This window comes from Triticum urartu, chromosome 3 (assembly GCF_003073215.2).
Source record: "Triticum urartu cultivar G1812 chromosome 3, Tu2.1, whole genome shotgun sequence".
Lineage (NCBI taxonomy): Eukaryota > Viridiplantae > Streptophyta > Magnoliopsida > Poales > Poaceae > Triticum > Triticum urartu.
Window position 1 is genome coordinate 692,776,090 of NC_053024.1, and position 72,089 is coordinate 692,848,178.

General features: G+C 44.2%; 1 protein-coding gene and 2 long non-coding RNA genes across 19 annotated transcripts; all 3 read right to left on the minus strand.

Moving 5' to 3' along the window:
• Positions 1-8,470: 8,470 nt before the first annotated feature.
• Positions 8,471-13,095, minus strand: LOC125545957. Of its 12 annotated transcripts, none has more exons than XR_007300373.1 (6): positions 11,292-11,899; positions 11,077-11,209; positions 10,915-10,975; positions 10,150-10,764; positions 9,234-9,259; positions 8,627-8,785 (listed from the first exon to the last, which is right to left on the minus strand). It is a non-coding gene; the product is annotated as an uncharacterized LOC125545957 (long non-coding RNA). The 12 variants fall into 12 exon arrangements; XR_007300371.1 differs by lacking the exons at positions 8,627-8,785; positions 9,234-9,259 and adding an exon at positions 12,415-13,093 and having other exon boundaries at positions 9,377-10,764; positions 11,292-11,497; positions 11,576-11,658; XR_007300363.1 differs by lacking the exon at positions 9,234-9,259 and having other exon boundaries at positions 8,471-8,785; positions 11,292-11,897.
• An 8,271-nt stretch (positions 13,096-21,366) lies between these two features.
• Positions 21,367-22,689, minus strand: LOC125549226. Its single transcript, XR_007301282.1, has 2 exons — positions 21,994-22,689; positions 21,367-21,896 (listed from the first exon to the last, which is right to left on the minus strand). It is a non-coding gene; the product is annotated as an uncharacterized LOC125549226 (long non-coding RNA).
• A 2,358-nt stretch (positions 22,690-25,047) lies between these two features.
• Positions 25,048-38,067, minus strand: LOC125545958 (disease resistance protein RGA2-like). Of its 6 annotated transcripts, none has more exons than XM_048710024.1 (9): positions 37,910-38,067; positions 36,603-36,987; positions 34,912-36,078; positions 27,023-30,196; positions 26,476-26,740; positions 26,175-26,357; positions 25,651-25,817; positions 25,438-25,498; positions 25,048-25,334 (listed from the first exon to the last, which is right to left on the minus strand). In XM_048710024.1, exons 2-4 carry the CDS (start codon positions 36,894-36,896, stop codon positions 27,026-27,028), a joined length of 4,632 nt encoding a protein of 1,543 aa, XP_048565981.1. In that variant the 5' UTR covers positions 36,897-36,987; positions 37,910-38,067; the 3' UTR covers positions 25,048-25,334; positions 25,438-25,498; positions 25,651-25,817; positions 26,175-26,357; positions 26,476-26,740; positions 27,023-27,025. The 6 variants fall into 6 exon arrangements, with proteins under 6 accessions (XP_048565981.1, XP_048565979.1, XP_048565975.1 ...); XM_048710022.1 differs by having other exon boundaries at positions 25,048-25,365; XM_048710018.1 differs by having other exon boundaries at positions 25,438-25,508.
• Between the last annotated feature and the right edge of the window lie 34,022 nt (positions 38,068-72,089).

Genomic DNA, 72,089 nt, shown 5'->3' on the forward strand with positions numbered 1-72,089 from the left:
GAAGCCGCCAGTTCTGGTCAGAACTATCATCAGCATGACAAACGACTTTGGGCCTTCCATAGCTTTTCGCACATTCAACAAATGTCCAGGGAAATCAAACCGATCCCCCACAATTTACATCGTCGTTTCCTCGTGTTTGGTTCACGGTGATTCGTTGTACTTGTACGTACATTTACATGAACTGGCGGCTTCGCAGAGCTATGTCCAGGGAAATCAAACCAATTTGTTCATCCATATTTTGCTAAACAAAACTATCAGCAACTACATTTGCGGCACAATTACAGAAGATAAGACAGCATTTTACTTAAGCTGCTAGCTTGCTGGAGGCACTCTGCAGATAATCGATAACGGTAGGTTGAATACTCATGCATTATGTTTCCTCGGAAAAATTATCCGAAATTACAAACCCGCGCGGAACTTCACGGTGATTCGTTGTACTTGTACGTACATTTACATCGTCGTCTCGCATTGCAGCTAGGCCCAGGACACACGTACGCATACACAACATCTCAACCGTTTCACCCTGCCTATCACATCTATATCAACCTGTGGCCTGGCCGCCACTCTGAATATGGGAGAGGAAACATCAGAACTCCAACTGGATGGGCCTGCCGTCAATATGTTGCATCCGGCCGGCAGATGGAGCCCGATCTTCGGCTTTACTTTCTATCACGACTCGATGTGCTACCTCTTTCTTAAGCGACAAGATCGGCGCTTCTACTCGGCCGCCTTCCACCTGAGATAGATAAGAAGAAAGCCTGGTGTCTTGGGAAGAGAAAGGTGGCGACCATCTGGGCCAAAGTGTCGGCGCTTCTACTCTCATACCGCGGTCTCCCACCAATAACCTCGCTGAAGATACAGTCCCTGTACCATCAGCACTTTATGGGAGTGTGTCACGGTTTCAGTTGCTCAATCTGCATATGAAACAGTATCAGAGAAGGTGGTTTTTATACCGGCAAGTACAATTTTTAGCAGTTCAACCCTACAACCAGCCTGCTGTTCCAAGGCATGCTCAAACTCCTGCATCCAGCTCGGCCAGTTGTTCCCCATCAGCACGCTGTGCTGACAAGGATTGCGTCCTGTGAGAGAAACTGTCCATGTTAGTTTTAAAAAAGTTGCAGGAATGAAGATAATATTCAGGACACGGTTTGATATTAGACGGGACAATGCAAACGAAACTTATTTTAGTTAACGCAGCTCAGCAAATCAGATGCTTCACCTCTTGTTTTTTTCTGTAGGTTGACCGGCGTCACAATAATCCATTTATCTCATGGTAGCTTGTAAATAATCTCTGATGAGTTCACTGCGAAGAATGAGTCTCCCCCTGAACCAGAGTCACTGCACCTAAGCTGACATTATACACCCGAAATACAAGAGAGGAAACATCAAAATTCTGGTCTAGGAAACGCCGAATTTCAAATCCCAGTCCAGCTGCCTCGCCTCACACTTTGGTCATGGTCTGGCACTAACAGTCCAATCCAAGTAAACATTCTAGTTGGTTAACAAAGCTATAAAAGGCTATTTCGAGGACTTGAACCCGTGACTTCATGGTCACAAGGCAGCAACTTTACCACTGCGCCAAGGCTCCCCTTCATTGCTTACGATTTAGATTAATATACAGTATTACAAATACATACCCGCATGCTAGGCAAATAGTCAACCTACTAGTGTATTTAAGAAAACAACATCTTTTGCCAACAGTGATGTTAACAAGTAGTCTGAATTCTTGCAAAAGTGGAAAGTGCTCTGAACACGTGTGTCTGGCTTTCGGCACATTTTCGGTGACACTGGGGGTCAAGGCCATCAATTAATATACTGTTGCATCCTTCATTTTCTATTTGATGTACAACATGCTCTATTATTCATGGAAAATTAAGATGCTTTTGAATTTTCTGAATGCTGGCAATCACATTTGGTGTTCCTGCGATGGCCTCAAAGTTACTGAGAGATACTGCAGAAGAGATGTCCAATGGTTGAAGCTTAAGGTCACCGAACGAGGATGGGAGCTTGTTGTAGATCCTGGGTGAGGCTCGGGTGAGAGGAAGGTCACGAGAGAGAGGAGGAGAAGATTTCTCTGGAGAACTCTACCTGATTCATCCCAGATGCAAGATGTATATACAGGTGCTTTTACAGTTTTCATCCTCTACAATCCCACAATTACAAGTAAGTCCTACCAACACTCCCCCTCAAGATGGGGCAAAGATATCAATAAGCCCCATCTTGCTAGAATTCTTAACAAAAGATACAACATTCAACCCCTTTGTCAATACATCCGCTAACTGATTTACAGACTTAACATAAGTAACTTGCAGAATCCCCACATCTAGTTTTTCTTTGATGAAATGTCTATCTATTTCTACATGCTTAGTTCTATCATGGTGAACTGGATTGTGGACAATGTTAACTGCAGCTTGATTGTCACAATATAGTTGGAGGGGTACACCACCAAGCAGATGAAGTTCTGTTAGTAGCATTTTTAACCACATTAACTCGCATAACCCAGATGCCATTGCTCTAAACTCAGCCTCAGCCGTAGACCTTGCAACTACACTCTGCTTCTTGCTCCTCCAACTAACTAGATTGCCACCAACAAACATACAATAACCTGATGTAGACCTTTTGTCATCTAAACACCCAGCCCAATCAGCATCGGTATATCCCTCAATATTCAGATGTCCATGAGCAGAAAACAGTACTCCTTTCCCAGGACAACCCTTAAGATATCTAAGGATTCTGTTTACTGCATCCATATGAATAGACCGTGGGTCATGCATATATCTACTCACCACACTTACGGCATATGCAATATCTGGTTTAGTGTGTGATAAGTATATAAGTCGCCCAACCAATCGCTGGTACTGTTGTTTATCCACAGAATCCCCAGAGTCAGCAATTATGCGATGATTAAGTTCAATTGGTGTGACTCCTGGTTTACAATTTAACATTCCAGTTTCATTGAGTAAATCTATCACATATTTCCTTTGTGAGAGATAAATACCTTGTACACCATATGCTACTTCGATCCCAAGGAAATAGTGAAGATAGCCCAGGTCTTTAACTTCAAATGACCTTGCCAGTGCCTTCTTCAACCAAGAGATCTCACTATCATCATTCTCACCATCATCATTCCCTGTAATGACTATGTCATCAACATATACAATAAGCACAGTAACTCTATCATGATTATGCTTGTAAAATAAGGTATGATCAGCATTGCTTTGTTTAAATCCCATAGAACAAATCTCATTTCTAAATCGTCCAAACCATGCTCTAGGTGACTGTTTCAAACCATATAGAGATTTTTTTCAGCCTACACACTTTTCCCTCTATCTCTTGTGTACCAAACCCTGGGGGAATCTCCATATAAACCTCTTCATGCAGATCCCCATGAAGAAAAGCATTTTTAACATCCATTTGAAATAATTTCCACTTATTATTTGCAGCTATAGATATGAGAGCTCTAATGGTGTTCATTTTCGCCACTGGTGCAAATGTCTCATCATAATCGACTCCATAAGTTTGACTATACCCCTTTGCCACTAATTTGGCTTTATACCTTTCTACCTGTCCCTCTGAATTTTGTTTCAAGGTAAATACCCACTTACAACCAACAACCCTTTTATTAGGAGGAAGAGTCGTGAGTACCCAAGTATTGTTCTTGTCAAGTGCTGTCATCTCCTCTATCATAGCTGCCCTCCATTTTGGGTTCGACTTTGCCTCCTGCCAGTCCCGTGCTAAGGGTCCTGCAGAATCCAGTGCTGCGATAAAGGATTTATAAGAAGGACCAACAGTGTCATAAGAGACATAGCTAGAGACATTATATGGATCCAATTTAGAGGGCAACTTCCCAGCCTTAGACCGTGGCTGCTTTCTATGAGCTATTGGAACATCAAGGTCATCATATTGAGAAGAGATGTTACCACTGTCTGAGGAAGGTATGGAGTCATCAGGTTGACTTTGAGTATCATCTTGTTGGTCAGCTTCCTGCTCTTGCTCATGTTGTTGTCCATAAGCCTCAGCTTCAGGTTCCAACACTTGCATTTGTTCCTGGGTATGTCATTTTCGTGTATACACCTACATCTCCCTTTCCTCGTTTGGTTTTGGCCATCGGGGTGCTGCATTTGATGTATCATACTGCTCCCCCTTTCTTTGTTCTTCTTCAGTTTCTGCACGGATTACCCCAATTATCATCCCTTTTGATGTTGTGTCATCATCTCCCTCTTCCTTGTCTCCCCCTGTCCCACAATCTGCATCTAACATGTTATCAGTAAACAAATCAGGAAACACATCAGTTAAGTCTGTTGGTTCCCCATAAAATGGTTCATGTTCTCTAAATACCACATCCATACTCACGAACATTCTTCTTTCCGAAGGACACCAACACTTGTAACCTTTTTGCTTACTAGAATACCCCACAAATATACACTTTAATGCCCTTGGATCTAGCTTACCAACTGAAGGCCTATAATCCTTCACAAAGCATGTACACCCAAATACTTTTGGTGGAACCACATATGTAGTGTCCCCGGTTAGACATTCGATTGGTGTCTTGTACCCAAGCACCCTTGATGGCATCCTGTTCATCAAGTAGGCCGCAGTCATGACTGCTTCACTCCACAAAAACTTTGGGACATTCATGGCAACATCATACACCGAGCAATCTCTAGGAGATGCCTATTTTTCCTTTCTGCTAGTCCATTCTGTTCAGATATACCCGGACAGGTAGTCTGATGGATAATTCCGTAACTTGATAGATATTCATCAAGTTCTTTGTTCACATACTCGGTACCATTATCCGAACATAGTACCTTCACACATGCACAATATTGGGTCCTAATTATATTATGAAAATCTCTAAAGCATTCAAATACATCACTCTTATGACGCAAAACATAGACCCAAGTAGTTCTAGTGCAACAGTCGATGAATGTAACAAAATAGTGATAACCATTTATCGATGTCACCCCACTGGGACCCCATACATCTGAGTGTATAGTTTGTAGAGGTACATCACTTCTGTTATCAGATGACAAATAAGAGCTCCTAGTTTGCTTTCCGAACTGACAAGCATCACACATTAGTTGTTCCTTGCTAATTTTACAATAAAGATTAGGGTAAAGCTGACCCAGAGTAGCAAAAGATAGATGTCCCAAGTGACGATGTTGAAGTAGAAAATCTTCTAGGGGTGAGGAGGACACCGCAGCAGCCACAGTAGGGAATATCTTATTATCCAGGTAATATAACCCATCACGCATGCTCCCCGTCCCAAGCTTTCTTCCAGTCCCAAGTTCCTGAAATATGCACCAGGTAGGAAAGAATATAGCAGCACAATTCAGCTCTTCAGTAATACAGCTGATCGACAAAAGGTTAATTGGAAATGCGGGGACATGCAAGACAGAAGAAAGTGACATATTTGGACTGCACTTGACCATTCCAGACCCCACAATCGCTTGAGTAGAACCATCAGCTAATTTTACACTTTCCCTTCTTAGATTAGAAATATAATTGTAAAAATCCTTATTAGATCCAGCCATATGTCTAGATGCACCAGAGTCAATTAACCATTGTGCCCCTGTTGTAAAATTATCACTACACCCCATAATAGAAGAGTTGTTACCAGCGAAGTTGGCTGACGAAGATGATGCATGTGTCTCCGAGGGCCGCAGATCACCAAGGCTCAAATTCTTTAGTTGACGCCATTTGTCTAACTCATCGGCGGTCATCTCGATGCTCACAGTCCTAGATGGTTCTTCAACAACAACAGAAGTGTGTGCCCTTCCTATTGACCGCATACCTCTTCCACGACCACCACCACGTCCATCAAGCCCGCGACCACGTCCTCTGCCATGCCAGTCCAGGCCTCTACCACGACCTCCTCCTATTAGTTGTGGGCAGGCTATCTTGAAGTGTCCTGGCTGGCCACATTCAAAGCACTTTTTCTCATGAGTATTTGCTCCTGGTCTTGGATAATTACCACTCTCGACAGCAAGGAGAGCTGAACGCCTTTGTGAGACACCTTGGGCCATGGGTCCTGTTGTCTCCAATTTCAACCGAGTTTCCTCGCTTATAATTGCAGCAATTGCTTGCTCTAGACTAGGCAACTTCTCACTACCATAAAGTGTTGCTCTCCTATTCTCGAACTTAGGATGAAGACCATTTAAGAAGTCCCTAACACGCCTTCTTTCAGTCCATTTACTATGTTTCTCAACACATTTCCCACATTCCATCTCAACTGGATCATAGTAATCAAGATCACTCCACAACCTTTTCAGTTCTGACACATATTCCACAACAGTCTTCTCACCCTGGCCTAGCTCCTGTAGTTCCTTTTGAATCCTACATGCCAACATCTCATTCCCTACACCTGAATATGTCCCCTTCAGGAGCCTCCAAATTTCTGAGGCCTCCTTGATCCTTTCAACTTGCTTTGCAATCTGAGATGATATTGAGCTTAAAAGCCAAGCTCTCACCAATGCATTTGTTGCTTTCCACTTCTGGGCCTCTTTCGAATTTTCCTCGATAGGCTTCTCCACTGTTCCCAGTATATACCCCTCAAGGTTCCTCGAGATCAGGATGGTCTCTGCATGCTCTGCCCAACTGGAATAATTTTCCGCACCCTCTAGCTTCACATGTGGCATTTGCAACGGGTGAATCTCTTCCTTGGCTTCAGTCTCTGGTCTTGAGTTTCCAGCCTGCTTGTTGATTGCATCAAAGAGTGCTCTGTATTTCTCATCCATAGACTGAAGCACAGCTGCAAGTTCCCCGGCTGTAACTGCTGCACGAGCATTTACATTTTCTCCCATCTTGCAAGTTCTTCAGGGTCACACTGCAGTACTGTACAACCCTCAATCACCACCTCAAAGCGAGTAATCTCCCCTGTGAATCCCTGCAGCCTACCTTCTAGCTGCACCTCAACCTTGCATCCAAGAACCAACTCACCACTCCCACCTTCACCTGAATAAATCCTACTCAACCCCTCAAGAACGGCTGTACTACACCTCCTGGGTACCACTCACCTCTGTCTCCAGTCCCTTGGCTATTTGCCTTGCTCGCAGCTGGCTCCCCTGGTCCACTGCAGCCGCCGCCGGCCCCCTGCTCCACTGCAGCAGCAGCCGGTCCCCTTCTCCACCGCAGCCAAGCACACAATCATGCAGCCCCGAATTGACTCTCTGCGGCACCAAATCGGGCCCCAGAACCTCTGCCTTTACCTCCCAACACTCAGTGCCGTCAATCTGAGTGATTCTGGAGCGAATCCCCGACCTGCTCTGATGCCATGTTGTAGATCCTGGGTGAGGCTCGGGTGAGAGGAAGGTCACGAGAGAGAGGAGAAGATTTCTCTAGAGAACTCTATCTGATTCATTCCCAGATGCAAGATGTATATACAAGTGCTTTTACAGTTTTCACCCTCTACAATCCCACAATTACAAGTAAGTCCTACCAACAGAGCTTATCAAGCCTCATAAAATAAGACAAATTGAGATACCTCAGCTTAGACAACTTGCAGAATGACTCGGGCAGTACTTGCAGCTTGCAACAACTTGTTAGGTTCAAAGAGTCAAGCTCAAAAAGGTTACCAAACATTCAGGACGTTCCATGAGCTCATGGCAGTCTGAAACATCTAAGGATTTCAAATGAACAAGTTGGCAAGATGATTCTGGCAGCAATGAAACCTTGTAGCAATCAGACAGGCTCAAGAACCCAAGCCTTTGAAGGTTGCCAAAATCTTGGCAGGTTTTCTAGCTCATGGCAATATGATAGGTTCATATGCTCGCAAGATTGAAGTTTAAGATTGTAAGGTAGTTTGTTTATCTTGGAACAACCTGAAAAGTTCAGGAATATGAGTGTTGGAAGGCTACCGAATTTATCTCGGAGATTTTGAATGGCACAACACTCTGACATATTTAGGTGTTGTAAACATGTCAGCTGGCAGATGAATTCAGGGAACACTTGGAGAGCTAAACACCCTGATAAGTTTAGGAATACGAGCTTTGAAGGTCTACCAAATTTATGTGGGAGTTGTAAATAGAACGATACTGATATGTCAAGACGTTCTAAATATGCCAGCTCACAGATGGATTCAGGCAACACTTGGAGGATGAAACACCTGTTGGCCCAGTCCATAGTCCCAACGCCGAGTACTTTCCGGCGACAACGACGACGAAGCGAAGCGCTGGATTCCTGATTGGTTGAAGCTAAAAGAAATAGCTATGTACGCCACGCACGTGCGTACACTGGCCGGAACACAAGCGCGTCACAGACTCGTATAACTATCTCATCGATCTTTGCTTTGATCGAATCAGTACTACTAGGAAACATGCCCGTGCGTTGCAACGGGAGAAATAATCCACCCACATGACCATATAATTTTTGAACGCATGACACAATATCCTATCAACTCAGATGAAATCAAAAGATAAAATGAGCAAAGCTAGAGGATTAACATACATCTCCAGTAACAATATTAATTGTGCAAAGCAAAAAAGGAATTTAGCTTGATGCCACATCAATTCACATGTTTGAAGTTTGATCCTCAAATTGACCAATCTCGAAAATATTTTGTTGTTGAATAAATATGAACCAAAGGAATCAAACATATAAAATAATTCTAACCAATTAAAAATCTACAATTGATAGATAATCGTGGTGCTAATAGCAGAATGACCATTTTCTTAAACAAATTTTAGAACCAAAGATTAATGGGAAACTTCTGGCTTCTGAGATAATGGAACTCGGTCTTCCCATACTGCTCAAGTACATCCTTACCTTCTCATTTAGGACCTGAAAGCTGAAAAGAAGCAAAAAAGAAAGTCAAATTTGTGGTCACTGGAAACATTTACAATGTAAACCAAAAATATAGTGTTCCCACGACTACCTTATTAGAGAACCTGTATATATTTGAAAGTGTGTCTAGAAGGCAATTAATTAAGTCCAACTGATGGATAGCGTTTTTATCAGAAAAGTGATTTTTTTCAGTCATCAACTGATAAAAAATGCATCCTATGCTCCAAATGGAAGGTAAATGTCGCATTTTGGAGGAAACGACATTCCAAACATGTTAAGAAACATGAATATAAGCAAAATCCGGGAAATTATTAAAGATGATTTTACTCTTCTTGGAAGCAAGATAAGTTCGTTCGAATGTAGTCGAAGTCATTTATTGTCCAACATTATAGTATTACTAACATGTCTACACTGCTAACTAAAATGCTAACTAAGTGGCAACTATTCTCTACCTTGCAGTTGTGTTTTCTGGAGCTCACTGATGACAAAGGAACAACACATGTGACAGAAGAAGTAGGGGGCAGGGAGTTTAGTATTATACATGATAAGCATTCGAAAAACAGTATTTGATGCAAATACACAAGAGATTGGGATCTACAATGTTTAAAGATGGTAATTCCAAAAGGAGTAAGAATTCTCCTTGAAACCAGAAGCATATGTACAAAATAAGAACTACACAGATTTTCCATGGTCAACCATTGAGAAGTTTAACGCATGACAAAACTCCAATACATCTACAGAAGATCTCCATTGATCACGGGGACGCACAGCCAACGTATTGCTAAATGATAATATGCATTAAATAAAAGTTGGTATAATATGATTTTGGTTTCACATCCATCTTCTGTAAAGCAGCCGGCCCCTGCCATCAAATGCTGATGGGGAGACTCTGACCTGTGAATGTCCATTACTTTCTTCCTTGATAGCTACACAAAATGTGTAACAAATGAATAGGGGCAAGTTCTACAGCAAGACAAACCAACACGAACATCTAGCCTACAACCATGTTAGGAAACAGAGAAATATAGCTACTGAAACATATTATTATTTTCAGTCAACTTACATATATAGGGTGTTGTTTTTTTCCCCACCCCATCTTTACTAAAATGAAGCCAACAGAAATAAGTTCAGGTCGTGAATGAACACACAACCACACACATCAGGAAGCTACCTACATACAGACCAAAAATACCAGCCGCACTTCGCTAGCTGCTAAGCATCGGTACACAAGATTTATCTCATCACTGATTTGAAAATTTATGCTTCCAGTCAGTGATATTGCTTGACAGGATCTTTGCTCGGTCCGAACCAATAAATGGAGGTGCCAAGCTAAATGGGATTTAACATAAAAGTAAAACAACGTCGTACCTCAGAATCAGTGACCAAAGACCGTAAGCCAAATGGAGATGGAGTAGCACCAATACCCAGAAAATCTACAAATCCACTGCTTTGATCTGAAGGTACTTTCTAATTTTTAGAAGTCGAAATCACATGAAAAGTCACCTGAAAAGGAGCATCATAGGAACTTATAGCGAAAGCTGAAGGCATGGCAATTCTGGGCAGCATTCATAGTGCTGTTGGAACAACATGTGAGTGCAAGCATGATACTGAAGGTGCTATGCCATTGCATCTATTTTATAAAATGTGCAAAGCTAATTAACCTTGAAAGATCCACTTGTTGAGTTCATCCTCTACATATCTATACACGCAATTTATTCAGGTAAATTCCATTTTCTTTAACACTGAAAGAATCATAAAAATTGATTGACTTAAATGCAATATCACAATAAAATGGATCTGATGAGAAAGAGGAAGGTGGATTGCTTTGCTTATCTGACAAAGACGGGCGATAAACCCTGCGTCGGCGCGTTGAGCATGGCCTTGTGTAAGCTGGCAACGCGGATCTGCATTCCCACACCCACGTACAAGTCGGAGCTGTCCCGTCGTGTCACCGGTGGGGCTTCAATAGACGACGTCGCCAGCCTGCTCATAAGAATGATTTCTATCAAGTCATGAGCAATTGTCAAGTGGATTTCAAAGTTCAGTTTGTATATAAAATCTTCTGTAACGTATACTGAATTGGAGTTCAGCTCAGATATAGCGAAAGGAGGCTGCGACTCGGTGTACAAATACCTTAAACCTTGGGCGATGTCGATGGCTATTTTCATTCATCTGAGCCAAGAGAATTGGGCCGCTTCCCCATATAAAGGACGAAAACAACTGAGATCAAATCTACAACACACAGAAAATGCAAATATTTAGTCTGTCCTAATGAAATTGAAGAGATAGACTTACAGTGTGGGTGCTCGTACAGGGTCCCATTTGATTTTTACTCAAAGATTAACATCCTCGAGAATGGGTCACTCTCTCTGCAATAGCCCAGAAACTTTGCTATGTTCTCATGATTCAACCATGCCAGATCAATAACCTACAATGTTCATCCCATTTTATTTATTTATTATTTGAGTTAAAAGGTGTTTCTGAGTCGCAATTTTAGACAAACGAACTACCTTGTTTTGGTAAAAGAGCTCATGCTGGCTAGTCCAATGACCTTCAAAGGCGCATAATGATATGACAGAAACCTCAGGTCCATCCTTCATTGTTTCTTTGTAGACTATAGTCTCCAGAGTTGAGCCAATTATGTTGCTAAAATCCTAACACACTACTTCAAGTTCCTAGTGACTCAACTTTGGCAAACTTTTCAGCATATCAGAATCTGAGGAAAGCATGAACAAATTAGCAACAATGTATGTTAGACAAAATAATCAATTTATTTTATATAGTTAATACCAACCAATCAGTACTGTTATCTCGTTGCTCCAACTTTTTGATCTACTCCATGATGATATTCTTATAGAAGGCTTTAGATTGAAGCTTCTGGAGGCAGTAACAGCACCAGTGATCACAAAAACAAGAAGGAGAGCACCGGTTGCAATTTCCAAAACAATAAGCCAAGTCGGTTGCTGCACTTTTTCATCCTTATGCTCAGAAGTATTCTGTTTTCATTGAAAAATCATTCACTTTTCTTCTGATTGCATAAACTGAAGGTTCGGTTTTTAGTCACACTGTCCCAAGACACACCTCAACTTGTATCTTCAAATTCAAGCTTAGCATAGCAAGTGAGAATTGTCTAAAATTGTAAGACATACACGTGATCCAAGTCAACCAATCTAGGCATGGTAAAGTCTACAAAGATGACTCACTACCTTACAGCGTTATCAATTGATGGAAAAATTGGCACAGCTTCTAGGATAATCCTGCTAGTACAACTGTAACAGTTACAATAATAATCTTGATTTTTTCATTTGAATAAAAGAACACAAACTATCATGAGGCCCCTATGGAATCAGCACAACCATGATTCTGGTCTCTTCTTTTTGCGTGGACCATGATTTTGATCTGCTATAAGATTTATCCTTAAGTTCATAATATTCAGAGTTCAGACGTCGCCAGTGGAAAAACTCCAAGCAAAAGCATGTATGCGTGAAAGAAATATCAACAGTTAGCATTATCTAGATAATCATGGGAAGAACATATAGAAGTTAATAAAGTCCCAAAGGAATCAATCAAGCGTGGGGAATTTACATGGTTGCTAGCTAGCTAGCATGGTCTATTAGCCAATGGAACACGTACCGGAGGATTCAATTAGGCATGATGTAGTGTAGTTTTGTGCACATCTGGTTGGCTTCCTTCATCGTTGTTGCCGGCTAGTACGTGTTGCTTCTTCGTAGTTCTACACCAGTACCTTGCTCTGAAGTCGATTTGAGTTTCACTCGCTCCTCCCTGATCCTCCCGAGGAGAGGCGCTCCTCACGCGCACCAGTGCCCTCGCACCGCTGCACCCCTGCCGCACCCTTCCATCTTCCTCGTCCTTCTTCTCCTACCTCTCCTCCATCCTGGATCCTCCTCTGTCTCTCTTTACCAGAAAAATCGAATCACCGCCATGACCTTGGAGCTCTCCCTGCCAGCCATGGAGGCCCGCCTCCACTTGCAAGGACTTCGCGCCGCCGCGCCGGATCTCTCCTTCTCCCGCGCCTGCTGGATCCCGCCGCCGCCGTTTTGCTTCGAGCAGACGCATCGTCCCCAGCCTGTCGAGCCGCCGCGTTGACCTGATCCAGAAGCTGCGCTCGAGCGCCGCGGTGGGGGCGGCGAGCGGGAAGAGGTGTGGCCGGGGCGGCGGGCGGGTTGAGGTCGGCCGGGGCGGCGGGTGGGTTGAGGTCGGCCGCGGCGGCGAGTGGTGCGGCGGCAGCTAGGGTTAGCTCGGCCTACGCAGAGGCCAGGGTCGAGGCGATGCGAGGAGGCAGACGCGTACGGGTATTTTTTCTAGCGAACCGTTTTTCGTGGCAGCTTAATAATGGATTGCGGGTTGAATACACGAAACCACAGGGGCTTTTATGCAAAACTAGTAATGACGGACGGGCAGAAGCAATAGCCGCTTTATTAGTATTAGCAGGTAAAGACTACAAATAACGCACGGGAAAACTTTTGTTATTGCTTTATTGCTTCTCACGATCTGGACGGATTTACAGGTGGTATTACAACGTTTATATATAGGACTTTTATAACTACCAAATGTTTGGATTTTAGCAATAGGCAAGAACGATCATTACATCACTCTAATTATATACATGCATGTATTAGAATGACTAATTTTGCTTTCACGTGCACTCCTCCCTCTAATTACATGCATATATGTACTAAAGGATGAAAATCTGATGTCATCCTATATTCTTTCTTTTTTCAAACTTCAAAATGTTTTGTAGCTCAAACCGTTGTTCCGATTGAAAAATCGTCTTCACAAAAAAATTATCTCGACGAGATCTTCAAAATTAGATCCCATGTTGATATGTTCTGATAACTTTTTTTGGACAAAAAGTTACCACATCTGGTCTACGTAAGTTATCACGTATGTCATACATAAATTACCGTGTCATTTACACAAAAGTTTTTGGGGTATTTTTTCAACAAACTTTTTTCTTAGGGTCAAAAAGTGATTATGATGTTTGCAGTGAGTTATCAACTTTGTTGTGTATATTACCATGCTGCACAAAAGTTATGGCGGTATGTTTTTCAACAATTTTCATTTCCCTCGGTCAAAAAGTTACTACGATATTTGTATATGAGTTATCAGCTCTCATGTGCGTGTATTATCATGTTGTTTACACATGAGTTATTGGGAGGTATTTTTTAACAACATTTTTCCCTGGTCAAAAGGTTACCACGTCTGGATTAAGTAAGTTATCAGCTCTGTTGTATGTATATTACCATGTTATTTACTCACAAGTTACCAAGATATGTTTTCAACAAACTTTTATCCCGGGGTCAAAAGTTACCGCGGGTTTGTAGTGAGTTGTCAACTTTATAATGTGTATAATACCATGTTATTTGCACATAAAGTATCGGGAATATGTTTTTCAACAAATCCCCACACTCCTCTCCCCCCAGACAAAAAATTATCGTGGTGTTTGTACCTAAACTATCACGCCTACAATGCATATAATGCACTGTTATTTGCCACAAATTTTTACTGGGGTTATGTTTCCAACAACATTGTTTCCTCGGGTCAAAGTTATCACAATGTTTGTACCTAAGTTATCGGGTATGTTATGTGTATATTACCATGCTATTTATAAAGAAGTTATCACGAGTGCGTCTTCAACAACTTTTTTTCCAAAATGAAAAGTTATCGTGGTGTTTGTACCTAAGTTATCAGGTCGGTGGTGCATATAATGCCCTGATATTTGTCACAAAATTTACCAGGGTTTCAACAACCTTGTTTCCCCGGGTCAAAGTTATATATCATGATGCATGTACCTAAGTTATCAGGTATGTTGTGTGTATATTACCATGATATTTATACAGAAATTATCACGGGTGCGTCTTCAACAACTTTTTCCCAGATAAATAGTTACGCGGTGTTTGTACCTAAGTTATGATATCTGCAGTACGTATATTACCATGCTATTTTACACACAAGATATATGCGGTATGTTTTCCAACAAGTCTCCCTCATCAAAGTTATCGTGATGTTTGTATCTAAGTTATCAGGTCTGTGGTACATATATTACCATCTTGTTTATATATAAGTTACCGAGAGTGTTTTCAATAAGAAGAATTCCCGTGTCAAAGTTATCGTGATGTTTGCGAGTAAATTATCACATCCATGATGTGTGTCATGCTATTTACACAAAAACTTAACGACTAGCCATCACTTCCGTTGTCACAAGCACCGGCATGTCATCAAAAAAACTGATCTCTCTTTATGAAACGCAAGATTGAAGCCAGTATACACCAATTGGAATGGCATGCGGGCAAAAATTGAGACACTAACTCGTGAGTACAATTTCTTACTGGAATTTTTTGTGTTCTTCAGGTTAGGCATCGTACAATTTGGAAGTTAGGCATGATATCATTTGTTTTTCTAAAAAATCATTGAACTTTAGGCATGGTAGATAGATAGGTACAAAACAATGACAAAGAGAGCCCAGCCAAACGCTTAGCTGCTCTTAAAATATAGAATTTAGTCTTGCGGTCAAATAGCATTTTATCCTAAGTTATTGACAACTAAAGCATGCTAGTGGATTGGCTAATGAACCGGTATTCATCTCCATTAATGGCCTAGGGACCTGGGATCGAATCCCAATTCTTGCACATTTTTTCGCTTTGCTATTTACCTCTATAATCGCACGCCGCTCCGAATCGCAGGCACAAGCCCCTCGAAAAAAGGAAATCGCATGCACAACGAACCAGCGATAATCATGGCCACGAAATCAGGATCGAACGACATCGACACTCGATCGGATCTGTTAACAAAAACCGAACGTTTGCTCGCTACATTTCTCGCTATATATATATATAGCACCTACGCCATGCTAGTACTAATCCTATATCCTTGTAATCAGACTGGACATTGGGTTTACTTCCAACACCGACAAGTTGAGGAAGGAGAGTTTAGAGAGCTTACCCAATGAGGTAGGTAGCTTATCAGGGCATCTGTTACCGGGTAGGTCCAGATAACAAAGTTTGTGGAGGCTACAGAATTGTCAGGCTAGGTTTCATGTGAGCAATTGGATATAATCAGAGTTTCCATATTCTTAGAAAGTGACGGAATTGGCAATCCCGTGGCATCAAGATACCTAAAGTAGCTTCAGTATTTTTATGGAACATGGCAGCATGATTTTGCTTGACGCAGATTAAGACAGTTTTGATCAAGATACTGAAGTGCACATGCGTGTACTTGGATCCAGAAAATGCCTCTTTAGGAAGTTGTCATTCCTGCTAATCTCTAATGTGGAGGGATTTAAGTTTTTGGCAGACAATCGAAAACATTGGACTGATTCTGGTACTGTATCAACTCTGCATGTCGGCAATGAATTGCGTTTTTCCAACTCCTTGGCCCAGTAACATGAGCATCAAAGAACAAGAAATTCATCAGCAGCAATTAATGAAGTAAGATCATGTACCAAATCATGCATGATACGCTTCTGAAAAGCCTTGGCATGCACTTGACTTAGAATACCCCGCAGAAGTAACTAATATCAAACGTGTCGTACAATAAAGGCAAAACTCATTGGATAGATTACGTGTGTATAGCAGTCATATGTTCATTAGAATATCCCGTAGAAGTAACTATAGCTACCAAGTGATTAATCTGTATGCAACAATCACTCAGTCATATGTTCATTCCAATAAAGTACCTATGATCATATGCAAACGAGTATGTAAACATTTTCGATATTGACGCAGTTTTATTCTGAGGTGCGCAAGTGCTCTAGATGCTGAAGTAGCAGCTTGTTTGGAAGGTGTGACCCTTGCCCTTGAATGGAGTAAGGACCAACTCATCGTCTGAGACGGATAGCGAGACGGCGGCACGTATGATCAGCGACCAGGGGGCGAATAGATCACCTGTAGCAGCGATGGTGGAGGCGACAAAGCAGCTACTAGCTCAGCGACCACATGAAATACTAGCCGTTGAGCAGAATAAAGCGAGTCATGCACTCGCACGTATGGGTTCTTCTCTTTCTAGAACTGCTGTTTGGTTAAGATGCGTACCTGATGAGCTTAACCTGCTGTGTGAGCAGGATTGTTATGTTCCTACTTAAGTAATGAAAGTGCTTTATTCGCAAAAAAAAGTAAAATGTATAGCAAGATAAAATGGGGCAAAACAGTCACAACTAGAGGCTAGAAAGATGAAGAAACTCTTTTTTTAGATCATAATATAATGCCTCTTTTATTTTCATTTTCAGGATCAAGAGTGGAAAGCAGCTTCAGCAGGAGCCCATACTGAATGCAAACACTCAGTTACAAATTAGGAGTGGAAAGCAGCTTCAGCAGGAGCCCATACTGAGTGCAAACACTCAGTCATGAAGGGATTGCAATGAGAAGGAAAATTTAGAGCAAATTTTCAAGATGAAGGGGCAACCTAATGGAGACGCGTGACTCTAGGGATGTTCATTGCCGGGGGAAGAATGGGGAAATAACCTGGGGGACTGGACAGAGCATATGTAGGCGGAGCAGCCAAGTTGTGTAACTGACCTCCACTTCATTAATGGCCTATAGGATTAGGAACGGCTAGTCTACTCCTTGCATTAAACAACGGCGGGTGAATTTCAATCGCGCACAACATAGAAACTGACACTCCATTAACTGGTCTCAATGGCCAGTTAATTTATCAATCAATCTTTGGTGATAGAACTTTGGTCCCTCCGCGCCTTGCAACCGATCGGTCCGATCGCCCGCGTCGCCCGTATCACCTACATCGCCTGGATCTGATCCCCGCGTCGCCCCCGTCTCTCCGTCTCGCCTTCACTTTTTTCAGGTAGGCATGAATGAGGGTTAGTGACCGGAGAATTACCGATTGGGCGGCGTCTGGCGCAGAGTCAGCTAAATGAGCCGAGTGGAAGGCCCGCGCAACCACAGGCCTCAGATTTTTCTCCTGGAGTAGCAGCCCTTTAGGACAGCCCGGCCAGGAAAAAAACAGGTGGTGGAGATAGTAGATCTAACGGCCAACATTGATCCTAGCACGAGATCTGACGGCTCAAATAGCTGAGGGCGTGAGAGGGCTCGCTTTAGCTCGGTTCTACGGTCCTAAATAAATACACCAATTCTTGGTCATATGTTTTTTCAAGGCATATTTTAAAAAATGCATCATAGTACTGAACATGTGCAACTTCCAAATAACATGTCGCGTACTGCTCTACGATTGATTCAACTGGGTCCTTATAATTTGTTACATTAGAGTCGATAACCTTCTCAAAGCAAAAGCAATGGATATTCTTTATAGCTTTTTTTAGGTTGCCAAGCATTTTAATTTTCAGCAGTTAAGTTGAATTCAGATCCATCCTGTAAAAGCCAAATAAACCTAATCATTAGTACTTTCTACTCCCATGTCTTCCTTACACATTAGTTTGTGCATACATAACCCATGTACAAAATATCAATTGCGTATGTACTTGCTTGATATTTTAAATAACAAAAGTGTCATGTGTAAACATATTATCCAAGATCTTTGAACATACTTGTTTTATATGAACCTAATCTTTGTGTTTTTTCCATTGCAGATTTGCCAGGAAATATCCATCTATAAGTAATTTGTTGCATTTTGAGAAATCTAGAGAAGAGAGGAACTCACCCTTCAAACCACAACGATATAGTCGCATCCGAGGGTGTCGCACGGTCATCGTACTTCGGTGATCCTTGGCCACCGTCCATTGATCCGCCCTGACCGTGCAAGGCTAAGACCGGCGCAAGGCCGTGGCCCTTCGGCATAAATCCTTTGCCCTCTTCCATAGAGCCTGGCAGAACGCCGCCTCACCCGTTGTCCACTGGTCCTTGGCCGCCATCCGCCTCCCCACCATGCGTGCCCGAGGCCAAGACCGGTGCAGCTCCGTGGCCCTCCTCTACCGTGCCTTCCACCCCGCCATCTGTAGCAGTGTCGCCCACACCCTCCTCCATGCCGCTCTCCTAGCCTCGCACGGCCGTTGTTGTGTACCTCACGCCGCGCAAGGTAGGGTTAGGGCTTGCGGTGAATGTGGGAGAGGAATCGGGAAAGAAGTGGAATTGGGAGAGAATGTGGGACTGTTCGGCTAAACAAGAGTTTTCTATGTTTCTGTACTACGTGCTAAAGCAGAGGTAAGTAGGATTTTCCAAGTCGCACTTGACGGTATTAATAGCAAAAAAATGATATAAGTGTCAAGGAAGGAAGAAAATGAAGTTATGGTATTAAAGAAGGAAAATGATAATTTTAGGGCCAAAAAAGGCAATTAGATTTTAAGAAAGGGTCAGATAAGGAATTCTCTCTTAGAAGAACACGCGCAAATCCAACACATCACCCAACAACAGATCCAATGAGTTAAATGACGAAGTCGGCGACACACCGGAGAAAACTATCGCTGTTGGCCACCATGATGGCCTCCTCCTCCTCCCCCACCTCGCCCCCAAATCCCGTAGCAACAACCTCATCACCCTACTTCCTACCCGAGCTCACCCCCCAGATCGCGAGTTGCCTGACCACCCTCCTGGATTTCTTCGCCGTCCGCGCAACCTACCGGGATCTCCTCCCTCCGTCGTTGTCCAACCTCGCCTCCCAAGCCCCCCACCTCCTCCTTGTCCCTGGATCTCGAGCCATGTTCCACCTCCCCCTCCGTCGTCGCATGCGCTTCCGCCTCCCCCTCCATGACTTTGATCCTAACCCTGCCGCCTTCTACTCTTTTGGCTGTCGCATCGCCATGGCCAGCCCCATCCACCATGAGCTCAGCTTTGTCCACCTTCTCACAGGCGAGCGATTTCGCCTCCCCTATCCACCGGCACCCTTCTGTCGCCTCCTCCTATCTGGCGATCTCGTCCTTGCCTTCGTTCGGACGGTCGGCCGTGCCGTCCAGTACTGTCGCCTTGGGATGTTGAGTGGCGTGTGGCGTCATGCACTGAGCCCTATGTGCTGGAGGATTTGATCTTTCTCAAGGGCAACCTACACGCGCTGGTCAGATCTGAAGATGCTGGCGGCCTATGTTACCGTCTCGCCGTGGCCAATCTGTCAGACAAGAATACAGTGGAATTAATGTTTCTTGGAGATAATTTGGATACACAGGCCGCACATGGGAGTTCGTATTTCTGTCTCGCAGAGTGTCTCGATGAGTTGTTGCTTATTAGCGCTGTTGGGGACTGCCCAGAAGAGTTTCATGTTTTCCGGTGGCAGTCAATGGAGGGGAAGTGGACAAGGACTACTAGCCTTGGTGACTGCACATTGTTCTTGACATATTTTTACTTTGTAGGTTGTGTTGTTCCGACGAAAGGAATGACATGCTTTTCAGGTTATTACTTTGCAAGTTCCCTTGGTCCAGATCATCCAGGAGTTCGAAGGGACTGCTTATACTTCACAGATGCCAAAAGAAAGTGGATTGAGTATTCCTTGGCCGATGGATCTTGTGATGCATTTGTTGCTGAGAACTTAGAGGGAGCTGCAAGGCCTGATTCCGATTTTAGGGCACCTGTTTGGGTCTTTCCGAGCATGTGTTGATGCTCTCCTATTGATCACAGAGCTATGTGAAAGTTAGTACAAAGGTACAATTGCTCTCTAGTGACTTGTATTTCTTATTTGGTTTTGATATGTTATTCTTGTGTATAAAGAAGTTTATGTGTCTATCTCTTTAGCAGCATGTGTTACATATTGGGCATATCGTTTGAAGTTGCATATAAATGGACATGCTGCTAAGCTGATCCTTGGAAATGTTGACACTAATAATTTGCATGTCTCGGGAATCAGTACTAGCTAGATCATCTTTTGCTTCTTTCTCTGCAGAGTTGCTCAGCAACTTGTAAGTAAGTGTACATGTATGCCCGCACCAGCTCGCAAGTCAGTGTATTCAAATTACTGAATCAACTCGTAATTCAGTGTGCAATCACTGGCATCCTCAGTTTTGTTGCCGTTCTCTTTTCAATTATGGTATGAGAATTGAATGTTTCATCCTCAATTAATATGGCATCTTATAGAAAGTCGTTTGTCTATGATGCCAGTGACCCAGAAGCACAAGACGATGGTATGTACCACCAGGAGGGGAGCATCTCCAACTCGGATGAGTGGTTATCAGGGTAATCGTTCACGCTGAAACCTACTCTCCAATAAAAGACATATATATTCTACTGTACATATACAAAGCATTTTATCCGCAGCTATTTCAGCATGAGCAGAGTACCGTGGCCTCTGAACATGGGTATGTAATGTATGCAGCTTTGCGAATCTTTTCGACAAGCATAATACTGTTTCCTAGATGATTTGTAGTACCAGTATTTCATATCATTCCATCTTAGAGAAATAATGTTGGTTTACCGAGGCCATATTGGGCATATCATGTGCAAAACCTTAGGTGTCAATCTTTTAGACTCACGGAGTTTCCCTTCTTCAGTATGTGAGAGATGCTTCATTTTTTTAGGGTGGGAGATGCGACCAGTTGTATTACATCATCATGCAGGCGACCCATGTTGCGACCTAATGAATTTAAGCGATAAAGTTGAGAATAGTGGAATATGGTAAATGGCGATCAAACCGCACCCTAGTTGCAAAATCTGACAAATGCAAAGTAAGGTAATATCAAGTGAAGAACATGTAGCATTTATTAGATATGCAAACAAGCCAAGTAATTATTAGCTATCTTATGAGCACACACACAACGATTCTGAGTGCACCATGAAAACAAGCATGTACATCACAAATACTGTACATTGGTCCGATGCCATCTCTAGCTGGCACTCAGAAATACAATAGCGAAAACAATGTGTATCATACTCCCATCACGATTATTCATTCTGTCATTCATTGTTCCATCTGACAGAGAACTCTGACCTTAGCCTTCTACTCCCATCACGACTCAGTCTGATTGCTGTCTTAGCTTACCAGACCAACAGTTGTGCCATCCCACCTGGGATAAGAAGAAAGGTCAGAAATCTAAACTAGAGTTGCACCAATACGTGAGCAAAAGAGAGAAAGGGGTTACCCGCCTGTACAAGCGCAGAGAATGTTGTCGCAACGTTGATGAGTTATGCAGTCTCTGTCTCTATTTCAACGATTTCACTTGCTCTCTCCATAGAAACCAACATACAGCGAAGCGGGTTGTTTCAATCCTGCCAAATGCACATAGTTGTTGTAATATCGATGGGTGCTAAGGAAGTTCGTATACTTATAACAGTTAGCACTTAGCAGTTCAGTCCTGCAACCAACCTGCTTTTCAGAAGCAGTGTTCCATTCCATCTTCCCATGTTGAAACTCCATGGCGCGTCCAGCTCCGCCTGTTGCTCACCCTCAGCTGTGCTGCCAAAGAGAGCTCATACTGTGAGAAGAATTATCCATCTTTGCTTTCAAAGCCGAGTAGATACTTAAAGTTCAGCATACAAATTGAAATTAGCCAGAACAATGCAAACTATTTATTGGTTAACAAAGCTCAGTATATAGGAAGGTTCAACAGTTCACTATGTTGCATCTTTTCATAACAAAGTCAGTCAAGTTCAATTGATACTAACAATTTGTAGAGAAAAGCATGGATGTTCTGGAACTTTCTCCCGCAAGGTTCCTTCCTTCCTCATCACAACTTTGCAGGTGCTAATGCCTGCAGAAATTTAACTTGCCTCTCCATGCTCTGCTATTACCGGTTTCACTCTTCAACCGCATCCTACCCTCTCCAACAATGAGTAAAACTTCCTTGCAATGCAGCTGCAGTTGAAGCTGCAGTTCAAGTAATTATTTCCTATTAAACCTTCAATCCTAAATAGTACTCCCTCTAACTTAATATAAGATATTTTTTGACACTGCCATGGACTTAAAAACGTCCTATAAAAAGTTACAGAGGGAGTAGTACATTTCTGCAGGCTTACATGTGGAAGTTAGCAAATATGACTAGATTTTCAGAAATATGTGAGCTTGTTCAGGGCTCCCCCACTGGTTGTTGCCACTAGATCAGACCTACATTTCGATCATCAACCTACATAAAAACAATAGAAGAAAAACAACAGAATAAGCCACCGATGAACAGAGTGGATTCCAAACCCGTGCAATATACTCAGAATCCACGGCGAAAAACATACTTTACCAAATTACTAAATCGGCAAGGGGGGCAGTAGAGGAGCAAATTACTTACAGATGAACTAGAGCTCGTGGTGGTGGATCATGCATCACTTCCGCCCAACTGCCTCCCCATCTCTTTCTCCTCGGCGCAGCCTATCGTCAGCATCATGCATCACGGCCTCCAAATCTTTCATTTTCTCCTCCAAGCCTTCCACTTCATCCTGGAACCCCCACAGCAGAGCGATCTCCTCATTCACAACCTCGCCAAGCTTGCTAGCTAGCCAGTTGTTTCACCCGCGGCACTCGCAATCATGCCCCCAAGCTCCACCATTGCTGGCAGAAAGCTTTTGTTGCTCCCTCCGATGTAATGATACTATTGTGTTTGTGTGCAGAATGCCTGTGGGTGGACTAGCTAGGGGCTATCTGAGTTTGCAAATATTTATACCACTCTGTTTCAGCCTTTGAGGAAAGGAACAAAGTTGAGCACCCGATAGCTTGTAACATGGTCTTGTAAAGGGAAATTCTGCTGCGTTTTTTTTAGCCTGGACACGAGAGCGCGTACAAGGGTTAAAATGGCAATTTCAAAGTAGAATTAGCCCGTGTAAATTAGAGATCATTCGGTTTGAAGAGTTGAGTATACGGCACAAGACAACCCACCGCGGAAGGATTTTAGCATGGCAGAAGGATTAAACTCGCAGCCAATGTGTGAGATCAAATTGCCTCGAGAAATGCGGGCGTGAATTTGGTTATCAGATCGCGACCGAAGAATACCTCAGGCGGCGTACGTGCGCGGCGATTCTCCGCCTCCGCGCCGTCTGGTCCGGCACCGCAAGCCCCACGCCGCGCTGCCGCAGCTGGATGACTGGTACCCGGGCCATGGCCCCAGGCCCCCCACACCGGAGTCCCCGAGTCCCACTCCCACCGGCGCCGCCCTTCGTCCCCGCATCCATGGTCGCGGTAGATTTGGGGAGGAAGATGGGCTCACCTGTTTTTTTTTTCCGGAATTAGTAACTGGCCAATGTTCGCCGAGAAGAAATTGCCGGCGAACGCCCGCATGATTTTGATCCTACGATGTACTTCATCCGTCCCATAATATAAGAACGTTTAACGTTCTTATATAATATAAGAACGTTATGGGACAGAGGGAGTACTAGTTTGGATGACTTTTTTATACACTCAAAATTAAAGGAATATCATGATGGTTCTAAAAAAGACCACCCAGGTACTCCAAATACACTAAAATTGCCAGATAAACCTTCGCAAATGTCATCTCTTGTGGCGAACGTTCGCTAGATATACCAACCCTTTTTTAAGGCTTTGTTCACCTATTTTTTTCTACCAATGGAAATTAGATCTTAACTCACACATCACTGACCCATTTGATTATTTACCTCCCAAAATATGACTTGGCGGCTTGGGTCCATCCGCCAATGAGCCTGAAGTGAGACAATCCTAAAATAAATCATAGAACTCTCAGTAAAGTGTGGCAAATAACGGTAGCAACAAGCGCTAGCCATAGAGAGTCCCAGCCGTTTACGGGAAGGAGCCGGCGGGAGTGAGTAAAAAACTTAACGGATGGTTGGGGCAGGGGTCGCCTTAGTTGTTCATCAGGCCAGGGCTTAGTGGGATGGCCAGGGCCGCGGCCAGCCACCGACCGTGGGGGGCGGAGGCGTGTGATTACTGATTAGGGAAGGGTCGACTGGCGACTGCATGGGGAAGAAGAGAAGGAAGGTTGAAGATGAACAATGTATGATCTGTTTTCGGTCATACAATAAAGATCTAATGATTAACAAAAGTGACGGATACAAGAAACAATTTTTTTCATGTGCCTAATGTATAGGCGCTCCCGGGTGAACGCTTGAAGGCACCAAAACACTAGTAATCCAAAAAGCACATGATGGACCATTAAAGGAGAGAATCTCCAACTCGGCAACTCGGATGGGTAGTCGACATGCTAATCCTTGGGTAGCGAGTGGGCTAATTATTCACGATGAAACTTACTCCAATAAAAGACATCAGTAGTCTACCGTAGATATATGATGTATGTACTGTATCCACTGCTATTTCACCATGAGCAGAGCACCATGGCCTCTGAACATAGGTACGTGCGTTATACTGTATTTGTTATTTTAGTTGCTGCTACTTTGCTGTATTTTAGTAATGATATTATAATGGAAGGTTGTAAGATCATACATTATTTTTTTTGTCAGAAAAGATATGAATTAGAAGTTCATAAGGAACGTCACGACGATTCATTGTGCATTTACATCATTTCTCACTGCGGCTAGTCCCAAGACATACACATTCAGAACAGCGCAATACTTCAGCGTGCCTATCAACCCGCAGCCAACCTGACACTCAGAATACAAGAGAAACCATCAGCGATCCGGCAGAGTTAGTCCAGGTCCAGATCATTTTGTTGCATCTCCTGGATTCCTTATCGGCCCATCTCCACCTCCGCTTTCTGTCATGACTCAATTTCTGATTGCATGCTGTCCAAACTGTGGCAAGATTAACGCTAGTGCTATGCACCTGACGTAAAGAGAAAACTGAGGTGTACATTGGAGGTGCAGCAAAACGTGGCTGAAAGAGAGGTGTGCTTACCATCTGGAGAAGGGCACTGAATGTTGCTGCAACCTCCCACATTGGTTGCCCGGGTCAAGCTCTGGAAGCATCTTTGAAGTTGAGTAAATAAGAAAAGGTTGAGGAGTCAGGAAACAGATCAAGATTAGCCAGAGCAAACCGAAAACCAGACAGAAAAATGCACCCAAAAAAACTTGATTCACCAAAAAAAAAAAACTCATGACTTGCACACACCTATGCTTTGTTTCCTCAATTAGGATCTCCGATTGGCTTTGCAGTGGAGTAGAGCCCGGCAACACCTCAACTTGATAGTTTGAAGGGCTCCAACCTCTTGAGATCCTCGTTTCCTGATTTCAAGTCATTGTCCTAAATGGCATTTCAACGTCTCCTCCGCACAGTACCTGAATGCACAGGAAAAAGATTGCTTAAAATTTGGATTCATACATACAAAATTACATATACATACCCACACACTAGGGGAATCGGGGAAATAGTCCATCTGCTACTGCTAACATATGGAAACTAAACCACACGGTTGCCAACAGGGCTGTTAACGAGGGCCAAAAACGCGTTTCAACATACATAACTGCACTCTCTACATTAGAGATCACAGCTCGAGTTTCTTCCCTTAATCATAAATTCACAATGCTTTTGAAAACGAATTAAAAACTTGTGGTATTCTTTTCTTGAAATGAATAACAGAACTTGTGTCATTCGATAGAAGAGAATCTAAACAGTCAAGTTTGATTGATACTTACACTTTCCAATATTCAGAGTCCACGTATCTCCGTTTAGCTCTGAAACTTTCTCTGTCTACGAAACAGAAACTTTGTACTTACTCCTTGCACTCCGTTGTACAGACTCACAGGTGGAAATTAAAAATTGTGGGCCTGTTCGTGCCTTCTCCACGGCTGTTGTTGCCATATGGTCAGACCTAAACTCTGATAAAAAAATTAGGAAAAAATACATGGATTAGCAGAGCAAGCTCCAAAAATCCATGGCAGGAAAATATAGCTGATCAAAACATTGAATCAAAGCAGAAGGCAGCAGTAGACTTACATTACAGATGAACTGTATCTCCGCCGTTGCCTCATGGTAGGTTGCTGCAACAGCCTCCAAGAAATCCCCATTGCTTTGGCTACAAGGTCAAGCCCGATAGGAAAGCCCCAGATTCACATTACAGAGAACTCTAAATAGCCTGGAATACACCACCCTCAGGCTTTACTCGCACCGCCACACAAACATAACTCATTTCTCCGGAATCCAGATAACTTCGCACTGTTTATTTGCTTTAGCTATCACATCTTCACAAGTGACCCCAGCTCTGCATCAAACGTTAAGTTACCCTTCTGTATCCATGTAAAAACATGTACAAAGAGAATCCAATGGTCCATATTAGAGAATATCGTGGAAATAAGATATCTACTCGATGGTATAAAGCATAACTCATAAAATGCGACAGAGCACACAAATGAAGTATAAACAGACACCAACGGATACATCCTTCGAAATAATTCCGAGGCCATCATGAATATTGCAAAAGCATGTGCAAATATAGACATAAGTAACTAAGAGGAACGAATATTTACTTTTGGGAGTCTCATACCTCTCATTCTTCTGGTTCATAATGTAACGTCACTTCCGGGATGTGAGAAATAAGGTCAGCATCTTCCCCCTGGCACCTCTCGACCAGAATTGGACAGCCCCAAATGTAGAGTTCTTTCAAGACCAGAAGGTTGCGTATGCTTTGAGGCAAAGATGTCAAGTTGGGGCAATTAATGATGTTAAATTCTTGTAGGGAAGTGAATTGTCCCAGCCATTCAGGTAACACAGCTAGTCCTTGGCACTCCTCTATCCAGAGCTCTGTTAAAGAAGTAAGGCCCTTCATGCTTTCTGGCAAAGATGTCAGGTTGGGACAATTGTTGATCGAAAGTTTTGTTAGAGAAGTAAGGTCCTTCATGCTTTCTGGCAAAGATGTCAGGTTGGAGAAGTCGGTGATTCGAATTTCTTGTAGGGAAGTGAGGTGCCCTATCCATTCCGGCAATATGTCACAGCCTTTGCAACCCTCAAGATCTAACACTTCCAGAGCAGTAAGGTTCTTCATGCTTTCTGGAAAAGATGTTATGCTGGGACAATCCCTAATGAAAACACGTTGCAGGGAAATGAGGCACCCCAACCATTTCGGTAGTGACTCCAATTCATTCAATGACTGCAAAGTTAGCTCTTTGAGTGAGGTGAAGCATCTAATAACCTCTGGCAATGCCTTCAAGCCGTTGCAGGACCCAACGGTCAATAATTCAAGCGTGGAGATGTGATGAAGTCTATCCCAATTGTCCGCAGAAAAATTACAGTTGTGTATTTCCATCTGAAAAGGAACAGAAGAAGATGAAAGTTTCCCAAATCCTCCTTCTGGAATAATCTCATCAATATTTTCCAAGTACCAAATGATACTTCTTGGCGGATATGGTAGAAACTTCAATTTTGGGCAGTTCTCAACACTCAAATTGTGCAAATTCGGAATCAAGAACTCTCCGTTTTCTTCACCTGACCTTGTTGTCCACAATTCAGCCAAATTCTCCATCGAATTCAAGTGTATACATCTTAATTTTGTACACGTTCTGCCTAGCCCGAAGAATTCCTTGCCCATTTTGCTGATTTTGGGCATTTTCTCCATAGATATGGTTCTTAAATTTGGTAGAAGCCCAAATGGAGGAAGAGTATCACATGTTCCTAAATCAGAAAGCTTGAGATAGGTTATAGAAGGGAGGTAGGAAGATATGTGAGACATCCATGTAGGGAAATCCTTGCTCATATACCCCTTTAGACAAAAATAATTAAGAGTCCCGGGAGGTACAAGCTTCTCCAACACAGATTTACCCTCGCCTGCCTGTGGTCCCCAGCAAAGAGTTAGTTTTCTCAGATCTGATTTGTCACGCAACTTTGCTCTCTCTGCGTCTAGATGACTGACATTCTGAAGTTTTTGAACACGCATCTCATAACAAGTCAATTGTGCAAGTTCCACTATACTGCAATATCCATTATTTTCTATCTGATGTACATCATGCTCTATTATTTCTGGAAAAATGAGATGTTTTTTAATTTCCTTAACGCTGTCCACAACTTCAGATGGTCCACCCATGGCCTCAAGTTGAGTGAGACTTGCCATGTTAGCAATGTTATCCGGCAACAAAGTGAGATACATGGTAGAAGAGATGTCCAATGATTGAAGCTTGAGGTCACCGAATGAGGTTGGGAGGTTAACAAGCCTCATACAGTATGACAAATTGAGACACCTCAGCTTAGACAGCTTGCAAAATGACTCGGGCAGTACTTGCAGCTTGCAACAACTTGTTAGGTTCAAAGAGTCAAGCTCAAAAAGGTGACCAAAACATTCAGGGAGCTCCATGAGCTCATGGCAGTCAGAAAGATCTAAGAATTTCAGATCAATAAGTTGGCAAAATGATTCTGGCAGCAATGAAACCTTGTAGCAATCAGAAAGGCTCAAGAACCCAAGCCTTTGAAGGTTGCCAAAATCTTCTGGCAGGTTTTCTAGCTCATGGCAATTTGATAAGTTCATATGCTCTAAAGATTCAAGTGTAAGATTGTCAGGTAGATTGGTTATCTTGGAACAACCTGACAAGTTTAGGAATATGAGTTTCAAAAGGGTGCCAAATTTATGAGGGAGTTTCGGAATGGCACGACACTCTGACATATCTAGGTGTTCTAAACATGTCAGCTGGCAGATGGATTCAGGCAACTCTTGGAGCATGAAACACCCTGATAAGTTTAGGAATATGAGTTGTACAAGGCTACCAAATTTATCAGGGAGATTTTGAATGGCACAACACTGTGACATATCTAGCTGTTGTAAACATGTCAGCTGCCAGATGGATTCAGGCAACTCTTGGAGAATGACACACCCTGACAAGTCTAGAAATATGAGTTGTAGAAGGCTACCAAATTTATCAGGGAGATTTTGAATGACACAACACTCTGAGATATCTAGGTGTTCTAAACATGCCAGCTCACAGATGGATTCAGGCAAAACTTGGAGGACGGAACACCCAGACAAGTTGAGGAAAGAGAGTTTAGAGAGCTTACCCAATGAGGTAGGTAGCTTATCAAGGCTTCTATTACCCGATAGGTCCATATAACGAAGTTTGTGGAGACTACAGATATTGTCAGGCAAGGTTTCAAGTGAGCAGTTGGACATAATAAGAGTTTCCATATTCTGAAGTGTACACACAGACTTAGGAAGTGAAGAAACCGGCAATCCGGTGGCATCAAGATACCTAAGTAGCTTCAGGTTTTTGATGGAACGTGGCAGCATAATGTTGCTTAACGTAGATTGCCCTTCAGAGAGTTGCCGTGCTGAACATGCTAGGTCCAAGACACGCATGTATTTTGATCGAGAACATGCTAGGTCCAAGACACGCATGTATTTTGATCGAGATATTTTCTGTGCTGCACATGCTAGGTCCAAGACACGCATGTACTTGGAACCAGAAAATGCATCTGGAGGAAGTTGCCATTCATGCAAATCTTTAATGTGGAGGGATCTAAGTTTTTTTGGCAGACAATCGAAAACCTTGGATTGATTCTGGTACTGTATCAACTCTGCATGTCGGCAATGAATTTCCTTTTTCCAACTCCTTGGCCCAGTACCACGAGCATCGAGAACAAGGAATTCATCAGCAGCAATTATTAAAGCAAGATCATGTACCAAATCATGCATGATAAGCTTCTGACAAGCCTTGGCACGTATTGGACTTAGAATATCCTGCAGAAGTAACTAATATCAAACCTGTTGTACAATAAAGGCAAAACTCATTGCATAGATTAAGTATGTATAGCTACCAAGTGACTAAAATCCGTATGCAACAATCACTCAGTTGTATGTTCATATCAATATAGTACCTACAATCATGTGCAAACGAGTAAGTAAATGTTTTGGATATCGACATGCGTTTTGAGACAGCGCTTTACCTATTTTTCCATGTGAAATGTATAGCAAGATAAAATGGGGTAAAAACAATCACAACTAGAGGTTAAAAAGATCCTAAATTCTAAAAAGTGCAGTTGTGCCCGATTGCTGTGCCGAGCGCACACGTCTCTGCGGCGTTCGATCGCGATCGCCAGCCCTAGGTGCCACGTGGTCGGATCGCGACGACGCGCTCAGGTGTTGCCCGGTCGGTTCCAGGCCCGTTGTGTGCGAGCGGCGGTGCCAGGGCCCACCACTACTCTCCTACTCTCTCGTCGGTGAATCCGCGGCCGAATCCGCAGGGCCGTGCGGCGACCTTGGACGTGCGCCATTTTTGGAGGAGAAGTGGAGGAGAGCCAGTGTCGTGGAGCTGGAGCAGCAGCACTACTGCCTCCTAGACCCCCTTTTCTTTTCTCATATCAGATCCATGCGAGCATGGGAAATAGCAGAGGAACACGCCGGCGTTGACGCCCGGGGAGTCGGAGGGGAGGCGGACCTATCGGTGGAGCGCGGCGAGTAGCGGATCCGGTCGGCCGTGGGGCTGGAGTATCGGCGCCACGCTGAAGCCACTTCCTCCTTCCCTTTATCAGAGCTTGAGCGGTGTCGTCGGCATCGTTGTTGATGGTGGCGGTCGTGTTCGTGTTACCTGGGAGGCTGGGACGCCACCACCACGCCGGTGCTGCCGCTGATGGTGGAACTATGCAAGTCGCTGCTGCTCATGGGCCCAGCGTCGTCGGCGCAACTCTCCTACCTTCTGCAACCGGGTCACCTACTCACCTGGCAACGTCGTCTAGTTCAACAACATGGTGATCACCTGAACGCCCATCAAAATTGTTGGCATGTGTTGCGGCTCTCATGGTCCTACTGCCAACGCTAGGTAATTCTACTTGATTACAATTCCAGCGCAACCAAGAATTCATACACTCGTACGGCCATACTGATTCATTTTTCTTCTTTTGACGTGATGCAAGTTCTGTAGTTTTTGGCATGGACCAAAAAATATACTGAAAATTCAGTTTGAAGTTGAACCGACCATTCAGTTTTTAGCATTGTTGGTTTGGTTTTTGTTATACTCTGCCCAATTTCTTCAGCAAATAATGATGTAGTCGTTCGTAAGTTTAGTGCTAGAAGAGTACATGGTTGTGGTGACTGAAGCTATGAGTTCAGTTCCATATGATAATTGCTCAAAAAAAGTCATTCAGTCGATTGGCTGGTGTAATAGATGTCTCCTTTTGGTAAGTTAACACTGCTCCAACATTGTAAGTATGTATGTTCAGTACATTATCATTCATCCATCATTAAAACTTGTCATTTAGGTTTTCTCAAGACCATAGGAAGAGTTATTGCATCTTTAATTAGTCATTGAATTAGTATCATGTATGAGTGTATGATCATTGACCGCTCAGTACTATTTATTAACATATGAATTTTAGGAAGGGCGCATGATAGTTAGTTGCCCAACACATGATGGTTAGTTGCTAGAGATGTTGGCGCGAGTTGCCCAGAGATCCGCTCCCGATAGTGCAGGTTTTTATTTCGCTCCAATTTGTCAAAGGCATTATAGTTAGTTGCTAGAGATGCTAGCACGAGTTGCCCATAGATATTTTTAGCAACAAATTGATTTAATTTGCACAAAATTTTATTTCCAATACGATAAGTCACCTACATATGAACAATACACTTGCCTAAATCATCTAAATTTTGTAGATATTTTGTTATTACACTAATTTGATACACTGAAATAGCTTTTCATTTGCTTTAGCAAACAAGCGAACCACCATTTCGGTTGTATCATAATCAATACCCATTAGTAGTTGTGTACATGGTCGGTCCATCTACGCCATCACCTTTGGCAACTCCTTACTCCTTAGCTTTCACCCCATCGCCGTTAATCCGTTGTTGCGGTCACATGCAAAGTTGCCTAAAGAACAATCATGAGTTGTCTGATACAATATGAAAGTTGCCTAAAACAACAATCACTAGTTACCAGGGACAAAGAGCACAATTGCTTGGCTCGTAACTTCACACCAGTTTTGTTGTCTAGGAGGGATAGATGCAATGTTGTCTAAATGACATCCATTAGTTGCCCACAACAAGTGGTAAGTTGCCTAGAGTTGGCAACTTCAAACCACTTTTTTTGTTAAAGAGGCTTACGACACTTTCAAAGCAACTTTCTTGCTACATGAGGCAAATTTATGGTCCATAGAAGCAAGCTCATTGCATCGCACCCTCTTCGGTCCTCGCCGTGTTGGCGCTCGCCAGTCACGCTCCATGTCGACGCCAGGCCGGCGATGACAGAGGGAAGCGAGCAAAGTTGTGGTGCTCGCAGACATTATAGATGTGACAGATGGCGCACATCATGATTTCGTCGTCATGGATGATGCAAAGAAGTTGGATCGACCAAAACTTGCCCAACATTTACTAGGTAGTTGCCTCGAGATACTATCGGCTTTTCCATCGTGGGCGCGGTTTGCGAGAGATGTAGACCGAGTTGCCAGAGATTTGGGAGTGAGTTGCATATTGTCCATGCTCGATTGTCTTTCATTGCTAATTTCTTTGTCAAATACTATGACTGATAAGTTGCTTTGACATTTCTAATTAGTTGCCCACCGATGACTCTCGGTTGCATATCTTCAATAACTAGTTGCATACCGGTTAAAATTGCACAATGTAGTAAAAAAGTGGCCTCCCTGCGGGACCAAAGTTGCCTATCATGACGAGAAAAAAATTCGTCTAAAGCAACTTCATATGCAACGCTAGACAAGTTGATGGTCATGACAACCAACTAATACGAGTATTGAGTCGACAGGTAGTCATGAGAGGCAACCTGGCAACAAGGTGCTTTATGTAGCACCAAAGTTGATAGGTAGTTATGGTAGGCAACTTGGTAGTCATCGTAGCCAACTTAAAATAACATTCTGGGATGATAGGAGACCATAATACACAATCTAAGCAAAAGTTGCTTACTATAGTACACAAGTTGCCTTTCCATGGCACCAAAGTTGCTTGAGATTTTCTTCAAAAGCAACTTCATAGGTGACCCTAGGCAACTTAACGGTCATGATAGCCAACTTTATGACAACATTGAGTTGATAGGTAGTCATGATAGACAACTCAACAACAATGTTTTTTAGGTACCGTCAAAGTTGATAGGTGATCATGATAGGCAAGTTACAAGTGATGCGGTAACTTGGTAGTCATCGTAGTCAACTCAAAAGAACATCAAGATAATAGGTGAACATGATACACAACCTAACCTAAAGTTGCCTTCTGTAGTATAAAAAGTTGCCTCTCCGTGGCATCAAAGTTGACAAAGAAAAAAGTTCATCAAAAGCAACTTCATAGGTGATGCTAGGCAACTTGACGAGCATGATAGCCAACTTTATAACACCATTGAGTCGATAGGTAATCATGATAAACAACTTGACAACAAGGTTTTTCATGTAGCATCAAAGTTGATAGGTAATCATGGCAGGCAACTTACATGTGATGCTAGGCAACTTGATAATCATGGTAGCCAACTTAAAAGACCATCAGGATGATAGTGACCATGATACACGAGTCTAACCAAAAGTTGCCTATTGTAGTATAAAAAGTTGCCTCTCTGTAGCACCAAAGTTGCCTAAGAAAAAAAAGTTTGCTGAAAGTAACTTCGTAGGTGACGCTAGACAACTTGACGGACATAATAGTCAACTTTATAACATCTTTGAGTTCATATGTAGTCCTAATAGACAACCTGACAACACGATTTTTTCGTCTAGCATCAAAGTTGATAGGTATTCATGGTAGGCAACTTACAAGTGATGCTAGGCAATTTGGTAGTCGTCGTAGCCAACTCAAAAAAACATCGGGATAATAGGTGACCATAATACGCAGCCTAATCGAAAGTTGCCTACTCTAGTATAAAAAGTTGCCTCTCTATGGCACCAAAGTTGCCTAAGAAAAAAAAATCGTCGAAACATACCCATATGGGATCTAGTTTCGAAGAGCTTAGCGTTGGAGACCTAATGGTGAAAATGGATCTTAATTTCGATGCTTAGTTCAAAAGTTATGACTTTTTGAAATTTTTGAACGCACAAAATAATTGCACATGGGACAATATCTTTTTTTTTAAAATTGATTTTGCACCATATCATTTGGACAAAAACTTATCTTTTGTGACTGTGTGCTCAGGAACACCAGGGAGCACATGTGTGCTCCCTAGACACGTCCTAAAAAGATAAAGAAACTCCTTTTTAATCATAATATAATGCATTTTTAATTTTAATTTTCAGGATGGAAAGTAAACGGTTTTTGGTTTAAATTCTTACTTGACCAAGAGTTTAAACTGAATACCCCATGCTCTTTCCCTTAAGAATGTGTAACTAAATTCTAACTCTTGCAAGAAAATGAGGGGTCCCTAAATATGGGAGTATATGATTGATTCCATATCAAATTTAAAAAACATATAACTAGTTAATAAACAAGGCATCAATAATCGAACATAAATGATACGTAGTGTTGGATAAACTAACCGTAGGATGTCCTGAAATTTGAAGAAAGGACATCCCAAGAAGGTAGTTGATGCAGTTTTCACCATCATGTTCTGAATAAATGTATCCAAGAGCATACCATTGCTGGATCAGACGGTTGGTGTCTATAAGGAAGCCCTTGGGAAATGCCACCAAATATGCAAAACAAATTTTGAACTCCCGCTTCATGTAGTAATAGCTCAACTTGAGGGACTCTAATGTGTCATTTTGACATGTGCCTCTGAAACCCACATCAGCCATCTTCAGTTTTATATCTTGCCATGCCTTGTTGGACCTATTCTCTGACATTACATGCCCAAATGCATTTACCACTAGAGGTACACCTCCACATTTACTTGCTATTTCATATCCGATTTTTTCCAAGTGAGTCTGGTCATCATCAGACCTAAATGCTCTTATCTTTATTAATTCCCAGCAGTCATCTGTTGACAGAAAACCCAAATTGATTTGGTCACACTCCTGCACAGGGAGAATTACCCTCTGATGTGCAAGAACACCAGTCTTCATTTTGTTCACTACGGTTTGGTTACGTGTAGTAACTATAATCCTGCTACCACTAGAGCCATGTTGTAACATCAGCTTCAGCTTTTCCAGGTTATCTCCCCCTTCTTCCCAGAAATCATCCAAAACAATCAGGTACTTTTTATCAGCAAGTTTGTCTTCAAGACAATCCTGTAGATACTGCAAAGTATCGTTGTTAAGGTTGATATTGGCATCTATGCTTTTGATGATGGCCCTCGTAATTTGGAGTAAATCAAACTTTTCAGATACATGAACCCAGGCTCGGACGTCGAAGATGTCTACCCTCTTGTCTGCAAAAACTGATTGGGCCAATGTTGTCTTCCCTATACCACCAAGCCCCACAATTGGAATGATAGAGATATGCACATTAGCTTCACTTCTCAATATCAGGTTTACTAATTTATCCTTCTCTACACTCCTCCCTTGCATTCTAGTTGACGTGCCTCTATCGCTGCTGGGTGCAAAACTCTCATTTTTTCTGCTTCTTTCTACCTTCTCTTGAGGAACCAGTTTGAACTCCCTGCCGTAATTTTCTATTTCTTCTATTCTCTTCCTCACATCCAGCAAATTGTGGGGTCTGGTTATCCACCGGTAGGCTGGATTGTCCCAGGAAAAGAATGCCTTGAGCTGTAAATAAAAATCCCATTAGTTAAAAGTGAAGGTAAAACAGGGATATACAAGTTGTAATTACAGTTTACAACTGAAGAAAAAGAAGTGCAACAGCAGCAGCCAAAGCCTCGAACAGATTACACTGATGGAGAGTCTGACGCAAAGGAGAAGTGTGGCGACGCTACCACAGAAACAGATCATCAAGTAACAGAGTACAGTATTTCGAAAAGAAAGTTACATAGTACCGTACCAAACAAGCTTAATCATTAATCATTAGGTGGAGGAAACTCTCCCCCCTGGTGATTTTTTCCTAAAACAAGCTTAATCAAGTACAACACTGAGTTGTACAAACAAACAACAATTCTACAAAAATATTTAAAAACATAAGGATGACTACCCCAAAGAGAAATCGAAGGGGAATAACGGGGCTCCAGCTGTGAGTTTTGGACGTCAGAAATCGGTCTTGTCCAAAATGACAAGACTAATTATTGAAGAAAGATTTTCCCTTGGATCACACGATAGGGGTAAGATAGTGGCCGTACCTTTGCTTCGTTATTCTTAGTATCCAAGTCGTCCAGCAGGTCCTCAACGTCGTAGGCAACGGATTTTAACTTCAAGAGCCACCGCCCAACTTTTTTTCCAACATCTCCTCCTTGGCTCACCTTATTGTCAGCATCATGCATCACAGCCTCCAGATCTTTCATTTTATCCACCATTTTATCCACATCACCTTTAAACTTCCACTGCAGAGCGATCTCATCCCCTGCGATTTTGATTAGCCTGCTAGTGACTTGCTTCACCACGGCACTCGCAATCATGTCCCCAACACCTACCATGGCTTCAAGCTCTTGCTCTCGATCTCCCACACAAGAGTATGCTGTGTTTGTGAAAGAGCAGCAAAGGCAAGGAGCGCTATGCTTGTGGACTCTACAATATAAAGAATAAAATATTGTTATTTTTTGAATCGTTATTAGGTAGCCAGAGCCAATAATGATGCAATTGCTCTGTGGGTTGGACAAGTAAGCCATCAATGGGGTCAAGTCAGACAATCGTTAATTAAGAAATAACAGAAAGCTGTTTGAGCCAATAATCCGACCAGATGAGGACCATGAACTGTAACGATATGTATAGTATTTTTTCTATTACCACCACTATATGGTTAGATTCAACTACTACATCTCGTCTGGTAGTACTTTATTACACATACAATATGGTTAGATTCAACTACTAACTAACTTTGTAAAGCCTACCCACCATCCATTTTTAATTAAAGCCTTAATTCACCTAACTTTTTTGTCTTGTGGTACTCAAGTCCTTTTTTCCCTAACATAAACTAAAGCATGATGCAACTCTTGTCTAACTAGCTTTGCATTCAGCGCCTTTGAAAGACCTAAGTACCCAACAACTCTTGATGCAGTTCACATTGTCAGCAAGAGAGAGAAAAATTAAACTTATATAGATATTGACATTTGGTGACTCAGTCTGCCGTCTAAGTCTCCAAATTCGATATAAGTTCAAAATTTGTATTCATGTGACCAATAATGCAGCTTTTCAAATTTTGATTCTCATATTGTAGAATACATCAGTTAAAGTAAAGCCCATATCTTGCTGACAACAAGGTGACTAGGATGTGTGCTAATTAATAAGACAGGATGCTGAGCAGTAAAGAAATCTGTAATAAACTTGATTTGCAGAAAAAAAAACTAAGGAACTGATGCACAAAAATTGACTACAAACAGGTTGGTGTCTCTTAAATATAATGTGATTCGAGGAATGTAGCCTAGTTTAATAAGCAGCTAATTAATCTAGTAGGGAACTGGGCATGAGCAGGAGCAGATCTAGAGTTTACCTTGCATGGAGGACCTGGTAGGGGAGTTGGTCGGCGGCAGCGGCGGATAAAGTAGTGACCCGCGGCGTACCACCTGCAGAGCGGATGGGATGGGGTTGACGGGGGGCTGGGAGCAAGATGAAGTGGGGCGTTTGGGCGGATGAGCAGAAGGAGGGTTATAAGAAGGTGGGCAGGCCGGATGAGCGCAACGAGGGTTGTTGGTATTTTTCTAACCGGTGCCTGGATCCCATCGCGACTCCCGCTTTTTAGTTTTTATTTTACGATGTGTAAGTACATGCAACCTCGAGGTTCGATGGGGAAGCAGCGTGCGTGCCAAAAGTGCGAGGAGTGGTTGTGTTCAAACGTCTGATGTCCATACTACTTTACAGCACAAAAACAAATGGTACTCGGTGTGTCTGCTTTTCATTGTTTTTAGCTTTGTTTTACTCGGAGAAATACACTAAAGTACTAGTACGATCATCTCTCTCACACTCAAAAAATTCCCGACCGGCATGTGCCATGTGCACAGTATTTCCCTTTCCCCTTTCTAACAAAGTACAGACGTAAGCGTTCGTATACACGCGCATACCACTGTTCACCTAACCATCCAATTATAGATTATCTGTGAACGCATATCCCTATGAGCATATCCGAGAGATTGAGCTGGACTTGAACCCTGATGGGCTGGTGATACCACTGTCCACCTAACCATCTAATCACAAGTTGGTTTGCGTATTTTTTTTTCTTTGTGAACCCCGAGTAGTATTTTAATGGAGCCTCTAATGCTAATGTAGTAACCTTTTCTACGGTGGTTCTCTAACGTAGATTTGAATCATTGTAGCTCTCGAGACATGTGCATATGACGGTACCATTGTATTGGACTGGGTCGAGCGGTCTGAGTTGCTGGTATGTTTCTTGCTTGAACTGGAAGCCCACTGGGTAGGTCCACGGAGACACAAGGCCCAATAAAGGCACATGGAAGCCCAAGCCCATATTCTTTTCGGTCCAAGACAATGTCAGTAACATGAGGGTTTGGTTTGTCGTCATAGCTACCCGCAATGAGAATTCCGTCACTCGATTCACGCTGTGAAGGATGACGAACCTCAATCAGTTTACTCAGGAAGCCAACGGCCAGGAGCATAAATGGAGATGTCCAATAGGCATTGGAGTCTAGCATTCATAGGCGTTATCACAGACAATTAAGAGTGTATGTTACCTTCAGTAGTGGGCGCGCATTATTACGTATTAAAGCACATGTAATGTAGTGTATATGGTAAGCCAAGGGGCTATAGCATACTTTATATAAGCCTACCCGGGGCCTGGTTACAGGTTCGAAACCAATATATTCTTGAATCCATACGCAAGATCAGGTCTCCATGAGACAGGACTAGCTTTACCACCACTACTGAGGGGTCTGAACCAGTATACTTATCATGTCACCCACTTGCTGCATGTGAAAAATACCAAGCCTCGTTCTCCAACATCTCTTACTATAATATCTATCCCCACAACAACACTTGCTCTTTAATTTATAAACTGTGTTACTCGTTAACGACCATCTGAGATGCAACCTCGAGATCCGATGGGGAAGTAGCATGCGTGGCAGAGTGTGTGGTGTCGAAATGTCCGATGTACATACCGCTTTACAGCTCATAAACAAAAGATACCAGGTGTGTCTGCTTTTCATCAATTTTAACATTTTTACTCCGGGAAATACACTAAAACTCTCTCTCTCTCTCTCTCTCTCTCTCTCTCTCACACACACACACACACACACACATCCCGACCAGGGACCGGCATGTGCCATGTGCATTCCTTTTTTCTTTGTAAACATCATTTTAATTGAACCTCTAATGTAGTAACCTTTTTTACGCTGAATCCCTAACATATATTTGAATCATTGTAGCTCTGAAGACATATCGTGTGAGTATGCACATGACGGTACCATTGTATGAGACTGGGTCGAGTAGTCTCAGTTAATGGTAATTTTCTTACTAGAACCAGGAGCCCACGCGACACCCGATGTGTATGTGCCATCCTGTACATAGACAATATTTGGATCAATGAATTGTATTGATCAAATGCCATAGCGTATATAGAGTGAGTGCCTCACATCTTGTTTTATTGTCCACGTTGCTTTTCAGCGGACGAGCTCGAAGACAGAAACCCAGCCCAGCTCCTCCCCTCCCCCGCCGCCACCCGCGAGGTCGGGGAGGGCCTCAGATCTCCGTCGCCGCACCCCCTCTCCTCCTCCCTCGTCGCCGCCTGAGGGCGCGGCTGGGCAAAGCCCGGTCGTCGCTGGCGGCGGTGGGGCCCCTTCGTCCCCCGCGCATGGAGTTGGTCGCGAGTCAAATCTCGCGGCGGGGTTCGGTGCTCGATGCCGGGCGTGGCGGCGCTCCTAAGCAGGCCGGCGATGGTGGCGTTGCGCTGGGCGCCGGGTAGCATGGTGGTGGTGCGGGCCGGTGGTGGCATTGGCGGCGGTGCTTCCGGCAGCGCCTCGGCGTCACGGCCGGCGCCGCGGGTCGCGGTTGACCGGGTCACGGGCGGCCCTCTCCCCGTGGTTCTCTGGTGGGGTGGCGGCGCGGCAGCGGCGGTGGTTTGGTGCTCCCACCCAGTCTGGCCCTCGCGGCTGGGTGGTGGGCGCTCGGCTCGGGCGGATCCCCCTAGTGACGTCTCTAGGTGGCGGCGACGACAGCTCGGCCATCCTTCCTCTCCGGCTTCTGGCGGTGGCCGCTGCCCCATGGTGTCCCAGGCCTTTGACGCGGGGGCGGAACTCGGTTTCGAGGGAAAGGGGGGCGGAGCTGGAGCTGGCACACGCGTCGGTCACGGCCATGGGCCACTTCTCCATTTTCCCCTCCCCCCGGTCGATGTTTGGTTGGGGCCCTTCTCGAGGCAGGCTGGCCGCCGACGGTTCTGGAGGTGGTTGGGGTAGTAGCTAGATCTGGGCAAAGTCGTGGCCTTTGATGACTCCGGGGTGGTCTCATGGCGGGGCGGCGGCCCTGGCGGTGGGAGTCGCGCGTTGGTAATGGGCGGATTGCGTGGCTTGGATGCGAGCAGGCAACCATGGCTGCTTGGGCGGCATGGCTGCGGGTGTTGCTGGACTGGGGGTGGTTGCGGAAGAGTTGAAGCACCGGGGTACATCACCTACCCAATCTATGCATTGGTCGATGGTGACGGCGTCCGTGGGCATCGTGTTCTCCTTGCAAACTCCGTCGTGGCGCTTCTACTCCTTCCATCTTACTCCAGGTGAAAACATAATCTTCAAATCAAACGGTGGCGACGTTCGTGGTCATGCCCTTCTTGGAGGCACCGTCTTGGAGTCCTCGGTCCGGCGTGTCCGTCGCACATCCTCCCGGACGATTGCTTCTCGTGGTGGTGGTCTCCGTTGGCTCTAAGCGGGTCCGTTTTGCTCATCTTTAGGTGCCTTTGTAGTCGTTGAAGTTGTGTGTCGGTGCCCGATATTCATGTATGTTGCCTTGGGTGTATGTGGCGTGCGTTTGTATCGGATTTTTTGATATTGTGTCCATTATAGCATAGAGTACAACGGCTGCAAGATCTCTACTTTATTCACTATACAAGAAAAAAAATCGGGAGTTATTGCTAATTAGGAAAGATCCTAGCTGCGTACTGTACATGCGATAATATCCGTAATCACACCCCCCCCCCCCCCCCCCCCTGCAGTCGGTACGTCACAGATGAAGCATAGACTCGACCGGAACTCCTTGAAAGTGGACATCCATAACCCTAGGAACATGCAAGACGCAGACGCGCCCGAGAGCCGCTTGCTCACGCACAAAGTGAATGTCGAGATCGATGTGCTTCATGCATCGATGATGAACGTGGTTAGCGGAGAGGTAGACGGCGGAGATGTTGTCACAGTACACCAGAGTAGCCTCGGACACGTCGTGATGCAGCTCCTGAATGATTTATTTCAGAATTTATGGTGATGCGCGTTCAATTTGATAGACGTTCCCGTCAACAACAAGGCGCCCGTTATGACTTCGTCAATCTCAAGATGATATATCGGCTCAGTCTCGCGATGGTGCTCGTAGAGATAGGGTATGTGTGCGTGTTCATAAAAATGAGTGTGTGCGCGTATATACGAGCACATGTGTCTTTACTGTGTTTTAAAAAAATTATATACCATGCGAGAGCGTGATTAATCATCTATCCGGCTCCACGTATTGTTGGTGTCAGCGCTAGAGTACCTTGGCTACGGCCAAGCCGACACAATGATGTGGGCAGCCATATGAACACGACTATATTAATTTGGATCGACAACTGCTCCATGCGCACTACCAAAAAGGCCTTGTGCACTTATCTGTTAAACACAAAAAAGGACAACCATAGTAATTTGGATCGCCATGTGCTCCATGCGCCGTACCTTTACCATAAAGGCAGTGTACACTTTTCTGCTAGACATAAACAAGGACAACTAACCATAATATAATTTCCCTGCAGTTAACCCATGAAGCATTTCGTTTTGTCATTTGTGCCGGACGGAGAAACTGCCCAAGGAACACCACGCTACCTAGGTGGTCAAGATGGTTATGCTTCATAGTTCGGAAGGTGGATAATTTGCACTCACTAGTAGGAAAAGGGCCTGTTGTCCCGGTTCGTAAGGGCCTTTTGTCCCGGTTCCTGAACCGGGACTAAAGGGTCGGTACTAATACCCTGTCCCTTTAATCCCAATTCAATCTAGAACCGGGACAGATGGGCCTCCACGTGGCCTGTGCGCGGAGCCCAGACAGGAGGACCTTTGATCCCGGTTGGTGGCACCAACCGGGACCAATAGGCATCCACGCGTCAGCATTTCTGTGGCTGGGGTTTTTGTTTTTGTTTTTGAGGGAGGGGGGGGGGGGGGGTGGGGGTTTTGGGGGGTTAATTTAGGTGTTTCATATATTGTGTTAGCTAGCTATAATTAATAAAGAGAAGTGTCCTCTCTTATGTCCGTGCTTGGTCGACGCTACGTACTATACATACGTATAGAGAGGACTAGACACGCTAGCTAGCTAGTAAGCAAACGAAGGAAACAGAAGATCGTCATGAACATATATGCATACAGAGAGAAGTGATATCGACCACCTCTCCTTCTCCGAGAGATTGGTCGAACAACATGTTCTCGTATATCTATCCGACACTACCGGCTACATATATACAATAATTATCTCTTACAAATATAATCTCCTAACATACGGACTCATGGTCCACATAGTATTCTCCGTCTTCAGTGATCACGTGGTCAAGAAAGAATGCCGCCAATTCCTCTTGAATTGCTCGCATGCGAGCTGATGCTAGGAGTTCATCCCGCTTTCGAAACATCTAATTTGAAGAAGGGGGTCAATACATATATATATGAATGGATGAAACTCAACACAAATGATGGTAATAAAATAAAATTGTGAATGTTGTTATTTACGCACTTCATATTGTTTGTCAGAGTAGCCCTGCTCACAGGTCGTGTGGCGGATGGACTCGCAAACATACTATCCACAGAAATCATTCCCTTGTTCCTGCCACAACCACTTTATAAGAAATAGAGGTCAATCAAACTGATAAGCAAGAATGCCAAATGGTATTGATGAAACTAGCGCTTGAATCAATAGGAGATGCGCAGAACATGCTACTATAGTACTTACTTTCGGGTGTCTAAATTGCAGCTTCTTCAGGAGTCCCGGAGCTTTTTTGGTGAATTTTTTCCAAACCCTGCCAGACAAAGAAAACAATTACTTGATATATCAGAAAATGAACAAAGTTGCTGATAATGTGGATAATGATCGATTTAACTTACTTCTCGAGCATTTGAGTCATGTCCGCATAGTCCTGGGGATCTTTTCGTCTTGAGTCTAAGACGGTTAATAGTCCCTGCTCAAGCTTAATCTCTAGGAGAATATAGTGGAAACTGCACATGCATGCATAACTCATCAATTACATTACTATAACCTTGACTAATATATAAGGGAAACCGAATACGCACAAGACAGTAACACTCACTTGAAGTTGTAAGGAAAGAGTATTATATCTTTGTTTTCATTTATTACCAACGATCGTAGCAAGTTGGCCTCAGTATCTGCGGCATGAAATTTAACCTGAGTTGCATCTATGATATTTGTGTTAATGAACCCAATATCACCGATTTGTCTTTTCTTCAATTCAACGATCTTCAATCTGCATAATATAGTGAGGATAATTATAAATACATGTAATGAAAGAGCTGAGCTATATATAGAGACTTAATGACAGAAGTAGTACTACTTACAGACAGTAGCAGGTGACCGTTGCTTTATCGAGGGCCAATTGATTGAAAAACTGAAAAAACTCCTCAAATGGAACAGGCAACAGATCAATTCCAACGAGGTCATGCTCCTTTTTAACTCTCACATACAAAGTACTCCTCCCCCCATACTCTCTGCAGATTTTCAAGTACCAATCATGCAATCTTCGCATCATCGTTGATAGAGATCTTTCATCTTTGACGAGAGGCTTCCCGTACTCGTATCTTTGTATCTGCACCTCCATGAAATCATAATGTACATCGTCGGGCAGGTAATCTCCAAGAATGCTATAACCGGGAACCATCCTCGGATCATTAGCGACGATGTCGCTAGGCACCTTGATCGAGGGGCATGATTGCTTCGCTTGTTCACCGAGCTGGGCAATTTGTTTCCCAGCTCATCATTCTTTCAGCCTTTGATCACTGACAGTACTTCCCGACCGCTCCGCTTCGGCAAATTCCTTTCCAATAATGCGCTCATAGTTTCCTTTCGGCGGAGACTTGGGTGGTTTTGTCAGGGCAGCCAGAGTGCGCTTCGCTTTCACCGGATCTACCTTCTCCTCCAAAGGTGGATGTTTCTTTGCTTTCACCCCTTCAAAGAAGTTCCTCACTTCTTCTCGCGCGATCTTGGCGTTCTCTTCCGGGGTCCTCTCGTATGGTAACTTCTCTGGAGTCTTCAGAGAAGGACCGAATCTGTATGTCCTCCCGCCTCTGGCTGTACTGCTAGACGCCGGCAGAGCAGACGGAGCGGTTGTCTTCTTTACTTGCTTACGAGGCGGAGAACAAGGACTACGATGCGCCAGAGCAGCCGGAGCGGCGGCAGGTCTCTTCCGCCCTTGCTGACGAGGCGGAGAAGGAGGAGGCTGGCCGCTCGGGCGCGCCGACGCAGGCGGAGAAGGAGGCGGAGTGCCGCCACGCGCCGGAGAAGGAGCCGGCCGAGTGCCCTGATCGTCACTCGCCGGAGGAGGAGGCGGTGGAGGAGGCGGAGTTCCCTGACTCGCCGGAGGAGGAGGAGGAGGAGGCGGAGGCGTCCAGTTCAGAAGGTTGATGAGCTCCTTCCGCCATAGGCATGGAGTCTTCAGAGCAGAACCTAGTCGAGTCTCCCCTTCACCGGTAGGGTGGTCAAGCTAGAGGTCCTCAAATCCCTCCGTTATTTCATCCACCATCACCCTAGCATATCCTTCTGGAATCGGCCGGTAGTGAAAAGTTGCGCCGGGTTCAGTAGGAAAAACAGAGCCAATAGCTTCCTTGACCTTCATATTAATCCATTGCGTCATAAGGTGGCAATTTTGAGACTCCGTGATAGCATCCACGGGATAGCTGGCAGGAGCCGTCAAGACATGCTCCGGCTGAAGCAGCTCAGTGGAAGCCACACTGCTTCTCCGCTGAGATGGCGAGGTAGCTTCGGGGGAAGCTTCGGCAGTTCGTTTGCTGCGATTTGCTTCTCGTTCCTCTATCGTTTGTACCCTAGCGTGCAGCGCCTGCAGTTGGGTGTGCTCCACTTTCTTCCTCCTCTCGTGGCATTTGTAATCGCCTGTGTCCGGAAACCCAGCCTTCCACGGAATGGAGCCTGGCGTGCCTCTTGTCCGTCCAGGGTGCTCAGGATTCCCGAGGGCCATTGTGAGCTCGTCGTTCTCTCTGTCTGGAACAAACGTCCCTTGCTGCGCTGCTTCGATATAGTGCTTAAGCCTCTTGACTGTTATTTCCATTTGCTCGTCCATCCAAATGCACTTCCCTGATACAGGGTCCAAGGTTCCGCCAGCCCCGAAGAACCAAGTCCGGCAACGGTCTGGCCAGTTAATTGTCTCTGGTTCGATCCCTTTATCAACCAGATCATTCTCAATCTTGGCCCAATTAGGCCGGGCTGCGAGGTAGCCACCTGACCCCGTGCGATGGTGATGCTTCTTCTTCCCAGCATTTTGCTTGTTTGTCTCCGACATCTTCTTACTCTATTCCGATGTCTTGTGGGCCACAAATGCGGGCCAGTGATCTCTGATCTTCTCATATCTGCCCTTGAATTCTGGTGTCTCTTTATTTTCGACAAACTTATTCAGCTCTTTCTTCCACCTCCTGAATAGTTCTGCCATCCTCTTAAGAGCAAAAGACTTGATTAATTGCTCTTTAACTGGCTTCTCCAGATCATCCTCTGGCAGTAGGGTGAAATTTGACTTCAGCTCAGTCCAAAGATCATTTTTCTGCATATCATTGACATAAGACACCTCAGGGTCTTCTGTAGCCGGCTTTAACCATTGATGGATGCTGATCGGGATCTTGTCCCTAACCAAAACCCCGCACTGAGCAACATATGCGCTCTTTGTCCGGAGGGGTTCAATCGGTTGGCCGTCGGGCGCGATTGCTATGATCTCAAACTTTTCATCCGAGCACAACTTTCTATTCGGGCCTCGTCTCTTTATCGAAGTTGTGCTCGATCCGGAGGGCTAGAAAAAAGAACAAAGACTTAATTAATATGTGTACATACCAAAACAATGAATGCATCAATTAGCTAGTCAGCAGAAGCTTAACTAATATATATACCTGGCCGGACTCGGTTCGGTCACCGGAGACGTCATCACGGTCTCCTTCTTGCACCGGCATTGTGTCACCGGAGCCGTCCTCACGGTCTCCTTCTTGCACCGGCATTAGGTCACCGGAGCCATCATAATCATAGCCAGCTGCTTCCAGACCATCGGTGTCGTTGAGAAACAACGATCAGACGGCATCACTTCCTCATGCGATTATGTCCCCCAACAACTCTTCTTGTACTTCGTCTCGGGCGGTGTCCATAGTTTCTTCAAATATTTACAACATGGCAATTATTATTCAAAAATGACAGATGGATATATTAGTGGAAAACGTAGAACTAATATTAATTAGTGGCCTCGATGCTGCTTCTCTAGGGTTTGGGGTGGCCTTGACAACGCTTCAAGGATAAGAAAAGAAGAGGAAGAAGAAAAAAAGAGGAGAAGAAAGAATGGAGGAGCCCGCGTCACTTGTGGGACGTGGATGTACTGTCCGACACCGACGGCCACATGTATCTCACACCGACGATACTTGCTATTTAGGGTTTCCTCTACCGCTCGGTGACCCTGGACGATCCTCGTTCCCGATAAAAAAAGAGGAAGAAGAAGAAAAAAAAGAGGAGAAGAAAGAATAGAGGAGAATAAGTCCTCTATTCTTTCTTCTCCTCTTTTTTTTTCTTCTTCCTCTTCTTTTTTTATCCTCTTCTTCCTCTCATGTTCGACCCCCCCTCGTGTTGAAGTTATCGGGAGGGGGTATATCGACCCTCCCACGTGTTGAAGTTATCGGGAGGGGGTATATCGACCCCACCCCACGTGTTGAAGTTATCAGGAGTTTATATCGACACGACATACGTACATGCGGGAAAATAATATTATCGGGGAGGGGGTATATATATCGACCCCCCCTCGTGTTGAAGTTATCGGGAGTTTATATCGACATGACATACGTACATGAGAAAATAATATTATCGGGGAGGGGGTATATTGACCCCCCCTCGTGTTGACGTTATCGGGAGGGGGTATATCGACCCTCCCCCACCTGTAAAAAAGAGGAGAAGAAGAGAAATATATAATATTCTATTTTTCTCTTCTTCTCCTCTATTCCTTTCTTCTTCTCCTCTTCTTTTTCTTCTTTTTTCTTCTTCTTTTTTTATTTCTCCTCGTCTTCCTCTCTCCTCTTCCTCTCCTTTCTTCCTCTTCTTATTTCCTTTTTCCTCTCATTCTTTTTCTTCTTCTTCCTTCTTAAAAATACATGAAGTAGTATTGCTTGTTTTTTTAAAATAATGTTCAAATAGAAATTTTAGAAAAAACTAAAGGTTTTGCCTAATTCATTGTTCATATGAATATGCAAACATTTGCATATTTACAATAATCAATATCACCAGAAAAATCTATGAACAGAAAAATACTATTTTTTCTGTTAATCTATCTTTTGCATACATATATACACATACATATACTATACATATACATATAATCAGGAAAAACATATATGAATTTGCAAAAAAAAACAGGGGGGAAGAGGGGGCGGTGCCGGCCCTGACCAAAGCGAGAGGCGACGACAGCGTGGGGCGACGACGGCGAGGCAGAGGCGGGGCGGCGACGGCGTAGGGGCGCGACGCGGGGCAACGACGGCGTAGGGGCGCGACGCGGGGCGCCGACGGCGTCGGGGCGGCGTGGGGAGGTGACCGCGACGGCGCGGGGTGGCGTGCGGCGACGGAGTCGGGGCGGCGCTGGGTGGCGACAACGTCTGGGCGGCGCGGGACGGCGTCGGAGGCAGGGGCGACGACGACGACGGCGAGGCGCAGAGGGGCAGCCTGGCGGCGTCGGGCGGGGAAGACGAACTGAAAGGAAATTTTCACAAGTGCTAGTTATATAGACGAAGCATTGGTCCCGGTTCGTGACACCAACCGGGACCAATGCCACCTTTAGTCCCGGTTGGTGCCACCAACCGAGACCAAAGGCCTCTTTTCAGCAGCCCAAAGGGCGGGAAGCGGCGGCATTTGGTTCCGGTTGGTGGCACCAACTAGGACTAAAGGGGGGCATTGGTCACGGTTTGTGCCACGAACCATGACCAATACCCCCTTTAGTCCCGGTTGGTGCCATCAACCGGGACCAAAGGCCTGCGCCTGCCAAAGCCGCGGTGCGGTGGGATGTTTAGTCCCACCTCGCTAGCTGAGGAGCGGCCGCACCTGTTTATAAGCGCTGCCCCGCCCTCTCCATCGAACTCCTCAGAACTGCAGGCCTTTGGGCCTAATCTCACACCGCTATGCCTGTGGGCTTGCTGGGCCTTCTGCGGGCCTGAATCCTGGCCCATGGATGGGCTTCTAGTCGTATTCAGGTCGTGATGGCCTAGTAGGTGGCATTTTTTACTATTTGTTTTTTCATTTCTACTTAGAACTAAATACTTATAGTTTTTTAGTGATTTTTTTTCTTTTAGGTCACAAAAATTATAAAATTTCTGTTAGTGCCATTAGTTTTAAATTTTGAATAGTTTAAATTTGAATTTTTAAAATTCGTGTGAATCACTAGTTTATGAATAATTTTACTATAAAATTTGATTTTTGAGTCATTATTTTTCCTGCTATTTAATATTACTATGTTTTATCATTATACTCAATTTGGTAATTTTAGTTAGTCATAACAAATATTATAGGCATTTTTTTTCTTTTTTTCTATTTATTTTTTCATTTCTACTTAGAACACAATACTTATAGTTTTTTAGTGATTTCTTTATTCTTTTAGGTCACAAAAATTATAAACTTTCCGCATTATTTATTTTCTTTTATTTTTTGCTTTATTTTTTAATTATTTTTGCTTTTAGTTTTAGAAAAATTATAAACTTTCTGTTAGTGCCATTAGTTTTCAAATTTGAAAACACTTTTTTAGTTTTTTTGTTTTCTTTGTTGTTTTATTTATTTTATTTTGTTTCTACTTACAACAAAATACTTATTGTTGCTATTTTTATTTTTTTCAGTTTTTTGTTTTTTCTGTATTATTTATTTTCTTTTGTTTTTTGCTTTATTTTTTAATTCTTTTTGCTTTTAGGTTAGCAAAATTATAAACTTTCTGTTAGTGCCATTAGTTTTAGAAAAATTATAAACTTTCTGTTAGTGCTATTAGTTTTAAAATTTGAATAGTTAAAATTTGAATTATTTGAAATTTATGTGAATCACAAGTTTGTGATTAACTTTACTAAAAAAATGAACATAGATGCACCTATAGACAAAATTCGACCTAAATTCATAGTTTTCAAATGAACTCTGAAAAAGTTGGTATAGCATACTCGTGTGTTACAAAGTTGGCATGGTATCATCATAATAGTTGCGGGAGAAAGTCTTCACTTTTTCTTCACTTGTGTCATTTGCTTATTGCGCCGTAACCATGGATAATCTTCATCGTTTATCAGGATGCTTGAGTCAGGCTTGACATTGAAGGGAGGAATTTCATGAAACTTTTCATAATCTTTAGACATGTCTGTCTTGCCCTCCACTCCCAGGATATCCCTTTTCCTCGAAAGAACTATGTGACGCTTTGGCTCATCGTATGATGTATTTGCTTCCTTATCTTTTCTTTTTCTCGGTTTGGTAGACATGTCCTTCACATAGATAACCTGTGCCACATCATTGGCTAGGACGAACGGATCGTCAGTGTACCCAAGATTTTTCAGATCCACTGTTGTCATTCTGTACTATGGGTCTACCTGTACCCCGCCGCCTGACAGATTGACCCATTTGCACAGGACCTTAAAATCAGGTCCGTAGTCAAGTTCCCATATGTCCACTATGTAACCATAATATGTGTCCTTTCCGCTCTCGGTTGCTGCATCAAAGCGGACACCGCTGTTTTGGTTGGTGCTCTTTTGATCTTGGGCGATCGTGTAAAATGTATTCCCATTTATCTCGTATCCTTTGTAAGTCAATACAGTCAAAGATGGTCCCCTGGACAACAAGTACAACTCATCACAAACAGTGTTGTCACCTCTGAGACGTGTTTCCAACCAACTGCTGAAAGTCCTGATGTGTTCACATTTAATCCAGTCGTCGCACTGCTCCGGGTGTTTGGAGCGCAGACTGTTCTTGTGTTCATCGACATACGGGGTCACCAAGGTAGAGTTCTGTAGAACTGTGTAGTGTGCTTGAGACCAAGAATATCCGTCCCTACATATTATTGAGTCACTTCCAAGAGTGCCTTTTCCAGTCAGTCTCCCCTCATACCGCGATTTAGGGAGACCTATCTTCTTAAGGCCAGGAATGAAGTCAACACAAAACCCGATAACATCCTCTGTTTGATGGCCCATGGAGATGCTTCCTTCTGGCCTAGCGCGGTTACATACATATTTCATTAGGACTCCCATGAACCTCTCAAAGGGGAACATATTGTGTAGAAATACGGGCCCAGGATGACAATCTCGTCGACTAGATGAACTAGGACGTGCGTCATGATATTGAAGAAGGATGGTGGGAACACCAGCTCGAAACTGACAAGACATTGCGGCACATCACTCCTTAGACTTGGTACGATTTCTGGATCGATCACCTTCTGAGAGATTGCATTGAGGAATGCACATAGCTTCACAATGGCTAATCGGACGTTTTCTGGTAGAAGCCCCCTCAATGCAACCGGAAGCAGTTGCGTCATAATCACGTGGCAGTCATGAGACTTTAGGTTCTGAAACTTTTTCTCTGGCATATTTATTATTCCCTTTATATTCGACGAGAAGCCAGTCGTGACCTTCATACTGAGCAGGCATTCAAAGAAGATTTCTTTCTCTTCTTTCGTAAGAGCGTAGCTGGCAGGACCTTTGTACTGCTTCGGAGGCATGCCGTCTTTTTCGTGCAAACGTTGCAGGTCCTCCCGTGCCTCAGGTGTATCTTTTGTCTTCCCATACATGCCCAAGAAGCCTAGCAGGTTCACGCAAAGGCTCTTCGTCACGTGCATCATGTAGATTGAAGAGCGGACCTCTAGGTCTTTCCAGTAGGGTAGGTCCCAAAATATAGATTTCTTCTTCCACATGGGTGTGTGTCTCTCAGCGTCATTCGGAACAGCTAGTCTGCCGGGACCCTTTCCAAAGATTACGTGTAAATCATTGACCATAGCAAGTACGTGATCACCGGTACGCGTGGCGGGCTTCTTCCGGTGATCTGCCTCGCCTTTGAAATGCTTGCCTTTCTTTCGACATTGATGGTTGGTCGGAAGAAATCGACGATGGCCCAGGTACACATTCTTCCTGCATTTGTCCAGGTATATACTTTCAGTGTCATCTAAAGAGTGCGTGCATGCGTGGTATCCTTTGTTTGTCTGTCCTGAAAGGTTACTGAGAGCGGGCCAATCGTTGATGGTCACGAACAGCAACGCCTTTAGGTTAAATTCCTCCTGTCTGTGCTCATCCCACATTCGTACACCGTTTCCATTCCACAGCTGTAAAAGTTCTTCAACTAATGGCCTTAGGTACACATCAATGTCGTTTCCGGGTTGCTTAGGGCCTTTGATGAGAACTGGCATCATAATGAACTTCCGCTTCATGCACATCCAAGGAGGAAGGTTATACATATATAGAGTCATGGGACAGGTGCTGTGATTGCTGCTCTGCTCCCTGAAAGGATTAATGCCATCCGCACTTAAAGCAAACCATACATTCCTTGGGTCCTTTGCAAACTCATCCTAGTACTTTCTCTCGATTTTCTCCACTTCGACCCGTCAGCGGGTGCTCTCAACTTCCCGTCTTTCTTCTGGTCCTCACTATGCCATCGCATCAACTTGGCATGCTCTTCGTTTCTGAACAGACGTTTCAACCGTGGTATTATAGGAGCATACCACATCACCTTCGCAGGAACCCTCTTCCTGGGGGGCTCGCCGTCAACATCACCAGGGTCATTTCGTCTGATCTTATACCGCAATGCACCGCATACCGGGCATGCGTTCAGATCCTTGTATGCATCGGGGTAGAGGATGCAGTCATTAGGGCATGCATGTATCTTCTCCACCTCCAATCCTAGAGGGCATACGACCTTCTTTGCTGCGTATGTATTGTCGGGCAATTCGTTATCCTTTGGAAGCTTCTTCTTCAATATTTTCATTAGCTTCTCAAATCCTTTGTCAGCCACAGCATTCTCTGCCTTCCACTGCAGCAATTCCAGTACGGTACCGAGCTTTGTGTTGCCATCTTCGCAATTGGGGTACAACCCTTTTTTGTGATCCTCTAACATGCGATCGAACTTCAGCTTCTCCTTTTGACTTTCGCATTGCGTCCTTGCATCGACAATGACCCGGTGGAGATCATCATCATCGGGCACATCGTCTGGTTCCTCTTGATCTTCTGCAGCTTCAACCATTGCAGCATCATTGGGCACATCGTCTGGTTCCTCTTGATCTTCACCAGCTCCCCCCGTTGCAGCATCACCATATTCAGGGGGCACATAGTTGTCATCGTACTCTTCTTCTTTGCCATCTTCCATCATAACCCCTATTTCTCCGTGCCTCGTCCAAACATTATAGTGTGGCATGAAACCCTTGTAAAGCAGGTGGGAGTGAAGGATTTTCCGGTTAGAGTAAGGCCTTGTATTCCCACATTCAGTGCATGGACAACACATAAAACCATTCTGCTTGTTTGCCTCAGCCGCATCGAGAAACTCATGCACGCCCTTAATGTACTCGGAGGTGTGTCTGTCACCGTACATCCATTGCCGGTTCATCTGCGTGCATTATATATAATTAAGTGTCCAAATTAATAGAAGTTCAGCATCACATTAAAACCAAAGTACATAAATAGTTCTCATCTAACAACATATAGCTCTCCAGGGCATCTAATTAATTAAACCATACATTGAAACTATGTAAAACATTTCAATGCGAAAACAAATGCGATCATAATTGCAACCAAGGTAACAATTGATCCAACGGCATAATGATACCAAGCCTCGGTATGAATGGCATATTTTCTAATCTTTCTAATCTTCAAGCGCATTGCATCCATCTTGATCTTGTGATCACCGACGACATCCGCAACATGCAACTCCAATATCATCTTCTCCTCCTCAATTTTTTTTATTTTTTCCTTCAACAAATTGTTTTCTTCCTCAACTAAATTTAACCTCTCGACAATAGGGTCGGTTGGAATTTCCGATTCACATACATCCTACATAAATAAAATCTATGTCACGTTGGTCGGCATAATTTTCATAAACAATAAATGAACCAATAGTTATAAAGATAATATATATACCACATCCGAATCATAGACAGGACGAGGACCGACGGGGGTGGATACCAAAACCATCGCACTATATAAGATGCAATAATAAAAGTAAGAAAATAATACAAGTATCTATGGAAACATACAAGTAAGAATATTTTTCCTTTCAGAAAGAAGATAAGAACAAGAGGCTCACCACGGTGGTGCCAGCGATGAGCTTTGCACGGGTGATCGACGGCGGTGAAGACGGGGACGGGGCATGACGGACCGCTAAACCTAGACAAATATTGAGGAAAATGGAGCTTGGAGGTCAAGCTTGGAGAGGAGAAAGCTTAAGTAGTGTGTCTCGGGCATTCCATCGAACACCTTGTGTGCATAGGAGGTGAGCTAGAGCACCACCAAGCCCTCTCCCCCTCGGCCAGAAAAAAACAGAGCAGTGTGCTCTGCTCTTACGCGAGGGGGTATATATAGGCACCTCATTGGTCCCGGTTGGTGGCATGAACCGGGACTAAAGGGGAGCCTTTGGTCCCGGTTCAAGCCACCAACCGGGACCAATGGTGGTGGGCCAGGCGCGAGGCCCACTGGTCCCGGTTCGTCCCACCAACCGGGACCAAAAGGTCTAGATGAACCGGGACCAATGGCCAACATGGCCCGGCTGGAATCCTGGGCTCACGAACCGGGTCCAATGCGCCCATTGGTCCCGATTCTGGACTGAACCGGGACTAATGGGCTGACCCGGCCTGGACCGCTGCCCCCTTTTCTACTAGTGACTCATCATTTTTGAGTGTTAGAGCTATCTACAACAATTGATGATGACCAGCGCAGTTGCTCGGTTAGGGCTTGGAAATACTTCTTCCAGTAACAGATACACTGTTGGAATGGTTGTGGGCAAGATTTGAGTCCCTAGTATGAAAATCCTTTAATGGACCAAAATAAAGCATTATACTGCCTGTTTTTTTGTTGCTGATGACACCTAGTATTTATTTGTGATTGCTTCTGTTGCTGATGACCCAAAAAGAACCTGAACACAAAACAGGCTTTCGCCTCCCTTTATATATAAAGCAACAACACACGAAAGTACATGGCCGAATGATACAATATGGTGGGAAGAATCCCTTACAAAGTAGATAAGAAGATAAACATGAACCTAGAATAAGCCTAGCACCTAGTCGATGCATGACGGAGGACTCCTTAGCTCCACGACAACGTCGCCAAGAGAATGACGGTGCAAAGCATCACCACTGCCGAGTCCACACAGGTAAACTAGAGTTTTCACTCGGAGCCCTAACACAAGGACCAAACCCATGACGACGTCTTTGGGAAGCAAGCGACAACCACGGGAGCCACAGTCGCTGCGCCAAAAACGCAAAGCTTTTGCTGGGAACTTGCCTACACCATGGGATCCTGGTCACCACCGCAACCAGGGTCGGCCCATCCACACCAGATCTGGGCAATGCCAGAGTAGACCAGAGTCTCCCGCCACTACACCCTTGCCGTCTGCATGACCAAGAGGTGCCGCCAGCACCGCCACCATGGACCCCACCAAAAAGCCAACCATGGAGCCCGTCATCCAGTACCGCCGCCTCAGCGGTCGTGCCCTTAGGCACCGCCAAGCATCCACATCACGACCACCCAACCACGGTAGTATAAGTGAAAGGCGCCATCAGCCACTGGGCCTGGGTCGGCGCCCCCATCGTAGGAAGCGCCCATGCCTGCATCCCCAGCCTGTCCATTTCAACTGTGGAGGAGACAACCCAATGACTACCAATGGCCACCCTAGTATGCTTGAACACCGCCAAATCCTTGCTCCTCGGATCGATCTGCCCGATGACACAGCAGCGCCCAGAGAGCGCAACTAGGACTGACGCCACTAACAACCAGCAAGCAAGTGGACCGTAACGCGAAGGCTTGCAAAATCGTGGACCAAGTTAGCCCCCAATACTTGCGCACTGCCGGACATCGTGCACCACCACGGGACAGAACCCCACCGCCACCCCTATACTACCGCCAAAACGTGCAGACACCATACACACCAATAGACCCCAACTCAACAGTGCCGGAGATGCCTAAAGATCAGGTAGCGCCGGCAGCCAACTACGGACAACGCCACCAGGAGGAGCCGAGACCGTCCTATCAGATCTAACCGTTTGGATCCAGATCAGGACGCCCAAGGCAGCCGGCAACTCCAGCCACCGGGACAGCCGCCACATGCCAGCCCGTCCTTCACCGGCACCTAGCGTGCCACCACCTCCAAGTCCTATCAAGCTTCGCCGAGCAGCCGCCGGTCCATCCTCCACACGCTCGCAATTACGGGGGACAGCCAGATGGAGGCACGCACATGCCACAACCCCAACATGCGTGCGCCCTGACACCACCAACACCACCTAGCGCCACCATAGACCACCTTCTAGCAGAGAGCCGACAACCCCCTGCCTACCGCCGCGCCACAAAGCTGGCCTCCAGGCGCTGATACCTGACAAATCTGACCAGAGGGAAGACCTGCACGCATCCTCCCCGAGCCGCGCCACCAAGCCATCCTTGCCTCCCCCCAACACGAGGGAGGGAGGAGAATCCCCACCACTGCCGGCCCTCGGGCTTAAAGCATCTCCAGCCGCGCTCCCAACAAGGCCCCCAGGCGATTTTTTGGCCGCTGGCGCCGAAAAATCGGCCCAGTCGCGCCCCCAGAGGCCCAATTTTTGCCGGCTTGGGCGGAAATTGGCACCGGCGGACCCAGACCGAACCCGACGCGCTGATACATCTCCGTCGTATCTATAATTTTTGATTGTTCCATGCCAATATTCTACAACTTCCATATACTTTTTGGCAACTTTTTATACTATTTTTGGGACTAACATATTGATCTAGTGCCCATTGCCAGTTCCTGTCTGTTGCATGTTTTTGGTTTCGCAGAATATCCATATCAAACGGAATCCAAACGGGATAAAAACGGACGGAGAATTATTTTGTAATATTTGTGATTTTTGGGAAGAAAATCAACGCGAGACGGTGCCCGAGGTGGCCACAAGGGTGGGGCCCACGGCCACTACAGGCAGGCGCACCCCCACCCTCGTGGGCCACCCGTAAGGCGGTTGATGCTCTACTTTGGCCGCAAGAAAGCTAATTTTTGGAAAAAGATCTGGGCGAAGGTTTCAACCCAATTGGAGTTATGGATCTCCGGATATAAAAGAAACGGTGAAAGGGCAGCAGAAGAGAACGCAGAAACAGAGAGAGACAGAGAGACAGATCCAACCTCGGAGGGGCTCTCGCCCCTCCCACGCCATGGAGGTCAAGGACCAGAGGGGAAACCCTTCTCCCATCTAGGGAGGATGTCAAGTAAGAAGAAGACGAAGGGGCCCCCTCTCCCCTTCTCTTCCGGTGGCGCCGGAACGCTGTCGTGGCCATCATCATCACCGTAGTCTTCACCAACAACTTCACCGCCATCATCACCAACTCTTCCCCCCTCTATGCAGCGGTGTAACCTCTCTCTTACCCGCTGTAATCTCTACTTAAACATGATGCTCAACGCTATATATTATTTCCCAATGATGTATGGCTATCCTATGATGTTTGAGTAGATCCGTTTTGTCCTATGGGCTATTTGATGATCAAGATTGGTTTGAGTTGCATGTTTTATTATTGGTGTTGTCCTATGGCGCTCTCCGTGTCGCACAAGCGTGAGGGATCCCCGCTGTAGGGTTTGCAATATGTTCATGATTTGCTTATGGTGGGTGGCATGAGTGACAGAAGCACAGACCCGAGTAAGTAGGTTGTTTGTGTATGGGATAAAGAGGACTTGATGATTTAATGCTATGGTTGGGTTTTACCTTAATGATCTTTAGTAGTTGCGGATGCTTGCTAGAGTTTCAATCATAAGTGCATATGATCCAAGTAGATAAAGTATGTTAGCTGATGCCTCTCCCTCAAATAAAATTGCAATAATGATTACCGGTCTAGTTATCGATTGCCTAGCGACAAATAACTTTCTCGTAACAAAAAGCTCTCTACTAAAACTAATTTAGTTGTGTCTTTATCTAAACAGCCCCTTCTTATTATTTACGCTCTATTTATATTCTTGCAGGCCTATCCAGAAACACCTAAAAAGTACTTCTAGTTTCATACTTGTTCTAGGTAAAGCAAACGTCAAGCGTGCGTAGAGTTGTATCGGTGGTCGATAGAACTTGAGGGAACATTTGTTCTACCTTTAGCTCCTCATTGGGTTCGACACTCTTACTTATCAAAAGAGGCTACAATTGATCCCCTATACTTGTGGGTTATCACGCACTGGGGGCGCTCGGGGGCGCCGGCCGAATCGTTTTTGGCGCAAAAATCGGCGGGCCCTCCTTGGCAGCGACTCGGCTCTTCTCGTCGCTTCGGCGTCCTCATCGCCTCTGTTCCCGCGGCGGAATCAATGCCAAAGCTGCCGCGCGCTGTGATACGTCTCCAACATATCTATAATTTTTTATTGTCCCGTGCTATATTATATTCTGTTTTGGACATTATTGGGCTTTATTATACACTTTTATATCATTTTTGGGACTAAGCTATTAATCGGAGGCCCAGTCCAGAATTGTTGTTTTTGTCCGTTTCAGTGTTTCGTAGAAAAAGAATATCAAACGAAGTCCAAACGGAATGAAACCTTCGGGAACGTGATTTTCTGAACGAACGTGATCCAGAGGACTTGGAGTCCATGCAAAGCAACGAACGAGGAAGGCACAAGGTAGGGGGCGCGCCTGCCCCCACCCCACAGGCGCGCCCTCCACCCTCGTGGGCCCCTCATTGCTCCACCGACGTACTTCTCGCTCCTATATATGTTGGGGAATGTAGTAATTTCAAAAAATTTCCTACGCACACGCAAGATCATGGTGATGCATAGCAACGAGAGGGGAGAGTGTTGTCCACGTACCCTCGTAGACCGAAAGCGGAAGCGTTAGCACAACGCGGTTGATGTAGTCGTACGTCTTCACGATCCGACTGATCAAGTACCGAACGCACGACACCTCCGAGTTTAGCACACGTTCAGCCCGATGACGTCCCTCGAACTCCGATCCAGCCGAGTGTTGAGGGAGAGTTTTGTCAGCACGACGGCGTGGTGACGATGATGATGTTCTACCGACGCAGGGCTTCGCCTAAGCACCGCTACAGTATTATCGAGGTGGACTATGGTGGAGAGGGGCACCGCACCCGGCTAAAAGATCAAATCAATTGTTGTGTCTTTAGGGTGCCCCTGCCCCCGTATATAAAGGAGCAAGGGGGGAGGTGCGGCCGGCCAGGAGGAGGCGCGCCAGGAGGAGTCCTACTCCCACCGGGAGTAGGACTCCCTCCCTTCCTTGTTGGATTAGGAGAAGGGGGAAAGAGGAGGGAGAGAGGAAGGAAAGGGGGGCGCCGCCCCCCTCTCCTTGTCCTATTCGGACTAGGGGGAGGGGCGCGCGGCCCTGCCCTGGCCGCCTCTCCTCTTCTCCACTAAGGCCCACTATGGCCCATTAAGCCCCCGGGGGTTTCCAGTAACCCCTCGGTACTCCGATAAAATCCCGATTTCACCCGGAACAATTCCGATATCCAAATCTAGGCTTCCAATATATCAATCTTCATGTCTCGACCATTTAGAGACTCCTCGTCATGTCCGTGCTCACATCCGGGACTCCGAACAACCTTTGGTACATCAAAAATCATAAACTCATAATATAACCATCATCGAAACTTTAAGCGTGCGGACCCTACGGGTTCGAGAACTATGTAGACATGACCGAGACATGTCTCCGGTCAATAACCAATAGCGGAACCTAGATGCTCATATTGGCTCCCACATATTCTATGAAGATCTTTATCGGTCAGACCGCATAACAACATACATTGTTCCCTTTGTCATCGGTATATTACTTGCCCGAGATTCGATCGTCGGTATCCCAATACCTAGTTCAATCTCGTTACCGGCAAGTCTCTTTACTCGTTCTGTAATACATCATCCTGCAACTAACTCATTAGTTGCAATGCTTGCAAGGCTTAAGTGATGTGCATTACCGAGTCGGCCCAGAGATACCTCTCCGACAATCGGAGTGACAAATCCTAATCTCGAAATACGCCAACCACACACGTACCTTCGGAGACACCCGTAGAGCACCTTTATAATCACCCAGTTATGCTGTGACGTTTGGTAGCACACAAAGTGTTCCTCCGGTAAACGGGAGTTGCATAATCTCATAGTCATAGGAACATGTATAAGTCATGAAGAAAGCAATATCAACATACTAAACAATCGAGTGCTAAGCTAACGGAATGGGTCAAGTCAATCATGCTACCTCTTGAGCACTGCATTGGTTTTCCCCGAAGAGGGAGGGATGATGCAACAAAGTAGCGTAAGTATTTCCCTCTGTTTTTGAGAACCAAGGTATAAATCCAGTGCGAGGCTACGCGTGAGTCCCTCATACCTGCACAAAACAAATAAATCCTCACAACCAACGCAAATAGGGGTTGTCAATCCCTACTCGGCCACTTACGAGACTGAGATCTGATAGATATGATAAGATAATATTTTTGGTATTTTTATGATAAAGATGCAAAGTAAAATAAAAGAAAAGTAAAAGCAAAAGGAAATAACTAAGTATTGGTAGATTAATATGATGAAGATAGACCCGAGGGCCATAGGTTTCACTAGTGGCTTCTCTCGAGAGCATAAGTATTCTACGATGGGTGAACAAATTACTGTTGAGCAATTGATAGAATTGAGCATAGTTATGAAAATATCTAGGTTTGATCATGTATATAGGCATCATGTCCGAGACAAGTAGACCGACTCCTGCCTGCATCTACTACTATTACTCCACTCATCGACCGCTATCCAACATGCATCTAGAGTATTAAGTTAATGAAAGCAGAGTAATGCCTTAAGCAAGATGACATGATGTACATGGATAAACTCATGCAATATGATGAAAACCGCATATTGTTATCCTCGATGGCAACAATATATACAATACATGCCTTGCTGCCCCTACTGTCACTGGGAAAGGACACCGCAAGATTGAACCCAAAGCTAAGCACTTCCCCCATTGCAAGAAATATCAATCTAGTTGGCCAAACCAAACTAATAATTCGAAGAGACTTGCAAAGATAACCAATCATACATAAAAGAATTCAGAGAAGATTCAAATATTATTCATAGATAGACTTGATCATAAACCCACAATTCATCGGTCTCAACAAACACACCGCAAAAATAAGATTACATCGAATAGATCTCCACAAGAGAGGGGGAGAACTTTGTATTGAGATCCAAAAAGAGAGAAGAAGCCATCTAGCTAATAACTATGGACCCGTAGGTCTGAAGTAAACTACGCACACTTCATCGGAGGGGCTATGGTGTAGATGTAGAAGCCCTCCGTGATCAATGCCCCCTCCGGCGGAGCTCCGGAACTGGCCCCAAGATGGGATCTCGTGGATACAGAAAGTTGCGGCGGTGGAATTAGGGTTTTGGCTCCGTATCTGATCGTTTGGGGGTACGTAGGTATATATAGGAGGAAGGAGTACGTCAGTGGAGCAACAGGGGGCCCACGAGGGTGGAGGGCGCGCCTGGGGGAGGCAGGCGCGCCCCCCTACCTCATGGCCTCCTCTTTTGTGTCTTGACGTAGGGTCCAAGTCTCCTGGGTCTTGTTCGTTGAGAAAATCACGTTCTCGAAGTTTTCATTCCGTTTAGACTCCGTTTGATATTCCTTTTCTTCAAAACCCTAAAATAGGCCAAAAAGAGCAATTCTGGGCTAGGCCTCCGGTTAATAGGTTAGTCCCAAAAATAATATAAAAGTGGATAATAAAGCCCAATAATGTCCAAAACAGTAGATAATATAGCATGGAGCAATCAAAAATTATAGATACGTTGGAGACGTATCAAGCATCCCCAAGCTTAATTCCTGCTTGTCCTCGAGTAGGTAAATGATAAAAACAGAATTTTTGATGCGGAGTGCTACTTGGCATAATTTTAATGTAATTCTTCTTAATTGTGGTATGAATATTCAGATCCAAAAGATTCAAGACAAAAGTTCATATTGACATAAAAATAATAATACTTCAAGCATACTAACTAAGCAATTATGTTTTCTCAAAATAACATGGCTAAAGAAAGTTATCCCTACAAAATCATATAGTCTGGCTATGCTCCATCTTCACCACACAAAGTATTTAAATCATGCACAACCCCGATGACAAGCCAAGCAATTGTTTCATACTTTTGACATTCTCAAAACTTTTTCAATCTTCACGCAATACATGAGCGTGAGCCATGGATATAGCACTATAGGTGCAATAGAGTGGTGGTTGTGGAGAAGATAGTCTCACATCAACTAGGTGTATCAACGGGCTATGGAGATGCCCATCAATAGTTATTAATGTGAGTGAGTAGGTATTGCCATGCAATGGATGCACTAAGCTATAAGTATAGGAAAGCTCAACAAAAGAAACTAAGTGGGTGTGCATCCAACTTGCATGCTCATGAAGACCTAGGGTATTTTGAGGAAGCCCATCATTGGAATATACAAGCTAAGTTCTATAATGAAAAATTCTCACTAGTATATGAAAGTGACAACATAGGATACTCTCTAACATGAAGATCATGGTGCTACTTTGAAGCACAAGTGTGGTAAAAGGATAGTAGCATTGTCCCTTCTCTCTTTTTTCTCTCATTTTTTTTATTTGGGCCTTTTCTCTTTTTTTATGGCCTCTCTTTTTTATTTTATTTCGTCCGGAGTCTCATCTCGTCTTGTGGGGGAATCATAGTCTCCATCATCCTTTCCTCACTGGGACAATGCTCTACTAATGGTGATCATCACACTTTTATTTTCTTACAACTCAAGAATTACAACTCGATACTTAGAACAAGATATGACTCTATATGAGTGCCTCCGGCGGTGTACCGGGATATGCAATGACTAATGAGTGACAAGTATGAAAGAATTATGAACGGTGGCTTTGCCACAAATACGATGTCAACTACATGATCATGCTAAGCAATATGACAATGATGCAGTGTGTCATAATAAACAGAAAGGTGGAAAGTTGCATGGCAATATATCTCGGAATGGCTATGGAAATGCCATGATAGGTACATATGGTGACTGTTTTGAGGAAGGTATATGGTGGGTGTATGATGCCGGCGAAAGGTGCGCGGTATTAGAGAGGCTAGAAATGGTGGAAGGGTGAGAGTGCGTATGATCCATGGACTCAACATTAGTCATAAAGAACTCATATACTTATTGCGAAAATCTACAAGTTATCAAAGCAAAGTATTACGCGCATGCTCCTAGGGGGATAGATTGGTAGGAAAAGACCATCACTCGTCCCTAACCGCCACTCATAAGGAAGACAATCAATAAATAAATCATGCTCCGACTTCATCACATAACGGTTCACCATACGTGCATGCTACGGGAATCACAAGCTTCAACACAAGTATTTCTCAAATTCACAACTACTCAACTAGCATGACTTCAATATCACCATCTCCATATCTCAAAACAATTATCAAGTATCAAACTTATCATAATATTCAACACACTCATAAGAGAATTTATTATTCTTGAATACCTAGCATATTAGGATTTTAAGCAAATTACCATGCTATTAAGACTCTCAAAATAATCTAAGTGAAGCATGAGAGATCAATAGTTTCTATAAAACAAATCCACCACCGCGCTCTAAAAGATATAAGTGAAGTACTAGAGCAAAACTATATAACTCAAAAGATATAAGCGAAGCACATAGAGTATTCTAAAAAATTCCAAATCATGTATGGCTCTCTCCAAAGGTGTGTACAGCAAGGATGATTGAAGTAAACTAAAAAGTAAAGACTCAAATCATACAAAACGCTCCAAGCAAAACACATATCATGTGCATGAATTGTCTTTCAAGTTCAACTACAAGCATGGCAATAGTGTCTGCAAGACTACTAATTCTATGAAGGATAGGACTACCCATAGAAGGTAAAGCACCGACACAAGTAAAGAAATGTTGTATAACTCCTTTTCCAATAATATTACCACTACCAACACGGAATTTTTTTGTATGAAAGATGGTAGGTTCTTTAGCAGGAGCATCAGGATTTTTCATGATATTATTATTGTCCATATCGACAATAATCTCCCCAATTTCAGACATAGAGGCAGAAGGTAAAGGACTTGACATAACGACAAGCAAACAAACTAACCCACGTGCAAACAAAAAGGCAAATGGAGAAAGAGTGGGAGGATGGAGAGAGAGAGAGAGGGCGAATAAAACGGCAAGGGTGAAGTGGGGGAGAGGAAAACGAGAGGCAAATGGCAAATAATGTAATGCAAGAGATAGGGATTGTGATGGGTACTTGGTATGTTGACTTTTGCGCAAACTCCCCGGCAATGGCGCTAGAAATTCTTCTTGCTACCTCTTGAGCACCGCGTTGGATTTCCCCGAAGAGGAAGGGATGATGCAGGAAAGTAGCGTAAGTATTTCCCTCAGTTTTTGAGAACCAAGGTATCAATTCAGTAGGAGGCTACGCTCGAGTCCCTCGTACCTACACAAAAACAATAGCTCAACGCAACCAACGCGCTTAGGGGTTGTCAATCCCTTCACGGTCACTTACGAAAGTGAGATCTGATAGAGATGATAAATAATATTTTTGGTATTTTTGGTATAGAGATGCAAAGTAAATAAAGTAAAAGCAAAGCAATAATAAAGTGATGGAGATTGATATGATGAGAAAGAGACCCGAGGGCCATCGGTTTCACTAGTGGCTTCTCTCAAGAGCATAAGTATTCTATGGTGGGTGAACAAATTACTGTTGAGCAATTGACAGAATTGAGCATAGTTATGAGAATATCTAGGTATGATCATGTATATAGGCATCATGTCCGAGACAAGTAGACCGAAACGATTATGCATCTACTACTATTACTCCACTCATCGACCGCTATCCAGCATGCATCTAGAGTATTAAGTTAAAAACAGAGTAACACCTTAAGCAAGATGACATGATGTAGATCGAGGGATAGTTTCATGCAATATGATAAAAACCCCATCTTGTTGTCCTCGATGGCAACAATACAATACGTGCCTTGCTGCCCCTTCTATCACTGGGAAAGGACACCGCAAGATTGAACCCAAAGCTAAGCACTTCTCCCATGGCAAGAACGACTAGTAGGCCAAACCAAACTGATAATTCGAAGAGACTTGCAAAGATAACCAATCATACATAAAAGAATTCAGAGAAGATTCAAATATTATTCATAGATAGACTTGATCATAAACCCACAATTCATCGATCTCAACAAACACACCGCAAAAAGAAGATTACATCGAATAGATCTCCACAAGAGAGGGGGAGAACATTGTATTGAGATCCAAAAAGAGAGAAGAAGCCATCTAGCTACTAGCTATGGACCCGTAGGTCTAAAGTAAACTACTCACACTTCATCGGAGGGGCTTGGATGATGATGTAGAAGCCCTCCGTGATCGATGCCCCCTCTGGCGGAGCTCCGGAAGAGGTCCCAAGATCGGATCTCGTGGATACAGAAAGTTGCGGCTGTGGAATTAGGTTTTTGGCTCCATCCCCGATCGTTTGGGGGTACATGGATATATATAGGAGGAAGAAGTACGTCGGTGGAGCTTCGAGGGGCCCACGAGGCAGGGGGGCGTGCCCTAGGGGGGGCGCGCCCCCTACCCTCGTGACCACCTCGTGGCTTCCTTGACGGAGGGTCCAAGTCTCCTGGATCTTATTTGATGAGAAAATCATGTTTCCGAAGGTTTAATTCCGTTTGGACTCCGTTTGATATTCCTTTCTTCGAAACCCTAAAACAGGCAAAAAACAGCAATTCTGGGCTGGGCCTCCGATTAATAGGTTAGTCCCAAAAATAACATAAAAGTTGAAAATAAAGCCCAATAATGTATAAAACAGTAGATAATATAGCATGGAGCAATCAAAAATTATAGATACGTTGGAGACGTATCACCTGGCCGCTGCTCCGCCCCCTCCTCCACGTCGTTGCCCGCCAGGCCCCGCCCTGCCCCGCCGGTCGCCACCTCGCCCCGACCTGCCCTGCCCCACCGCCCGCCACCTCGCCCCCATCCTGCACTCCCCCACCGCCCGCCGCGTCGCCCCACCGGTCGCCTCCTCGCCCCGGCCCCGCCTCGCCCCGGCCCTGCATCTCCCCGCCGGTGAGTCCTCCACCTTTTTTCTGTTTTAGATTGATAGATTGTTAGATATACAGATAGATAGATCGATAGATAGATAGATTTTTAGATAGATAGATGAATGTGGTTAGAAACGATGACGCTAGACCATTGGGTGATGATGATGTGGATCCAAACGACGACGATGCACGGAATGATGGTGAGACCATTGTCAATGAAAATGACATACTTATGCTAGAAAAGTTAAACGAAGACGCTGACGGCGAGGAAGAGCCTCCACCTCCATCAGACAACGAAGATGATATGATTGATAGTGATGATGAGACCGACCGAGAAAGAGGTTACAACAGTGATGATTCGTATAGGTTCTAGTAGATGTACGTTTCAAGTCTTTTTTTGCATATGCATTTTTATTAATGTGTTTATTATTCCTTATTGTTATGCCTTTTCCTTCATTTCATTAATTTAATAATTGATTATTCTTTTTTCAATGCAGGTTCATGGAACATGGGCAAGGGGAAGGCCGACGGCGTGGGTTTCCTACGCAAGGTCGTCGGCCTGCCTAGTCGGAGTGGTCGAGCACGTAATCCTCCCCCGGCTACTTGACGATGACTCCTCATAGGGAGGTCAAGGGAGAGGTGCCCCTAGAGGAGGGGGGGGCGGGGGGAGAGCTCCTAGAGGGCGAGGTGTGGTGGGGGGAGAGCCACTACAGGGGGTCACGGCCAGAAAGAGCGCACCCTTGAAGGAAATATGCCCTAGAGGCAATAATAAAGTTATTATTTATTTCCTTATATCATGATAAATGTTTATTATTCATGCTAGAATTGTATTAACCGGAAACATAATACATGTGTGAATACATAGACAAACAGAGTGTCACTAGTATGCCTCTACTTGACATAGACATAGACATGAGTTGTCATTTGATTAACGGGATCACATCATTAGGAGAATGATGTGATTGACTTGACCCATTCCATTAGCTTAGGACTTGATCGTTTAGTTTGTTGCTATTGCTTTCTTCATGACTTATACATGTTCCTATGACTATGAGATTATGCAACTCCCGTTTACCGGAGGAACACTTTGTGTGCCACCAAACGTCACAACATAACTGGGTGATTATAAAGGTGCTCTACAAGTGTCTCCAAAGGTACTTGTTGGGTTGGCGTATTTCGAGATTAGGATTTGTCACTCCGATTGTCGAAGAGGTATCTCTGGGCCCTCTCGGTAATGCACATCACATAAGCCTTGCAAGCATTGCAACTAATGAGTTAGTTGCGGGATGATGTATTACGGAACGAGTAAAGAGACTTGCCGGTAACGAGATTGAACTAGGTATTGGATACCGACGATCGAATCTCGGGCAAGTAACATACCGATGACAAAGGGAACAACGTATGTTGTTATGCGGTCTGACCGATAAAGATCTTCGTAGAATATGTAGGAGCCAATATGGCCATCCAGGTCCCGCTATTGGTTATTGACCAGTGAGGTGTCTCGGTCATGTCTACATAGTTCCTGAACCCGTAGGGTCCGCACGCTTAACGTTCGTTGACGATATAGTACTATATGAGTTATGTATGTTGATGACCGAATGTTGCTCGGAGTCCGGGATGAGATCACGGACATGACGAGGAACTCCAGAATGGTCCGGAGATAAAGTTTGATATATGAGATAGTAGTGTTTGATCTCCGGAAGGGTTCCGGAATTCACCGGAAGGGGTTCCGGATGTTTCCCGAAATGTTTGGGCACGAGAACACATTATCTGGGCCAAAGGGGAAAGCCCACGAGGCTTTTGCAAAGTGCAAAAGGAAGTTTTGCGGAGAGCAGAGGCTAGACGCCAGGAACCCTGGCGTCTAGGGGGTAGACGCCGGGAACCCTGGCGTCTAGCCCTGGAGTCCGAGAAGGACTCTTGCCTTTCGGGTAAAACCGACTTTGAGGAGGCTTTTACTCCAAGTTTCGACCCCAGGGCTCAACATATAAATAGAGGGGTAGGGCTAGAACCAAAGACACATAAAGAAACACCAAGCTGTGTGCCGGAAACCCCGTCCCCTCTAGTTTATCCTCCGTCATAGTTTTCGTAGTGCTTAGGCGAAGCCCTGCGGAGATTGTTCTTCACCAACACCGTCACCACGCCGTCGTGCTGCCGGAACTCATCTACTACTTTGCCCCTCTTGCTGGATGGAGAAGGCGAGGACGTCACCGAGCCGAACGTGTGGAGAACTCGGAGGTGTCGTGCTTTCGGTACTTGGATCGGTCGGACGTGAAGACGTACGACTACATCAACCGCGTTGATATAACGCTTCCGCGAACGGTCTACGAGGGTACGTAGACAACACTCTCCCCTCTCGTTTCTATGCATCACCATGATCTTGCGTGTGCGTAGGAAATTTTTTGAAATTACTACGTCCCCCAACAGTGGCATCCGAGCCTAGGTTTTATGCGTTGATGTTGTGCACGAGTAAAACACAAGTGAGTTGTGGGCGATATAAGTCATACTGCTTACCAGCATGTCATACTTTGGTTCAGTGGTATTGTTGGATGAAGCGGCCCGGACCGACATTACGCGTACGCTTACGCAAGACTAGTTCTACCGACGTGCTTTGCACACAGGTGGCTGGCGGGTGTCAGTTTCTCCAACTTTAGTTGAACCAAGTGTGGCTACGCCCGGTCCTTGCGAAGGTTAAAACATCACCAACTTGACAAACTATCGTTGTGGTCTCGATGCGTAGGTAAGAACGGTTCTTGCTTAAGCCCGTAGCAGCCACGTAAAACTTGCAACAACAAAGTAGAGGACATCTAACTTGTTTTGCAGGGCATGTTGTGATGTGATATGGTCAAGACATGATGCTAAATTTTATTGTATGAGATGATCATGTTTTGTAACCGAGTTATCGGCAACTGGCAGGAGCCATACGGTTGTCGCTTTATTGTATGCAATGCAATTACGTTGTAATGCTTTACTTTATCACTAAGCGGTAGCGATAGTCGTGGAAGCATAAGATTGGCGAGACGACAACGATGCTACGATGGAGATCAAGGTGTCGCGCTGGTGACGATGGTGATCATGACGGTGCTTCGGAGATGGAGATCACAAGCACAAGATGATGATGGCCATATCATATCACTTATATTGATTGCATGTGATGTTTATCTTTTATGCATCTTATTTTGCTTTGATTGACGGTAGCATGATAAGATGATCTCTCACTAAATTTCAAGATAAAAGTGTTCTCCCTGAGTATGCACCGTTGCCAAAGTTCGTCATGCCCAGACACCACGTGATGATCGGGTGTGGCTCTACGTCCATCTACAACGGGTTGCAAGCCAGTTTTGCACACGCAGAATACTCAGGTAAACTTGACGAGGCTAGCATATGCAAGATATGGCCTCGGGAACACTGAGACCGATAAGGTCGAGCGTGAATCATATAGTAGATATGATCAACATATTGATGTTCACCAATGAAACTACTCCATCTTCACGTGGATGATCGGCTATGGTTTAGTTGATTTGGATCACGTGATCACTTAGAAGATTAGAGGGATGTCTTTCTAAGTGGGAGTTCTTAAGTAATATGATTAATTGAACTTAATCATGAACTTAGTCCTGGTAGTATTAGCATATCTATGTTGTAGATCAATAGCTCACGTTTAGCTCCCCTGTTTTATTTTTTATATGTTTCTAGAGAAAACTAAGTTGAAAAATGTTAGTAGCAATGATGCGGATTGGATCCGTGATCTGAGGATTATCCTCATTGCTGCATAGAAGAATTATGTCCTTGATGCACCGCGAGGTGACAGACCTACTGCAGGAGCAGATGCAGACGTTCTGAACGTTTGGCTAGCTCAATATGATGACTACTTGATAGTTTAGTGCACCATGCTTAACGGCTTAGAATCAGGACTTCAAAGACGTTTTCAATGTCATGGAACATATGAGATGTTCCAGGAGTTGAAGTTAATATTTCAAGCAAATACCCGAGTTGAGAGATATGAAGTCTCCAACAAGTTCTATAGCTAAAAGATGGAGGAGAATAGCTCAAGCAGTGAGCATGTGCTCAGATTGTCTGGGTACTACAATAGCTTGAATCAAGTGGGAGTTAATCTTCCAGATAAAATAGTGATTGAAAGAATTCTCTAGTCACCATCACCAAGTTAGTAGAACTTCGTGATGAACTATAATATGCAAGGGATAACGGAACCGATTCCCAAGCTCTTCTTGATGCTGAAATCGACGAAGGTAGAAATCAAGAAAAGCATCAAGTGTTGATGGTAAACAAAACCACTAGTTTCAAGTAAAGGGACAAAGGGAAGAAAGGGGAACTTCAAGAAGAACAGCAAGCAAGTTGCTGCTCAAGTGAAAAACCCAAGTCTGGACCTAAGCCTAAAACTGAGTGCTTCTACTGCAAAGGGACTGGTCACTGGAAGCTGAACTACCCCAAGTAATTGGTGGATAAGAAGGATGGCAAAGTGAACAAAGCTATATTTGATATACATGTTATTGATGTGTACATTACTAGTGTTTATAGCAACCCCACGGTATTTGATACTGGTTCAGTTGCTAAGAGTAGTAACTCGAAATGGGAGTTGCAAAATAAACAGAGACTAGTTAAGGGTGAAGTGACGATGTGTGTTGGAAGTGGTTCCAAGATTGATATGATCATCATCGCACACTCCCTATACTTTCGGGATTAGTGTTGAACCTAAATAAATGTCATTTGGTGTTTTTGTTGAGCATAAATATGATTGAATCATGTTTATTGCAATATGGCTATTCATGTATATTAAAGAATAATTGTTGTTCTGTTTACATGAATAAAACCTTCTATGGTCATACACCCAATAAAAATGGTTTGTTGGATCTCAATCATGGTGATACACATTTTCATAATATTAAAGCCAAAAGATGCGAAGTTAATAATGATAGTGCAACTTATTTATGGCACTGCCGTTTAGGTCATATTGGTGTAAAGCGCATGAAGAAAATCCATGCTAATGGGCTTTTGGAATCACTTGATTATGAATCAATGGACGCTTACGAACCATGCCTCATGGGCAAGATGACTAAGACTCCGTTCTCTGGAACAATGGAGCGAGCAGCAAACTTGATTGTAAATAATACATACTGATGTATGCAGTCCAATGAGTGTTGAGGCTCACGGCGGGGATCGTTATTTTCTGACCTTCACAGATGATTTGAGCAGATATGGGTATATCTACTTGATGAAACACAAAGTCTGAAACATTTGAAAAGTTCAAAGAATTTCAGATTGAAGTGGAGAATCATCATAACAAAAATAAAAGTTTCTACGATATGATTGCAGAAATAAAATATTTGAGTTACGAGTTTAGCCTTCAATTAAAACAATGTGAAATAGTTTCACTACTCACGCCACCTGGAACACCACAGTGTAATGGTGTGTCCGAACATCGTAACCGTGCTTTATTAGATATGGTGCGATCTATGATGTATCTTACCAATTACCACTATAGTTTTGAGGTTATGCATTAGAGATAGCTATATTCACGTTAAATAGGGCACCATCTAAATCCGTTGAGACGACACCGTATGAACTATGGTTTGGCAAGAAACCTAAGCTGTAATTTCTTAAAGTTTGAGGTTGCAATGCTTATGTGAAAAAGTTTCAACCTGATAAGCTCTAACCCAAATCGGAGAAGTGCGTCTTCATAGGATACCCAAAAGAAATGGGTACACCTTCTATCACAGATCCGAAGGCAATATATTCGTTGCTTTGAATGGATCCTTTCTAGAAAAAGGAGTTTTTCTTGAAAGAAGTGAGTGGGAGGAAAGTAGAACTTGATGAGGTAACTGTACCTGCTCCCTTATTGGAAAGTAGTTCATCACAGAAATCTGTTCCTGTGACTACTACACCGATTAGTGAGGAAGCTAATGATGATGATCATGTAACTTCAGATCAAGTTACTACCGAACCTCATAGGTAAACCAGAGTGAGATCCGCACCAGAGTGGTACGATAATCCTGTTCTGGAGGTCATGTTACTTGACCATGACGAGCCTACGAACTATGAGGAAGCGATG

Excerpts from the sequence above, each read along its gene's own strand:
- LOC125545958 (XM_048710024.1), bottom strand. The coding sequence starts at position 36,896 with ATGGTAGGTGTTGGGGACATGATTGCGAGTGCCGTGGTGAAGCAAGTC. Across the intron at positions 36,079-36,602 it reads CTAAGAATAACGAAGCAAAG|CTCAAGGCATTCTTTTCCTG; the intron begins GTACGGCCACTA and ends TTTTATTTACAG. Across the intron at positions 30,197-34,911 it reads AAATTTCAGGACATCCTACG|GATATTCTAAGTCCAATACG; the intron begins GTTAGTTTATCC and ends TTACTTCTGCAG.